The sequence below is a fragment of the Micropterus salmoides genome, unplaced genomic scaffold (genome assembly GCF_014851395.1).
Source record: "Micropterus salmoides isolate LMB-PRFRI ecotype aquatic unplaced genomic scaffold, ASM1485139v1 Ms_hic_scaffold_5, whole genome shotgun sequence".
Lineage (NCBI taxonomy): Eukaryota > Metazoa > Chordata > Actinopteri > Centrarchiformes > Centrarchidae > Micropterus > Micropterus salmoides.
In genome coordinates, this window is record NW_024044237.1 from 7,157,062 (window position 1) to 7,229,150 (window position 72,089).

The 72,089-nt window shown below is 41.5% G+C and overlaps 1 protein-coding gene and 1 long non-coding RNA gene across 4 annotated transcripts; one reads left to right on the top strand and one right to left on the bottom strand.

The window, feature by feature from the left end:
- Nucleotides 1–4,832: 4,832 nt before the first annotated feature.
- rell2 (RELT like 2) lies at nucleotides 4,833–32,326 on the bottom strand. Of its 3 annotated transcripts, XM_038699982.1 has the most exons (7): nucleotides 32,129–32,326; nucleotides 28,092–28,301; nucleotides 23,373–23,585; nucleotides 10,207–10,269; nucleotides 9,787–9,850; nucleotides 7,089–7,265; nucleotides 4,833–6,988 (listed from the first exon to the last, which is right to left on the bottom strand). In XM_038699982.1, exons 2-7 carry the CDS (start codon nucleotides 28,123–28,125, stop codon nucleotides 5,149–5,151), a joined length of 2,391 nt encoding a protein of 796 aa, XP_038555910.1. In that variant the 5' UTR covers nucleotides 28,126–28,301; nucleotides 32,129–32,326; the 3' UTR covers nucleotides 4,833–5,148. The 3 variants fall into 3 exon arrangements, with proteins under 3 accessions (XP_038555910.1, XP_038555912.1, XP_038555911.1); XM_038699984.1 differs by lacking the exon at nucleotides 28,092–28,301; XM_038699983.1 differs by lacking the exon at nucleotides 32,129–32,326 and having other exon boundaries at nucleotides 28,092–29,369.
- On the top strand, nucleotides 7,450–8,040 carry LOC119889121. Its single transcript, XR_005442007.1, has 2 exons — nucleotides 7,450–7,779; nucleotides 7,875–8,040. It is a non-coding gene; the product is annotated as an uncharacterized LOC119889121 (long non-coding RNA).
- Nucleotides 32,327–72,089: the final 39,763 nt, after the last annotated feature.

Here is a 72,089-nt window from a genome sequence, read left to right on the forward strand (position 1 = left end):
TCTGCTGTAAGAGGAAGGCCGCAGGGGTCTTGAGATGGATCTTGACGTTGAAGACCTCTAAGAAGTTGGGTTATCTGAGAATGTGCTTGGAAGTTTGGAAGAGAAGCCAGAGGTTCCGCTAAGATGGACTTTGTGTGTGTTTTGCAGCCACTGTGGGCGTGTTGATGAAATTTGACGTGATAACGAGATTGAATGACAGGGAGGTCATGTTGTGCTAGTTGTGACAGTGGCTGAAGTTCTTCAAAGCTGGCCTGTCGTTACATGCTGGGCTATGCTGTTGGTAGTAGAGTTTTGGGGATCATTCTGCTGCAAAGTCTTTCTTTATTGAACCCCAAAAAACTTACTGCAGAAAAAGCAGAATATGTGGCAGCAGTGAACGACTGGTATCTTGGGGTGGAAGCTCGCGGTTCAATCCCGGCTAATCATCTGTTAGTGTATAGAGAAAGTGTACGCAAACTATTCAGGAGTGAGTTCTCTCGACTGGGTGGATGTTCTCCCTTCCGAGTAGAGGTGCCCTTCAAGGGATCTTTTAGTAGGCAGTTAAAATTATTATCTTTACATTCAAACATCAATCATTAAAAGTAGGCCTATCAAAAAACTGAACTTGAACATAAGCTACAACAATGAAAGTAAGTAGGCAAAAGTCCATAATGCACTTCTGTAGACTACAAAAATAAAATCTATTCATTACAACATTCACTCACGGTGTCCATGAAGCAAACAGCACAAAAATAAACATATCCATCTTCTAATAATTTCTAGAATATGTATTTTAATGTTTTCTAGTCTAAGAAGAAAATAGAAGATACAGTTTTACGGACAGAGATTCAACAGCGCACAGAAGCAGAACGGCCATTTTCATGTCTCTGAGCTTGTTTTGCATATGGGACTCCCTCACTGTCATGCCCTGGCATGTACTGCTTGATAATACAATCGTCAGAACAATAGCTGTAATTCCTTTGGTTGGCACTTCATGGTAAACTTTCAACTTAAGATGAAAACACGGCAAAATGGCAAAAACAAGACTTGTACAGCCAGAAAAGCTAATATTTTGCTAGATATGTATTAATATCACAATTCTAGAATTCTAAAATGGCTGAGACTGGAGTTACTGGTGTACAGGAAATGTAGTATAGTTAGAAGGGGAATTGCCTTATTACACTAGTACATGTTTTTTAAGAGTACTTGCCAAAAGTAACTACAGTAAAGTGTGGGGTCAAACATAATTACAAGACATTCATTAAATTGTTACATCTCCATTGGCCAAACAGATTCACAATCAGAAAGATTGAAAGATAAGATTAGATGTTGCCAGCCCTAGCCCCCTATACATCAATAAATCATCATGACAGTTATAAAATCAATAAATTAATCACATATCCAATCCATTAGCAGGTCAACAAGGCAAATGCACTGCAACTTAAGAATTAATTATTAATTTGATAAGACATTCAGAAAACACACTGCAAATACGCAACAACAACACAGTGTTTCCAGAGGACACTAAAAAGTGCTGAACACCGCTTCGGCACACCTGTTGTTGCCATGGTCTGTGACTTGTGGTTTGTGACTTACAAAGTTACTGAAGCCGGGTCTGTGTATCCATGGGATCCAAATTTCATCTAACAGTTGGGGTGCAATATTGAAGGGGACACAAATAACAGTCAAAATTGGACTTGGAAGTTAGAGAGGGACTCCCCTGCTCTGGTGGCATGTGGCTCTTAATGGTCAGGCACCATCTTATCTTAAAGAGCTCATAGTACCTTACTACCCCACCAGAGCACTGCGCTCCCAGAATGCAGGGTTACTTGTGGTTCCTAGAGTCTCCAAAAGTAGACTAGGAGCCAGAGCGTTCAGCTATCAAGCTCCTCTCCTGTGGAACCAGGTACCAGTTTGGGTTCAGGAGGCAGACACCATCTCCACATTTAAGAGTAGGCTTAAGACTTTCCTCTTTGATAAAGCTTATAGTTAGGGCTGGCTCAGGTGAGTCCTGAACCATCCCTTAGTTATGCTGCTATAGGCCTAGACTGCCGGGGGATTTCCCATGATGCACTGAGCTCCTCTCTCCTCTACTTTCTCTCCCTCTGTATGCAACCTCATCCCATTATTGCATGTTACTAACACAACTTCTCCCCTTTCTGGTAGTCTTGTGCTTTCTCGTCCCTCTCCTCTCTCCTCCTATCACTTCCTGCAGGTTTTCTGGCTCTGGAGCTGTGGAGTCTGGATCTGTGGCTGCGGGTCACCTGCTGCCCCCGTGTTCCTGCTCGACACCCTCTGCTGCAACGACTATTGTTACTAGTCCTATTGTTATTATTGTTATTATCATTACAATTACGATTATTAGCATAAACATTACTATAAATATCTGTTATCAGTATTCATTCAGTCTGTACCATCATTACCTACTTCTTGTGTGGGCTGCTCCCCCCCAACCACCTCTCCCTCTTTTATGGTTCTCTCTCTCTCTCTCTCTCTCTCTCTCTCCTTCACCCCAACCGGTCGAGGCAGATGGCCGCCCACCCTGAGCCATGGTTCTGCTTGAGGTTTCTGCCTCCTAAAAGGAAGGAAGTTTGGAAGGAAGCCTGTGTTGCCTAGTGCTGCTCTTGGTGGGAATTGTTGGGTTTTTGTAAATAATATCACAGAGTATGGTCTAGGTTAAAATTGCACTTTAAAATGACTTCCTGTTGAGTTTAGGGTCATCGAGGCTTTATTGTGTGTCTTTACTTGTGCATGTAGGTTGAAAGTGGTGCAGGGGCAAATTTTTTCAGACCCATAAAAAAACTTCCGATGTGTGCAAAGTTTGGTGAGGTTTTGAGCATATTTAGGCTGACAAAAATGAGTTTACTTTGCAAAAAAAGAAAAAAAAATACCTTCCACTAGCATGTTTCATGCTCAGGCCCTAAGGTTTGGTGTATGTAAGTGTTGTGGAGATTTGTAGCTCAGCGTTTGAGAAAAAACGGCCTTTAAAGATATGTATTTTAAAATTCAAACTTTTTTTATTGAAAATCTATATTTACAGACCAAATATCTAATAAAATCCTTAACAAACAACAATAAAATACAGAACATCTAAAATGCATCAAAACTGATAATTGAATAAAAGCATGTCTGAACAGTCACACCCAGAACCACTACAAAGCTACACTAGCTGTTGAGATTTTAGTGAAATTTGCTAAGCTTGAAGAGACAGAGCCCCAGCCTCACCGCTGTTGTGCCGAGTAATCCGCACATCGCGGAATGTTCGGATAATTTATTACCATTGATGAACCACACAAAGAATATATATATATTGTTTTTAAACAGTACTCGGAATAGGCCGCATGGCAAGCAGGCGAGCAGAGAGAATATGGTAAACAATAAGCCTCAGTTTTGCTGGAAATGCAGTGTAAGTTAGTGACAAATGAGACTGCAGCTCTGCAGCTTCACAAGATTAAAGTTGAGCTACCGTGTGTACCCCCCCGTTTTCCACAGACATGATTCGACTATCAGTTGACTATAGGCAAGACTTGTCAATTCTGATTCGACTATGTAATAATCCTAATCGCCCCAGATAATCCAAACCTTTTTAGTGTATGTGGTGCATTGCAGTGCGTTGGTATATTTGCAGCGTGTTTTTAATTGCTGCACATGTACATACAATACAACACCTAGATGTTAATTAATCAATCAGCCAGCCGAATGGTCAGCTACTCACATATAAAACAAAGACATCCATCATATCATCCTTTAAATCTAGTAATGGGAGAATATTTGATGATTGTCCATTAGTCAATTAGTCAACTAGTGCTTAGTACAATCCCACTGCAACATTTTCACTGCTGTGGTTAAATGATTAAAGGTGTGTTCCTAATTACTACTATAACATTTCCTTTCCTTTAGATGGATGATTTGAGGTGGGATGCTACCCTCTTGTTTCAAAATGACCAAAAGCCTCTTGTGAACCAAAAATGATGCTCTGTGCTTTGTGTTGTAGTGGCGCTTCACACTGCTGCTTTTAATAATCGCCAAGGTCTCAGAACATATGAAACATACTGCTTTGGAACTGCCAGTGGGAAGATTGAATATTAAAAGTCTTCTTTATTACAAGCTCTGATTTCACTGTCTACTTTTTTTATTTTTAGAGCACGCCATGTGAAATTATATTTTCTACTCATTAGTGTTAGCACTGTCTCCTCACAGCAGAACCCCAGACGTCCTGCCCTGTCTGTGTGGAGTTTGCATGTTGTCTGTGTGAGTCCTCTCCAGGTGCTCCGGCTTTCTCCCACCGTCCAAAGACATGCGGGCTAGGTTAATTGGTGACTCTAAATTGTCCTTAGGTGTGCTTGGTCAACCCGATCGCATCTCATGCGTCACATATACACGCTTTGGAAAAGCCGTGTCTATCGTACGCAAAACAGCGATTTTGCGTGTATATGATACGTTGCAGTTTGCAATAGTGTTGCAACACAAAGGAGGCTAACCCTACCTGCTAGCACATCGGCCGGTCGACATGCATATATTTACTGACTTAGGTTTAGGCACTAACTAATGGCATGGTTAAAGTTAGGGAAGTTGCCTCAGGGGGGCTATCAACTCCTTAAACAAAAACACATGTACCTGGGGGCATCCACTATACACACAAGATCGCCGTTTTGCGTACAATAGACACGGCTTTTCCAAAGCGTGTATATGTGATGCCTGAGCATGAGAACAGGCTGGCGTGGTTAAGCCTTAAAGGCTGTGCCACTTAAAATAGAAACACTCCATCAAAATGTAATGTAATGTAATAATTCTCAATTATTTATCGATATAGGTCGGGTCAGCAATTGACAACGCTTGGAGCAAAAGTGCCCTTTTCTTTTTTTTTGGACAATTTAATGTAATAATTGTACATTATTTCAGAGAAATGGCCCTAAAAATCAGTTCAAGGGGCCAGAAAATAAGCAAAGTACAAGGAAGCCCAACTGGATGGGGTCCAGGTTTCCCAGTCAGCCATCCCCCTGTTATTTTATCACTTTCCATTACTGGTACCAGCTCAACTCGCCTTGCCTCGACTCTACTCAACATGGTTTTGGCCCGCCTTCCTCCGTTTTCCATTGCAGCAGCAACCTGAGACGCTAAATGAGACACAACCTATCAATGCTGTTTCAACTAAATCTTCCCCAACTTCTACAATTTTTCCTCTATTCTCTCTGCTTCTTCCACCTGCTTCACTTTGCAGTCCCTAATATCTTCCATTTCCACCATATCATCCTTCTCTTTGCTTACCATTGGCCTAACCTCGGCTGCAGAACTCTCTCCACTTTGACTTTCAGGTTGTCCAACACCTGAAACAGAAAGCTCTCCTTCCTGACCTACTGCTGCGATAATTCTGGCCTTTTTTGATTTAACCCCAAATTCAGAGGTCTGTCCTTTCTGGTCTGATATTGAAGTCGAACTTTCCAGCATAGTGACATCAGAAAACTCTCTCTTGCTATCAAGGCTGGCTTTGACAATGCTCACACTACTTTTTCTGATCCTTATAGGTGATAGAGGCAAACTGTTCAGTCTTTCTAGCTGATCAGTAGGACAGGACTGGGGAAAACCTTTAGAATCTCCCTCAACTGGTGAAAGTGTAGCTGTTTTGAGAATCCCAACCCTCCTTATTTCTGTCTTTTCTACTGCCCTTGGGATTCTGTCTGTTTCTAGCTCTTGTTCTTTTAGAGATAACTGGCTTGAAACCATATCCCCTTTGGTCATTGATGTTACACCTCCTGACAGACAAGGTGAACCCATGGATAGTTTTTTATCAGCTGGAGAAGAAAAAGGGGTTGTGAGTGATACAGGTATATTGTTGAGTTTGGGGCTAGCAGTAAGAGCAGGTGAGGGATTTCCGGCCTGTAATGGACTAGTGCTTTTTTCAAAGAATGAAGATGGAATAGGGCATTGGCTAGACATCCCTTGGCCTGATGGGAGTGGAGGTGAAATGGTAGTTTGTGCAGCCTCTGATGGCATGTTCCTTGAGCTTAGTTTGGGGCTGAGTGTGACAGCCAGGGTTGAGGTAGAAGTTTTTAATGAAGAGGCTGAAGAGGGAGTCTTGATTGGGAATGAAGATGAAGGGGATGAACCTTGGCTTATTAAAGCTAGACTAGCACCTAAAACTGGTTTCAAATCTGTGCTGGAGCTTGGGTCAGGGGGAGTTTGGTTAACTAGAAAACATGTGCTAGGAAAGGGATCGGGTTGACCTCTAGGAATGACAGGAGTGAAACTTGGAATAGATCCAGGCATGGGGGCAATGGGTGTAGAGGTCTGTTGTGGCCCAGGATCATATGACTCATTTTTTAACACCTTATTCTCGAGATCTCCTTGTTTCTCTGTTGTCTTAAAAATCTGTCCAGATGAAGCAGGAGATGGAAGAGGAAGAGAGCTGGGGGCAGAAGCCGCTGTACTCCCAATAGAAGGTTTGATCATAAGGTTTATATGAAGTTCAAGACTGGGCCCATGTTTAGAGCCATCTACAAGAGCAGAGTTAGACTCATGGGCCTGATTCTTACTTTGGGAAGAGGGAGAATTAACAGAACCTGAATTTTTAGCCTCACATTGAGGTGAAGCAGGTGTTTGATTTTTTGAGAACTCAATTTCAGAATTGATACCAGGTTTAGTAATAATTTCAGAGGCAACTCCAATGTTCTCGGAGTGCAACAGTTCCTCCAGCACTACAGGTTGCTGATGAACAGCGAATCTAACACCTCCGGTCTCCCCACATGTCTCCTCTCCTACTTTAATGCCAACAGGGTCACTGCCCCGCCTCAGCCCGAATATGCTTACACTCTTTCTACGTTTCCCCACACTTGAAGCAACCCCATTGGAGCTCTCTGAAGGCGGTCGCACATCCTTGAACATGCTTCTCAGATTGTAAACGCCCTCCTTCCGCTCCTCACTGTCCTGGGATTGGTCCAGCTGATCCCCTGAACTGACAAACAGATGAGGACTTCCATGGAGCTTCTTATCAGTGTGTGTCACTCGGAACCTGAAGGGATAATGGTAAATTCAACAAAATATTTCAGCTAGTCTATCCGAGCACTTCCAGCTGCGCTGTTTGCACAAGTCGTTTAATTGTGCGTTGTTACCTGCCAACAGAGAAGACAGTCTGTTCTCCAGGTCGTTGTTTGGAGCGGGGGGTTCGACTTTGACGGCGGCCCTTTTTTGATCGGACCTGAGCACAGAGGTGGCAGGAGTTGTGGTCGGTGCCTGAGTGGACTGTGTGGTGATGTGGAGGAACACCACCAATAGACTCCTTACGCAACCTGGACAGCAACATTATCATCATTCATCTATGTACAATGTAATCATTATCATTGTCATCATATTATGTTATTCTTATTATAGTAGCATGTGCATAGTTTGGAATTTATAGCTGGAATTATGCATCCATGCATCCATTACGCATGTAAGTGAGCGTTCGGTTGCTGTTTGGACATGTTCGTGTGCATATCCCTTCAAGAAGCCAAAATCAGATAATTTTTCTTTAAAAAAATATATAGATTATCAAAACAGTTTATTTAATAGTTCACAACTAAGCAAGTAATTGTTGCATCTCTACTATTTACTATGCTAAAATGGAAGCCAAACAAGTGGAAGAAATGTCACGGTCTATCCGTGACCAGTCTTGTTGGGAGTGTGTCTCTCTGTGTGTGGTGTGGGTGTGGTCTTCCCAGGTTCCTGACTCTCCGGCACAGCTGCTGCCAATCTGCCAATAAAGCCTAGGCTTAAATACTCTGTGCTCCTGACTGCCACTGCCACATTGTTCTCACTCCAGTGGTAACTATGCACAGCCAAACCTCTTGAAGACCTTGAGTGATTAACTTGTTTTTGTGAAAGAACCTGCAGTATCATCTTTTTCTGTTTTTTTTCAGTGCCTGGGATTCCCGTTTGCCACACCACTTCCCATGCCAACGCAACCGTAACCGGACTTCAGTTCCACCACGCTGTCTCCAACCCCGTAGACCAGCTCCGGTTAACTCACCAGCACTACTCCACTTACTTTCTGAGTTATCATTAAAACCCTCATTTGAACCTCAACTCACTGTTTCCGTCTGATCTTGAGTCCAAACCACACCTGACGTAACAAGAAAAAGTACAACAGGATGTTCTTGATCATGAGCACAGCAGCTCCTCTGTGAGCAGTGTCTGAAATGAAGATTTTCTTTACTGCCCACCACTGTGGCATGCCAGTATTGTTTTTTTGTCTGCCACTCACAAGGAACAACATTCAGCTTATTTATAATTTAATGTTAATAATGTCATTCAGTGTTCAATATATTTATGTTTGCATGCCCAAAGGACTTATGGCTTTTACCTTACTAACAGCCAGATATTTCACAATCAAAATTTATTACTCTATATATCAGACATTATAATAAGGAAGCACATTAGAAAGGGACAAAGTAAAATAAGTTGCTTGATGAGCAGGGGAGGAGAACTATCATATTCTAATAATTTAACAGAAAGATAATTTGAGAGTCAAGTCATGACATTAAATAATATCACATAATATACATACATACAGCCAGTGCTCAATACAACACCCACTGCGCACCCACCAATGGATGAGTTCTTATCTCAGTTCAAATCTCCACAAGAGTCCATATCTAAACAAAAACCTCATCTTCTGGATCCCAGTAAGGAAACAAAATACTGAGCTTTAATACAAAAGAAAATAAAACCAAGTGACCCCTGATAGACAAGCTTAATTCTCAGACAACACCGGAGTTACATCCTGCTCAGATTTCGAAGCTGTCGAGAAACCAATCAAAATCGATGGTGGTGCTTTGCTTTCAATTAGAAAGATTCAAACATAGGACATGTCTCTAATAAGGCCAGGTATCAATCTGTGTGTGTGTCTGTTCATCCAATCGACCTCACATGAGCCGGGTGTGTTGCTGTGTCCCAACACTTCCAGCTGCGCTCTTTGCACAAGTCGTTTAATTGTGTGTTGTTACATTTGGTGCAATTTGGACTCGTTTAAGACTGAATAAACTGTACGGCGTGAGCTGCTCCGCTCTGCAACAGCAAGGGTCGGGGTTCGCTTGCGGGGGCAGGCTTATATGCACCGATGGGGTAGTGAATTGTTGAAATGGAGTTTTATGACATTCTCTACCACTGTCGTGTTGTAGGTGAAACCAATGTGAGACGCACATTTTGAACAAGCACTGCACTGCACATTTCAAAAAGTGCAGGCAGGAGTGAACGGGCGCTGCACTAATATTTATAACATTTGACACATACATCTTTGACATATCTAGCCTAGTTAATGTAATGTTAACCAATAAGTACATGAATCATCATATAATCAAATATGATGATACATGTGCTTATTGTGGTTGGACAGGAAAGGAGAGCAGAGGAGGGGAGGAGAGAGCAGCAGAGCAAAGAATAGTAGGAGAACATGTTTTTGAAGTAATAAGTAAGCAATAAGAATTTGTTCATTAAAAAAATCAATAAATGCAATTTTCCCCCACTAAAACATAGCCATGTCCACCACTGGCTACAAGCAAAGTAAAACTACACTGTTAACATTCATTTTTAGGGTATTCTATAATTTGTGGAGCTCATGGTTAAACATTTAAATGTTGTTCCCTTGTGACATGTATGCTTTTTTGTCTATGTGTAGCACCTTATCTCCAAAATAAATTCCTTGTACGTGTAAAAACTACTTAGCAATAAAAGCTTTTCTGACTCTGACTCTGATTCTGATTTTGACATTAACATGCCATCAACAGAGAGTAAATGTGTCACACTAAAACAGACTCTCTTGAGTGAGCTTACCTGGGGTCGTGGCGCAAACAGACATTGTGGTTTCCCAACATCTCATTGAAAGCTTCCATGTTAGCTAAGGTGACAACAAGAAGGACCCATGTTAGAGAAGCACTAACCAAGATGGATTTGCTGATGCATACTGCATATGCTGATGATCTAATCTGATAAGAATTAAATTGCCGATAAATCCAGATGTGTCATTTTTTAAAACTTTTTGGCATGAAAATGGTAAAATCTAAGAATTTCAAATATCACATCAACAGCTCTAATTCAAAAATATATCCATCATGTGTATTTTACAGATGACAGTATAGCAGAGAACAAAACAGAATGAAGGACGATAATAAAACAAAAGATTAGTCTACATTAAACTTGAACTTTAACTGAATTAAATTCATAACACTATTCAGCAATTCTTATATTTGTCACCTTCATTTTCAATAATGCATTTGAGGATCTGCTCCACTGTATCCTGGTTCTCTTCATCCTCTTCTGAAATATAGCAGAACAACAAACAGATTAAACCCACACCTTTGAAATAGTGCAGTCCTTCTAGCCAAACGCCCCACCGGAAATGTCTGTCAACCAACAATGTTGGTTATCCCTTTAAAAGGACAATTTTTTTAAATTACAATTGTAATAACATAACATGGGAGAGAGGAAAATTAAAAAGAGACAAAACTACGAGTAAACATGAGGGATTACCAAGTAAGAACATAGTAGATTATAAGATTTGTGGTAAGAGATTGCTGCAGGGAAGCAACTTTGCGGAGTGAGTTCGGGCATTATTACGTGACTTTAATAATAATAACAATTATGGTGGATTATTGCTGCCAAAGAGAGAAAAAATACACATATGTACACACACACCCACTATATTGCCCACTATATTGCCAAAAGTATTGGGAGACCCCTCTGCCACCTGTGTTCAAGTTCATTCATGAAATTTCCTCACTACTAAATATTCCACGGTCAGCTGTTACTGGTATAACAAAGTGGAAGTGAATGGGAAATATAAACTCAGCCACATAAAATCACAGAGCAGGGTCAGCTGAGGTGCACAACTTTCTGCAGAGTCAATAGCTACAGAACTTCAAACATCATGTAGCCTTTGGAATAGCTCATCACTGATGAATAGTGCGTAGAGACCTTTATGGAATGCGTTTCCACAGCCGAGCCTCTGCATCCTACATTACTAAGTGCAATGCAAAGCATTGAATGCAGTGGTGTGAAGCACCGGACACTAGAGCAGTGGAGACATGTTCTCGAGAGTGACGAATCACGCTTCTTTGTCTGGCAATCTGATGGATGAGTCTGGGTTTGGGGGTTACCAGGAGAACGGTACTTGCTTTGGGCCTAGTGTAAAGTTTGGTGGAGGGAGATTATGGTGTGGGGTTTTTTTTCACGGTTTGGGTTTTGCCCCTTAGTTCCAGTGCAAGACATTTTGGACAATTTCATGCTCCTAACTTTGTGGAAACAATTTGGGGATGGCTGGTCTGTGTACGGTCCGTGTACATTCTGATAGTTTGTTTTTTCGTTTGAACCAATAAACGAACAAACGAGAAAACCACCTTTTTTTCGTTTGTCGTTTTAAACCAGAAACGAACAAATGGAAAAAAAGACTCGTTCACCCGTTTTTGGTTTCTGAATCCAAAAACGAAGAACGACTAAACCACATTCAAATAATGGTCCGATTTTGGACCAAGGTACGTTTTAACCGTTTGTTTTTTTGGTATAATTAACAAAGGCAGAAACCAGAAACGGGTCGTTTTTCCGTTTTTTTCAATTTTGGGCCTGAAACGAAAAAAACAACATTCAGTTTGATTTTTCATTTTTTTCGTTTTTTTTTTATCAAAACAAAAATACGAATTTATTACTCAATATTTCCTTTCATTGGTGGGTGGGACTTCATCAAACACTTGCTTCTGATGTGTGCTCCATCACTTATCTTTGTACTTAAGGCTACTTTTCAAAATTAAGGTTCTCCCAAAGAATTTCCATTTCTGCTGTGGCTCTCCCTCTTTGCCTTAAGACAATGCAATGTCTCCACAAAAATATACACTTAGATGACAGTTTATTAGTGAAAACTAATTAAATAATGCAATAAATCCCCCTTCATGATTAAGAGATTAACAGTTTATGAGAGGTAGCGAGTCAACTGTATGATCAGTTTGGAGCATGTTTGTGATGAATTAAACAAAGGTATTTCTGTTATTTAGCATTACAGATTAAGGCTTATTTTAGTAAATGCTGTGAACAGTAAAGTGTTGTCAATATTACAAAGATCGATGGCATCCAGATTACTGATACAGATGCATTTGTTGTTGTTCATTTCATTTGGTTGTTGATATTTGTCTTATCTGCTACCTAGTTATCATCTTCATCATTCACCCTCAGCCCAGAGTTAAACCTGCATGCCCTTCTGTTCTAACCTGGTTCTAACACTGCTTCTTAGCATCTCTGACAACAAACTCACATCAGAAATGTCCTAATGTAGGCCATCTGGCCAAAAGAAGGATTTACCAGTGTGCTATATCCTGTGTAAATCATTCTTCTCCATACACATTCCAGTGTGTAACACTGCATACAACACTCCCATTGTGTCATGCAAGTGAAGAGAATCCATGCAAGTTTTTCCATACAACATTTATTCAACATATATAGCACATACTTAAATACTTTCAGTATGGCTGCAGAACATTGACTGTGAAGCCATAAGGTAATAACATTTTTATGAGGTCCTCAAAAGAAAGTCCAAAAACATAATTAAATTATTAAAAACAGGCAGTCAGTGCTGAGTATGTCAGCAATAACTGCAACAAAACGTTTCGGGTAACTTTTGAACAGTTGAAATGCTCCCTGGAGGATCACGTCTTTTTTCATTGTCCAATCAAATGAATGGAGAGACAGGCCCTCAGTTGTGGTGACAGAAGTTTACAGTTGCTTGGACTGTCCAGAGACTGCAACAAACTGTCCCCCACTAATCCTAAAATAAGCCTTGACCCGACCATCATAAAGACAAAGCTACTGGATGGACCAAGAATTGACGACCGCTCCCCACTGTCCAGATGGGAGAAGCACACTGCGCACTCGCAGAGGATAATCACTCGGACAGAACGCTCAGTACTGAGTGAGTCAGCAAGAATCGGGAGACATCCCGCAGGTAGAAACGGACGAAAGAGCACGGGGAAGACCAGGAGGCCGCCGTGCAGATGTCGTCCACCGACATTCCACTGTGCAATGCCACAGAGGAGGAGATGCCTCTCGTGGAGTGCGTCCTGATGCCGTCCGGGGGACATACACCGGCTGACACATAGGCCTGTGAGATAACCTTGCACAGCCAGTGAGACAGGCGCTGCACCAACAGGCGCTTTGAACGGCGCCAGGCAGCCAAGCAGAGGAGCCATGGGGGGGAGGAAAAAGAGAAAGGAGAGAAAGAGAGAGGAAACGCTTCACTAGCGGGTAAGCGAACCCGCTAGACATGGCAGCCGCGTAGGTTTTAACAGTACTGAACGCCAGGCCTCTGTCCATGAGCAGCAGAAGGAATGAAAGCACCCCCAGCAGCGAACAAGCTACGCGGTCCAACTGCTGGTCCAAACACCAGCATTGGTACGCCGACCATTTGGAGGAGTAAGAGGACTGAGTAGAAGCGGCTTTCGACCCCTGGATTGTGCACAACACTGCCAGGGAGAGACCTAAACTCTCCAGGCACTGTTGCTCAGCAGATAACTCCTGATCGCGTCTTACGCATGAGAGAGTGCATCCCCCCTCCAGGGTAATTTTCCATGGCTGACTCGACAGCAATGGTGACGGCCGCAGCAGCGCACTTCGTGATCTGCGGGCTGGCCCCTTTGCTGATTTCATCCTTTTCTTCTTCCGTCATGGTGGTGGAGTTAGCTGCTAGCTTCGTGAAAGAGGAAGCAATCAGCGCCATGTTGTTGGCAGAGACTGAGTTCTGGACGGCACATTGGTGGGCTCTGTTGGCGAAAAGGGCCACCCACTGCGGTTCCGGAAAAGCCAGAAGGGGACGCTGTGCGGTCGCCACCTGAGCTGGTTTCACATCAAAGAACGCCGTGAGGGGGTGCTCCAGCAGGGGGAACGAACTGAAACCTTGGTCTGAAAAGCCTTCCACGTTGGTGATGAGAACAGACAGCTGACAGTGTGCAGCCGCCTCTGGATGATGGCAGGAAGCTCTCTGATGAGGCCGCCGATGGAAGGCAGGGAAGTGGAGGCCGACAGCGAAATGGAATCCTCGCCGTACGACTCCGGCTCTTCCGGGCAACAGAAGAATGAGGGCTTCGCTGGAAATGTGAGATGACCATGTCAGGTTCTGACTGGGGTCTGTTTGTGACATCTAATATCCAGTTGCAGAGTGCTGAGTTTGCTGATCAGTTTCATGGGGAGATTGTGTTGAATGCTGAGCTGAAATCCACAAACCGCATTCTGATGTAGGTGTTGTTTCTCTCAAGGAGTGTGACGGCTGAGTGGAGGGCAGTGGAGATGGCATCCTCTGTGGATCTGTTGGTTCTGAAAGCAAACTGGTGAGGGTCCAGGCTGGCTGGGATGTTGTCCTTTATATGCTGAGGAACCAGTTTCTTAAAGCAATTCATCAGAGCCACAGGGCTGCAGTCTTTCAGACTGGACACCGCAGACTTTTTAGGTACAGGAATGATGGTGGCTGTCTTGAAGCAGGTGGGAACCCTCTCCTGAGAGTGAGATGTTGAAAATGTCAGTAATAACATCAACTAGCTGATTGGCTCAGGTTTTTAGTACACAGCCAGGAATGTTATCAGGACCAGCTGATTTACTCATATTCACTCTCAGCAGGACTCTCCTCACATCTGCTGTGGATACTGACAGTGGCCGGTCCTCTGGAGGTGGAGTAGACTTTACAGCTGACTCCTTGTTGAGGAGATCAAAGCGAGCATAAAAGGTGTTAAGTTCATCTGGTAATGTGGCCTCACACATGATGGGGGAGCTCCTGCTTTTGTAGTCTGTGATGTTTTTGATGGCCTGCCACATATCTTTGGGGGTGTTGGTGTTGAGGTCTCTCTCCAGTCTCTGCTGATGTCTCCACTTTGCCTCCTTGATGCCAGCTTTCAGTCTTGCCTGGTGGTGCTGTAAGCTTCTTTATCACCCAACCGAAAAGCAGCCCTCACCTCTCCATTCATCCAGGCCTTCTGACTGGGGAATGATTCTATCATTTTAGTGATCATCAACACATTTGGCGATGTAAGTCGTCACTGATGATGTATATTCTTCAGGGTTGATGTGTGGCAACCTCCATGGAGACCTGGCTGTCTGAACTGATACCGGACTCTGCGCTGCAGCTGGCAGGCTTCCAACTGTACAGAGCGAACCGCGACACAGAACTCTCCGGCAAAACAACCGACCAGATACTGTGTGTGATGCAGACAAACCCGGACCCCCTTGTTATTGTTCTCACTGACTTTAACAGGGGAAATCTCAGCCAAGAACTCCCCAAATACAGACAGTTTATAGTGTCCAACCAGAGAGGGGAACACTGTCACACGCCGTCACACGCGCTCCACTGGGACACTCTGATCACGTGATGGTCCATCTGATTCCTGCTTACAGGCAAAAACTAAAGCCTGTAAACCTGTAGTGAGGACATCAAAGAAGTAGACTAGTGAAGCTGTTGAGGACCTCCAGGCATGTTTGGACTGCACTTACTGGGATGTTTTTAAAAATGCTACCAACAATCTGGATGAGTTTACAGAGGCTGTGACGTCCTACATCAGCTTCTGTGAGGACAGCTGCATTCCAACACGGATCAGGGTGAGTTATAACAATGACAAACCGAGGTTTACAGCTAAGCTCAGACAGCTAAGGTTAAGTTAAGTTTAGCAGGGAGGTGCAAGAAGCTAAACGACTGTACTCAGAGAGGTTAAAGGACCAGTTCTCTGCAAATGACGCCACTTCTGTCTGGAGGGGGTTCAGACAGATCACAAACTATAAACCCAAAGTCCTCCACTCCATAAACGATTCTCGCCTGGCAAATGAGCTGAACCAGTTCTACTGCTGCAGACACCATCCCCCGTGACTCCTCCGCCCAGCTTCAGCCCCAGTCCACCACTTCTTCCCCTCCCTCCTCAGGCCTGGCCAGCTCCACTCCCACCTCTCCTGTCTCCATCACAGACAGGGAAGTCAACGGGCTTTTCAGGAGGCAGGAACCCCGCAAAGCAGCTGGGCCGGACTCTGTCTCCCCATCCACCCTGAAGCACTGTGCTGATTAGCTGTCTCTGGTGTTCACAGACATTTTTAACACCTCACTGCAGACATGCCATGTGCCAGCCTGCTTCAAAGCCTCCACCATCATCCCTGTCCCCAAGAAACCAAGGACCACGGGACTAAATGACTTCAGACCCGTCGCCCTGACCTCTGTGGTTATGAAGTCCTTTGGACGCCTTGTGTTATCCCACCTAAAATCCATTACAGACCCACTCCTGGACCACCTGCAGTTCGCCTACAGAGCCAACAGGTCTGTAGATGATGCAGTAAACATGGCCCTTCACTACATCCTCCAGCACCTGGACTCCCCAGGAACCTACACCAGGATCCTGTTTGTGGATTTCAGCCCTGATTTTAAAACCATGATCCCGGCCCTGCTGCAGGACAAGCTCTCTCAACTGAACGTGCCTGACTCCACCTGCAGGTGGATCACTGACTTCCTGACGGACAGGCAGCAGCATGTGAAGCTGGGAAAACATGTCTCTGATTCCAGCCCCATCAGCACCAGTTCCCCTCAAGGCTGCATTCTTTCCCCCTTCTCTTCTCCCTGTACACCAACAGCTGCACCTCCAGTCACCAGTCCGTCAAGCTCCTGAAGTTTGCAGATGACATCACCCTCATTGGGCTCATTTCTGGTGGGGATGAGTCCACCTACAGGTGGGAGATCGACCATCTGGTGACCTGGTGCAGCCACAACAATCTGGAGCTCAACGCTCTGAAGACAGTGGAGATGGTTGTGGATTTTAATAAGAGCCCAGCCCCACCCTCCCCCATCATCCTGTGTGACTCCTCAGTCACCACTGTGGACTTCTTCCGCTTCCTGGGCACCATCATCTCCCAGGACCTCAAGTGGGAGCTGAACATCACCTCCCTCACCAAGAAGACCCAGCAGAGGATGTATTTCCTGCGGCAGCTGAAGAAGTTCAGCCTGCAAAAGGCAATGATGGTGCACTTCTACACTGCCATCACTGAGTCCATCCTCACCTCCTCCATTGCCATCTGGTACGCTGCTGCCATTGCCAGGGACAAGGGCAGGCTGCAGCGTATCATTCGCTCTGCAGAGAAGGTGATTGGCTGCAATATTCCTTCTCTTCAGGACCTGTACTCCTCGAGGACTCTGAGGTGAGCAGGAAAGATTGCAGCTGATCCCTCCCACCCTGGACACAAACTGTTTCAGACTCTCCCCTCTGGCAGGAGGCTGCGGTCCATCAAGACCAAAACGTCTCGCCACAAAAACAGTTTCTGTCACGCTCTGCCGGTTGGCCATCCTTTGTGTTGCACTTTTGAGTTTAGTATCTGCCTTAGTATGTTGAGTTTTGGGTTCTGTCCTGTCTAGTGTCCAGTATCTGCTATATAGTTGTGTTTTGAGTTCCTCTGAGTTATTGTGTGGTCAGTTCATTATCTGTTATTTAGTTGGTCTTTGATTCCATGTCATGTTCTTAGTCTCGTACTTTAGTTCATGTCTTTAGTGTTTACTCCGGGTCTTGTGTTCTCTGTTAAGCTCTGTACTGTGTTCTAGTTCTGTGTTCTGATATTTTGTAACATGTGTGCGTTTCTGTGTTGTCGCTTATGCACTCTGCCCCAGATCTGCTTGTCATGTCAAGTCTCTGTTTTCCTCTGCTCTCTCTCTGCCTCGTTAGTCTCATGTCTGTCACCTGTGTTGCTCCCGCCCTGCTCGTTAGTCCTTGTGTATATATACCTGGTGTTTCTGTCTTGTCTTTGTCTGGTCATTGTTCATGTTACCCTGCCTGCCTGCCTGCCTGCCTGCCTGCCTGCCTGCCTGCCTGCCTGCCTGCCTGCCTGCCTGCCTGCCTGCCTGCCTGCCTGCCTGCCTGCCTGCCACCAGCAACCAGCAACCAGCCTTGCTTGTCTTGTCTACCTTGTTTTCTGGACTCTGTTAACCAGCCACTCTGTCAGTAAGTGTGCTCGCCTTTAGTTTGTTTTCCCTCAATAAACCCCCGTTGAACTATACCTGCTCCGCTCTGTGTCCTGCATTTGGGTCCTACAACCTGCCTCCACACCACTAATCGTGACAGTTTCTTCCCGTCTGCAACTAGCCTCATTAACAAGGCCCGGGTCCCACACTGACACTCCCCCCTTGCAAATGATACAAATATCTCTGCACATGTAAATACTGTTTCATCTCGTGTCGGGCACAGACCTGGCATGTCGCACATATTTGTTGTTGATCTTTGTTGTATATTTTTATTTTGTCAGTTTATATATTTATATGTACACAATATTCTCTTCCGTTGCCTTACCTCTGCACGGCACAGACCCAGAATAATGCACATATATATCTGCAACGTTGTTCTTCTATTCCATATTTATACATTTCTACATTTATTTATGTCGACTGTATGTTTGTTGTGTAGCACCTTATCAGCACAGCAAATTCTTCATATGTGTAAAACACTACTTGACAATAAAGCTCCTTCTGATTCAGATGTTTCTACCTGTTATAATGTTGAGAGACATGTTTCTGGATTTTAAAAATATGATCTGTAGCCTTTAGTGCCAAAAGCTGGCCTGCTAGAGGTCACAGCTTAAACAGTGGACAGATGAGGCAGCTGTCCAACAGGTCATATTTAATAGACGTCGCTCGGCGGAAAGGACATCTCATTTTGTTAAACGCCTGTTTCCTCAACTTCTCGCTTCTCCGATCTTAAATTACAGTTTGACAAACAAATCAAATTAGGAGATAATGCTGTTATGTTTCATAATTTATTGCCTATTAAATACAGGACCTGAGGTCATTTGCGGTTGAAACATTAAATCCACATGGAATGTGGATGCGACAAAGGTAGATTGGCTTTTCCTGTGTGTGCATAATTTGATGTCTTCATCAGGCTATACCAATGAGCATGACTAGTTAAATGCAGACTGCTCATACACCGTTAGCTTGAATATTTACGCAGGAGGAGTTTTTAAGCATGATATACTGTGTGTAGGTATTTATTATGCAGCACACCTGGACACACCACCGCTCACTGAACAGATCTCTGGCTCACTGCCACAAACAACTGTCTCCACCTGCTGGCATGTAAAGCTGTCTGCTCCCAGCACTGTTCCAAAGACTTCTATTCCTGTCATCATCACGCATAGACCAGTAAACCGAAATGTGCACATCCCACACAGAAATAATAGTAATCTCTTAAGGATTAGGACAACTGCACCAACTCCAGCACCCAGAACAAACTCATTTAAAATGGCCCTCTTCAATGTGAGATCACTTTCAAGTAAGACTTTTATCTTAAATGATTTTATCTTGTCTGCGAATCTAGATTTTATGTTTTTAACTGAATCCTGGTTGCAGATGAATGACTATAGCCGGCTAGCTGAACTGTGTCCGCCTCAATATGATTGTTTTAGTCAACCGAGGGTCAGTGGTCTTTCAAACAACATGTCAAAGGGCAAACACATAACCGTGGTCATAAACTGGACTTGGTTTTTACCCTGGGTGTCAGCATTTCCTCTGTGGAATTGGTGGACATGACCATATCTGACCACAGATGTATTGTTTTTAGCTGTGATTCTCCTGTTACTCATGCTGCCTCACCAAGCTCCGTGTGTTCTGGCATCTTTAATGAACAAAGTGTTTCAAAGTTTTGCGCATTCTTTCAGAGCCAAAGCCAACACCTGTCTGATTCCAACACCAACAATCTAGTCGATCACTTCAATCATATCTGCTTGTCGTCACTAAATATTAGCCTGGATAAATGACAGCATTCGCAGCCTAAAAAGGGAATGCAGGAAAGCAGAGCCAAGTCCATTACCACAGTCTGAAGGATTTATTAATTAACTACAATAACATGGTTAGGGATGCGAGAACACACTATTTTTCTGAACTCATTACTACACATAAACACAATCCCAGGTTTCTGTTTAAGACTGTGGATCAGCTGGTAAACCCAACCCCTCCTTGTGCCTCAGCTGGAAGTAATGATGACTGTGAATTGTTTTTATCTTATTTTACCAATAAGGTGGTGTCAATCAGAGCCTCTATTACCCCCGCGGCCTCTTACTCAGAGGTTCCTCACCAGCAACAAGAGAGTTTTAACCAGTTTTATCCCATCGACTTGTCCGAGCTTTTAAAAACAGTATCACAAATGAGTGTGTCCTCCAGCCCACTTGATGTAATACCTACAAAATTTTTACTGAAAGTAATAGATACTGTTGGGCCCCATTTGATCTCTGTTTTCAACAGCTCCCTATCTACTGGTTGTGTCCCTGATTATTTTAAAACGGCTTGCGTGAACCCACTTTTAAAGAAACCTGGTTTAGATCCCTCCCTCCCACATAATTTTAGACCAATTTCAAAACTGCCTTTTATTGCAAAGATTCTAGAAAGAATTGTGTCCAAACAGCTGCTCATTGTACTGGAAAATAACAAATTATTTGAAAAGTTTCAGTCTGGTTTTAGGAAGTACCACAGCATTGAGACTGCCCTGCTTAAAGTCACCAATGACCTTTTAATGTCTGCTGATGAAGGTATGTGCTCAGTCCTGGTACTCCTGGACCTTAGCGCTGCTTTTGACACCATTGATCACAACATCATGTTAGACATACTAAGGCACTGGGTGGGGATCTCTGGTACTGCCCTAGAATGGTTTTCATCCTACCTGTCAAATAGGAAGTTTTGTGTGTCTGTAAACAACTATGTCTCCTCATTCTGTCCAGTTAAATATGGTGTGCCTCAGGGGTCGGTCTTAGGACCCATTTTGTTTTCCTTGTATCTGCTTCCCCTTGGACATATTATCCATAAACATGGCATTTCTTTTCATATTTATGCTGATGACACACAAATATACTTGCCCGTCAGATCCACAGACCCTGGAATGCTCACTTAACAACTGCCTTTGTGAAGTTAAAAAATGGATGTCAAATAATTTCCTCCAGCTGAACTCAGACAAAACAGAAATCCTGGTCATCGGGTCTCAGCAGATGGCAAATCAAATACTGCCATCTGCTGGTTCCCTAGTAAATCACATTAAGCCTGTAGCAAAGAACCTTGGTGTTTGGTTTGATAGTAATTTAAATTTCGAGTAGCACACCACAAAGCTTGTTCAATCATGTTTTTATCAAATTTAGACTTGGTTGAAGATAGGCTACTAGAAGCCGTTTTGTCCCTCATCCAAGAGACTTCTTCAGTTCTGACTGACTGACAGGGAAACTCAGCAATTTAACCACTGTGGGATTGTTAGTTAGGATCGTGGATACTGCTGGTTCGTTCGTGCTCCTGGCTGTGGTAACGACAGTCGTCATGGTCAGGACTACCCATGGCCAAGACTGAACGACCATCGTTAGTATCTTCACCTGAGGCCAAGAGGAAATGCTTGTTAAGTTTCTTGGGAAGTGATGAAAGGACAGCATTGTAAGTGCGGGATAAGTGGTGGTGAGACCCCCTACTCCGTTCAGCGACGGCTTCTCAACCCGGGTGAAAATGGCTTCCTTGACACCTCTTTCAAACCATCCATCTTCTCTGTCTATCCTTCAGATGTAAGTCTTGACCTGAGGAGTTAGCCCTTCTGTGTTGAGCCATGCGTTTGGTGCCCGACATCTTTAAATAAAATTAAATACGACATCTTCCTCCCATCCACAGCCGCTGTACAAGTAGCGGGCACTGGATTTATAAACCTGCTGCTGCGTTGGTTTGACTGATGGGAGAGCTACATTTTACTCGTTTGCGTACCGGGACTTTTTCTTGTGTACCAGCACTTCTCCCAAGCTATTCTTCTCTGCGCTCTCCATATCGGGTTCTCTGGGCACTTCGCGACGCTCACCTGTTCCTGTTCTCCCCTGACTGCTATTTTCTGTCAGCAGAGACAGTTTGGGTGCCTCTCATCCAGCCACATGCAGGAAGTAGCTCATCAAAGTCACTTTTCGTGAAGAGACTAAACTTTTGAAATGTTAAGCTCGTTGTTCTGTATGGACGGTTTTTATTATTGAAAAGTTAGTACTTTGTACACAAACAAATCACAGAGACTAACCACCATGTGTATTTATCTTGCACAATTACTGAATGACGGACAAACAACGCACAAAAACACAACTGTTTTGTCCAACTGGAATTATTATTATACCATCTGTAAGCTATATTGTAGCCTATTCTATGATCTGAACTTAAAATGAATACACTAACATTAGCCCTAATGAAATCTTAACCACAGTGGTGTTTTGGTGTTTCACGAGTAAAAAACGGTTTTACTCGTGAAACATTTGTTGTTGAATTGTTGAATCTCTCAACTAATAGCCTAACAATCTTTAAAGTGCAACCTGTATATTATACTAACATTACAATATATAATTTAATTTTATAATATTTAGTAATACACTAGATACATGACGGTTAGCAGCTTATAACATAAACATGCCGAGACAGATGAAACAAATGAAACAGCACCAGAACTTCCAGTATGTGCATTTGTTTAATCCCAATTCAATTAAAGTGTGACTGTGAACTAAAATCAAACAGTACATTGTAGTTTATGTGAAAAATTGTGTTGCAGGTTGATTGGTGCGCCCCTAAATTTTCTGTAATGTAGGCCTACTGGAGTAGAAGTAGAAATTTGTATGAAAATAAAACACTCAAGTATAGTACAAGTATCTTTACGTTTTAAGTATCAGAGAGTTGATGTATCAAGAGTTGTGACACAGACTTAGAAGCCCACATAGGTCTGTGTGTTCTCTGTCATGTTATATCTGTAAAACAACACTGCAGAAATAAACACTGCTCATCCCCTGCATGTAGCGCAGATGGAAAGTAATATTACTTTCCCAGTAACTAAGCAGTGTAACGGATTACTTTCCCAAAAAAGTAATATTATTACAGTAATGCTGCATTATTGCATTACTGAACACACCATCCTTGACGTGAATGCGTGACTGTATGGCAGCTCAGCGGCAACTGGGCTTATATTGTTCATCAGCTGTTAGCCAAAAACTAAAGGAATAATGCGGGAGAGAGGCTGTATGTAGATACTGCCAAATCTTGTGTCACAGCGTAAGATGCAAAGAACATTGTTGTCCGTGATAAATGCTGTGCGACCAGCTTTAAACCTAATTTATTGAAGCATCTGCTAAAGTAGCACAGCAACGTGAAACCAGCTGCTGCACTCGTCGGGAGAGAGTGGCGTGCAACGTAACGTTTTTAAAAATACTGAATAATAGGCTACTGCTCTTATAAATACATATGCCAGTTCAAAAGTAGGGATTTACTTTATTACATTTTATTAACATTAGGCTATAGGCTATGTTTTGTAAAAATCACACTCCTTGCTGCTGTTATGAAGGGAGTGTAAAATAGGTTAAGTACTTGTGACCTCTTTTTTGGATCAACTCACCATCTTTATTTCCTCCAAGCTTCTCCTCCTCCTCCTCTTCATCGTCCATGTCTCCGGTGCGGCAGCGGTAGCCCTTCTTCTTCAGCAGGTGGCAGATGAGGAAGCCGAACAGTCCGGTAAGGAAGAAGAGGAAGACTACCACAAAGATCATGTACGGCGGGGGATGCTCCCCCACGCCTGGGACTTCTAATTCAGTCATATCATTAATTCTACCTGAGTTTTGGAGAGAGACAGAGATTAGATTTAACAATTTCCAAGTACCTTCAGCATTTTGAGTTTCAACTCAAATGAGGTAAGACAGTTTTAGTTAGTCCTCATTCCTTTTAGATGCTTTTAAGGGCTACAACTTGGATTTAGGGCTAAGGTTAGATTTAGGTTTAGGTAAATAAAATAATGAGACACTAATCTGTTCAATGGATGTATAAACTGGGACACTGAAGTGGAAAAAATACGTCTCATATTTTTGACTACGTATTACAGACACAATTACTGAGAAATAAAGAAAATGATAATTGTTTCATGGTTTCCAATGAATGATAAGGGAAATTGAAGCTGCTAGCAGCTTTGAGCAGCTTTGAGCATGTAGATCAGTGGTTCTCAACCTTTTTTGGGCCAGCGGACCCCTATCCATTATCTAGGTCCCTTACCGCCCCCATCAAAAAAGATGTTTGCTATTTGCCCTGAATATTGTTGATTTTTTTTTATTGTTACTATTGTTATTAAAAACATGGAAAAGGTAACAAAAAAGCCATGTGAAAAGTACTTATATTTAACTAATAAGTGGATTTTCCTCCCAGAAACTGGGTGTGAAGCCAGATACTGTTTTCTTGGATGGGGCACTTAATAAGTGGGGGGTATGGGGGTCCTCCCCCAGAAGATTTTGAGTATTAAACACTTGATTTCCTGCATTCTGGTGAAAGTTTCTCCTCTAATTTCTGCCTTTTCTGCACCAATGTCTGTCTGTGGAAATGTCTAAAAATTCAGGTGGCAGGTGACAATTCAAAATATATTACAATAGAATATAATGTAGTGAGGCTCTCAGGCATTCTTATTGCTTTTAAATATTTTTCTCCTGTAGATCAACTTATTTAATATCATCCCTGCTGAGTCAACACACATGATTAAGTCTTACCTCCTCTTTTGTGGGGAAGTAACCTTTTTAAATGTGTTTGTGGCCTCTTTTCATCTCAGTAATAAATTAATCCGTTTTAATTCAGTTATTGACTGGACTTTATTAGTTCATCTGTTAATAACTTATCATAACTCAGTGTTTCCCACAGAATGATAGTGTAACTTTGGCGTGGATACAGCATGATAGCCTTCACAACCCAGCTGTATTCTTAGCTAGGCTCCTTACATGCTTGCTAATAACTTTTAATAGCTGGGTCTCCGACATTGACGGCGTTGTGTTAGACAGATTTGTGCACCTGTGTTAACGAGGGAGAGAGAGCGAGGGACGGATGAGAGAGACGAGCGAGAGGATTTGCTGCGTGAATATGCGCTGCCTGCAGCTCAAATACGATTTTATATAGGCCTAGTAAAAAAAATCGAAGATCAATGTGTAGCACTGATATTGTGGCAGGCCGCCACAAATAAATGAACGTACGGGAAACACTGTAACTTATCTGCTCATGTTCAAACCTTGCTGTGATCAGACAGAAAGCTCATGAATAATTCCACACGTTAACTTCAGCACCTCTGATAAAGTGCCGCTTACAATCCCCAACAGAGCAAGACAGGGCTTCAGTTTTTAACGTTACATTTTTATAGCCTACTGAAACTACAGTATATGTCCGCTTTGGCACAAACTGTCTGCGACTCACAGCGCGAGGCGGGTCCACGTCACTCGCTGGTGTCGCAGCGAAGTTGCTTTCAGGGTGAGTCCGACAGCAGAATATCCCTCTTATAAATGTGTAACCACTGCAACAACAAGATGTTCACGGTGTATTCCTCAGAGAAAGAAACACTTTTCCACCAAGAAACAGAGCGTCAATTTTCCAGAGTTTACACAGTAAAATTGTGGATAAAACTTTACAGATGATACTCTGACTTCCCATTCCCATGAAGGCAGCACGAAGCTGCACCACAAGTAGCTGATGGAGAAGAAATTCAGTCTCGTCCAGTCGCAGTGGGCTAAACTGGCAGGTTTTAATGTGGCAGACCACAGTTTTTTGCAAGTAGTTTAAAGTTTAAACTGTTATTGTTGTGAATCTTAAGCGTAAACTCGCCTTAGAATTTCCAACCAACAAACCCCCCCCAAAATATTGCCTCCAGCGCCCCCCATCGTCCTCGGAACACCCCTGGGGGGCGGTACCGCCCCCGTTGAGAAACACTAATGTAGAGTAAAGTTGAAATGACTTCCTGTTTCATGGCAAAGCATGGAACTTTACCGCCACGCCATGGATGCTTTACAACATGGCATCATCAGTGGGTTTTCTGAGATAGTTTTGAATTAGATTTAGCCAACCTGCAAGAAGTTGTTCATCACTGCGTAAATAGTCACTTTCTGCTGCCAACATTTGGCGCTATGACTATGGGTAAAAATTAGGTAGTAGATGTGTTCAGAGCGGGACGCTTATCAAACATGTAAAGTTTGATGCATATGTGAGCATTGTTGAAGTTACAACAACTTCCTGTTTCGTGGCTAATCCTCAATTTTGGATGCCACGCCACGGGCACACCTTTCCACGAAAACTCACCGTTTGTACAATTTTAATCGTCAGTGGGTTTAGAGTAGACAGCGAAAATCTGAAATCGGTCGGACTGAATCTCTAGGAGGAGTTCGTTAAAATACAGAGTGTGTAAATCATTCAAAAATGACCATAATATTCAAAATGGCCAACTTTCTGTTGGGTTTAGGGTATCACTAGGGCTTTTTGGTACGTCTGGATATGATGCATGTGCCACAGAAATTTCGTATATGTAGGTGTTGCCAGAAGGTGGCGCTATGACTATATGTGAATGTTAGCATGTAGATGTGTTCAGGGTGTGACTCTTATTAAAAGTGTTACATTTTGTACAGATCTGAGCATATACACTGATGTTACAACAACTTCCTGTGTCATGGGAGAGTTTTGAAGTTGATATAGCCAACTAGGAGTAGCTCATAGCGTAAAACGTGACCTCGTTGCCAGCAGTTGGCGCTATGACTTTGAGTGAATGTTGGGTTGCGGTTGAAAAGTTTTCCACAGTGTTGTCCACCTTTAGATGGCTTGCATTAAAACAACACGGGGCGCAGTGTCAAAGCTTTTTGTAGACCATCTTCAGACGCATAATTACATTGCCTAGAGAAGGGTTAGGGTTAACCATGGGTTTAGACTGCACAGCGAAAGATTTGGAGTCAATCGGACTAATTCCTGAGGCAGAGGTTAAGGTATGAAGTCTGTAAATCGCTCAAAATGATCATCTAATCCAAAATGGCCGACTTCCTGTTGGGTGTTTTGCCACGCCCATGAGCTGGAGAGTCCAAAATGGGGGAAGCCATTGTAGCTCATTAGATTTGTTGTAACATTTATTATTTTTTATTTTCAAAGGAAGGGTGCACATTAATTAACATTTCTGCTAGCATCAATGAAAATGTGCCAGATTTAGCCTAAAGGCTATTTTTTCATCTGTAGTCCCTGGTCAGTACATGTCAATTAAAAAAAGACAACAACATAATCATTAAACAATAAGAGAAATTTTAGGATACAGTATACTACAATACAAAAGACAAACATTATGTTTTACAGACCAGGTCAAGAACTGTAAATCAATTATGAGTTGACAGTAATTTATTGTAGAGTGTAAGCTGCTGTGCTTATGCCTTGTCATTAAAGTGCAGTTTTACTCAGTAAAGTGCTGTTCAAACATTAAAATGCCATTACATGCAATCAAGTCTAATTTAAAGTATTAAAGTTCTTAATTAGTGCATTAAAGTGCTGTGCCTTGTGCGGGACCACACTACAGGGTGACACTCCAACTGTATGATCCATCAACAAGGGGCCCCACTGACTTGCAGAGTAATGGCCGGTCAATGCACTTTGAAGCCAGAAATTTGTTTATAAATATATTTGTTTATTTATTTTGTCACACATACCTGAATTAGCCAATTAGCTTATATTACTGAATGGCTTTATTTGTTGGTATTTAATTTAGGTTAGGTTGAAAGGCAGTATTAGCTTTGTAGTAGTTACATTAAAGTAGAATATGATATATGGTGAATTTTGATAGCTGAAATTAATGTTATAAATATTTATTTTATATATTTAGCTTGTTTATTGTTGTTATAATGCATGCCTTGCAAAAGACTTTTCATGAATATTCAGTTTTAGGTTTAAGTTGTTTGGGGGTGTTGTTTACATAATATACACAAACTATTATATATATATATATATATATAAAAGAAACCTAAAAACTTTGCATCACCAGATACTAATTACATGTTAATATATTAAGACTGCCATTCCTGAACACACATCTGCAGACATCTAAACCATTTTCAGCTCTAATTTCTTTTCATTTTTTACATACTTTTTCTTTTTCTTTTTTGGCAATAATAATCTATACTTATATAGCCTATTATCCCTAATCTTATTTTGAAGTACTAAGACCTTTTTTAATATGGCATTTGTCTAACTTTTCCCAAGCTATAATCTCTCCTACAATTTTGAATTGCAAAATACAATGACCTTGTAACATCTTTTTTATGCTGATAACTGGCAAATAAATAGTTCTTACCATTTTCCTGCACGTTAACTGTGGACACATCCATGTGAAAGTCAGCATGGTCAATGTAAAGTGTGCCAACGAAACATGGGAAAAAGCTGTTGAGATTTGGTTGATAAACAATGTAAAAATGTGCACGTTGGATAAAGAAGCGTGTTCGTGGACAGCGTGTACCCCTCCTTTATAGTAGAGGTTCCCTTTAGCTCCACCTTTTCTGTCTATCTACAGAGAAAGAAGGAGGACAGTGACAGTGTATGAGAAGGAAAAGAGAAAACGAGGGAACCTCGTCATCATTGTTGTTGAAAAAACACATGTAAACATGCAGGAGTCTAAAAAATGACCTTAGTTTACACCTATAATACATTCTGTACATAATACATGATATTGATTATATGTATATACACATGCACACACACACACATTGTAGACTATGAGTTAACATGCAGCAGCTTATCAGTGTTGCCCTCCCGGTGGCTTATCAGCATCCATTAACGCCCCTCACACACACTCAAACTCACACAGACATACACACACTTAAGAGCACTTGTACCCTCTGAAACATCTTAGGGTGGTTTATCATTGATAATACATGTCATTAGCATTCACCACTAAACATCTACAAAACAACTCGTTTTTACTTCACAGTCTTTGTGAATTCAAATAAACATTTGGTGATACTTCACAGTGTAAATCAGTCAGGATTTAGAGTGCACAGAGACAGCGCTGGTGAAAATTACTTATGACCTCCTAATGCATCAGACTTGTCTCTACACTGGTTTTATTAGATCTCAGCGCTGCATTTGATAGTCTCCGAAGTAGAATGGGAGCCAGAGCGTTCAGCTATCAAGCTCCTCTCCTGTGGAACCAGGTTCCAGTTTGGGTTCAGGAGGCAGACACCATCTCCACATTTAAGAGTAGGCTTAAGCATGGTGTTACAGCTGCATCGCGGTTGCCAGAGCTAATTGTGGCCATTCTAGTTAATGCTTGTGAGTTCACCAGATGCGGCCACAGCGCATCCGAGAAGCCTCCCAGACCGGCTCTCCGCACTGCAGAGAATAGGTAGTCAGTCCAGTTTCTGACGGAAGCCACGTCAAGCAGCATAAAGCCAAACCAGGCAGGAAGTGAGACGCAGCATAAAGAATGCGGTAAATTTTCAAAATACAATTGTAAAACATCAATGAACACGGTTATCATCACAGAGTACGGTCTAGACCTGCTCTTTTATGAAAAGCGCTGTGAGATAACTGTTGTTGTGATTTGGCGCTATATAAATAAAATTGAATTGAAATTGAATTGAATTAGAACAGACAAAAAATTTTTTAACAACGTAGCCTACTTAATCATAGCAGAAGCACAAAAACCAAGCACTCATTACCAAATCAACAAAATCTAAACATGTGAGCAAAATCAGGCTGGCAAAAACGCTCAGATTCTGAAATGCTCCCTGTGGGATATGCAGCCATGCAGACGTCAAGAGCACAAAAGCACAAAAAGAATAAATTAACAAGTCAATAATGTGGGGTACCGCTTTGCTACTGAAACACTTCTGAGAAGCTTCCAGTGGATGTTGACACTGGGCTGAGGATGGAACAAAACTGTGGTGCAGTCCTAACAGACGCTGAATCAATAGCGCTCTTTCTCTCCTTCAACTATGGTGCGTTCCATTGGACATGGGAATTTCCGAGTTCAAAGTTCAAAATTTCAAAGGGAACAGCCCCTTAAATTGGATTTCCGACTTGGGAAGTCGTGATCCAAGATGGCTGTCGGGGTATCAACAGTTGGTGAAAGCTGTATTTTATACTGTTTATTAGCACTTCTGTGTACTTGTGACTCATAGAAATGTTCGTACACAAAGTGCTGTCCAACAGCTGTCTGTGGACGTGTTGCTACGGTGTTTAATGTGAGTAAATACCGCATAATAATGAACCGGCGAATCAATAGCTAACCTGGCCATTTGTAAACAATTGCTGGCCGAGCAATGTTGTCCGACTTGTTAACTGGAACGCCATTAACTTGGGTGTGACGTCATTTCCAGCTCCGACCTTCAACTTCCGAGGTAAATGGAACGCAGCAGCAGTCGAGGCAGATCGCCACCCACCCTGAGCCATGGTTCTTCGCAGGATAAGTTGGACAACTGTCAGTTTCTCTCTGACTCCTCCCCTCCTGTGGAGCCTGAAGCAGCTTGTCTGACCCACCGTTAATTTTCTCATTCATGCTGTCAATATATAAGCACTTACGTCTTTAGAAACATCAAAATACTGGGTAGATATGCTATTAGTTTTTTACCCAAACATGATCTTGAATGTGCTTTTATGATCAATCTGTCATCAATGTATGGACAGAGAGTTATCTCCAGACATTGTGGATTTATCCTTAGCACAGAATAAAATCTATAGGCTACACTGTCCTTTATAATAACACTGTGGACACAAGGAAGCTGTCAGGTTACCAACAGTTGCACTGAAACACTTATCGTTGGCTACATTCCAGCACTTAATCATTTATTAATGAAATCCAAGTCTGGTAAATGTTAAGTTATAGATCCACTCCTATTTTTTAAGATAAATGTCATGGTCCGCGTTGGCACCCATCCCTTTTCTGTTGTGCCACCTGATTAAAATGGAGGCTCTGCTCTTTATCTACCCGTTGCCATTGTGAATCATAGTATCGGAGCTCCATAATGGGATTTTCTTAATGAATGATAAAGTGCTGGAAAAAATAGGTTACAGGTCTATTTATTATGCTGTAACCTGACAGAACAAAATAGGCTAAACATACATCAATAACACATTGATCATAAAAGCGGTCATGTCAGAGATCATGATTAGGTAAAAAAAAATCTAAATCTTTTTGCGTTCCAATCCAAAAAATCCACTTCGCGTTTTCCTGCACACTTACTCAAAACAATCTCAAAAACACAAATTAGGTGCAGTTCATTCCATAAACAGCAAGAAAAAATAAAGCGGGTTCAGTTCCTCAGGCACAAAACAAAACAAAAAACGTTTTACTAAAGAAAATAGTTTAACTCTCAGAGTCAAGACAGTCAGTCCAGTCAGCCAAATAATCCAATCCGGGTATTTCTGTGTGGATATTGTGCTTGCTGCTAAACAACTGGTGACACAAATAATTATAGCAACATTTCTATGCATGACTTTTGCCTTACATGATGCATCATCAGCAATATATAATATAATATTTGCTGTGGGAAGGCTTGCAGTCCCATCCTCAAGTGAAGACTTGTCCACATTCCAAAACAGGCGAAATTTGTCCAAAGGACCCAAATGTCCATGGTCATGATCACAAGACACACACACAATGGAAATCTACAGTCTTATACAAAGGTAACTAATTTAACACCAGACAGCATCTGAAAATGTTTCAACCTGTCAAGTCAGCACAAAGTTCTTAAAAAGGCATCTCAATATTTTCATTAAATCACATGGCACTGCCTTCAATTGGGCTCATGCTAAATTCATTCATTGTCATCTCCTACTGTATTTTTTCTTATTTACTTACTTTTAGCAGTTGTTTGCAACTGGCTAGGTGCTGTGTGTTTTGATTGAAGACTTCGGGTAACATGCGAAACATTTCTTAAGTTCAGAGCACTCACCTTATCATTATACACATTGAATCAAATAAAGCCGAATTCACAAGTTGACTACAGCCATTCCTAAAATATCTAGTTTTATTCTATTCTGGTAAGTAAACCTACCGACAAGTCAGAAAACATTCAGGTGCAAAAGTTTCCAATGGAGATTGGCGTGTCATTTTTACTGCAGGATACAGAACGTGTGTATCAGGTCTACAGAATAGCCTAAATATAGTTACGCTGATTGGCTGCAACATCCTCCCCACCCAGCGAATAAAACCTAAACTACGCCGTCATCGTGTGCAGGCACATTGTGATCTAACGTTACCAAAGGAAAGCCAAAGTCATTTCACTGAGCCGACATTAATCGCATTGTGACCGTCTGCATCCTGAAGGTGCGTTAAATCGTCAGAATACTCGTCCTCATGCACTACAAAACAGACATAACTAAGATACTCACCTTCAGTCCGGCAGGAATATGTCTCCAGTGTTCCTGCTGGTGAGATGTTGTCCCATGGCTGCAACGTGCTCCGTGTCCTCTGGCCGGAGTAGGACGATGCGGCTGTCTGCTGAGGAGGGCAGAATGACAGGGAGGCTCTGTTTTTTTACGCCATAGGCTACTGCTATGAGGGACCAAAAATGACATATCTATAAATGACTAAATAAATGCAGAAATAAATAGTTAAATGGAGAAATAAATTAAAATGAAATGCATTTTTGTAATAAAAAAGGATATTTCTGTATTTATTTATGCATTTCTACGTGCATTTATTTCTTTATTTCTACATTTATTATATATTTATTTCTACATTTATTTATATATTTATTTCTACATTTATTTATTTATTTCTGTATTTTCACATTTATTCATTTCTGTATTTCCACATTTATTTTTCCCTGTGCCTGGGTGGTGCCAACATCAGCCTGAAGCAGGATTGGTTAGCTGACAGAAGCAAGTGATTCATCTACGTGACACAAGCCAGCTACACAGTAGATTCCTTTAGTCAAACATATTCAGTGTCAAAGTACATGGATTCTTCTATGGTTATTACAACAACAGCTAGAGTAAGATTCTTCCACTGTTGGTGTAGTGTTTTGTATTTAAAAGACTTGATGAAAGAATTACTCCGGAAAGCCCCATCCAACTCCTTCTCTGGGATTTCAACCTTCAACCAACAGGAATTTTTTTACTGCGCCATTTTCCTTGTCGAAAGTCTGTGGTAAGTGTCTCCAAATTACTTACTAAATCGTTGTTTTGCATTTCAATAGAAGCCACATTGTAGAACAACTTAATATTGATGTCCACCTACACTGCAGCTGGCTGTATGTCTTAAAACACAGAATTCCGAAGGGCGAACGTGACAGAGTTGATGGCTAACGTTAGCTCCAATGTGCCATTAAATACATGAGCAAAGCCCTTAAAGGCAAAAGTACTGTGAAGTCCAGTTGGTAAATATTCATTACTAAATGTGCAATAAAACCTTTACATGTAAAAAGCCTGCTAAACAATCTTTCTAATTTTTGAGAGAAAAAAGCATTTAATGCAACACAGCAGGAGGACCTTAACGTAACTTAATGCCTTTAGCTTTGCTAACTAGGGATAGGGATCAAGACCCGGTTCTATAAGATCAGGTTCCAAGTTTCTCAAAACCCGAAAATTCAGAAGCATAACATTAAATACAGCTAAAGTTTTCCAATCTAGCTTGTGCTTTAATGCAGACCTCATGTCTGAGAGTGTCATTTAAAACTGATTTAACTTGAAACGTGATGTTACGCCCGGCCTAAGGGAAACCTGAGAGCAACATGATGTCTCCTCTCTTTTCCCCACTCCCCAGAAATCATCAAAGTACCACTGAATATTCAGTCTGTTAATACATGGATTTATTTACAGCTGGAAAAGCGCTGTGAGATAACTGTTGTTGTGATTTGGCGCTATATAAATAAAATTGAATTGAATTGAACTGGAATAGAAAAACCCAGACATCAGGGAGAGCTAGGCCAAAATAACAAACAAAACCGGTTAACATGTGATGAATAAGAAAACTAATGTTATGTTATGTTGTTCCCGGGGCTACAGTGTTACTGTTCAGGCTACAGCCTCTACCTGCTCTGTGCCGGCTCCTGCACACACACACAGTGGCCAGCGGAGGGCGAGGCCGCGGTGTACACCGTGTTAGGAAGGGAGCTCTAAACTACACCAGTTTACCACTGCTACGCTCGTTAGTCTAAGTATGTGCAATAAAACCTTTGTGACTAAAATGATATTACTTCATCAATCCACCTGTGTGCAGTGTAAACATGTAGAAAGTGTTATTTTACTCTGCTCCGTTCTCTGTCATCCTCTGTGTGTTATACAAGCACAGCTAACGTTAGCTTGGCAATTAGCTAAATGTTACAAACAAGCTAAATTGAAATCAGTATGTCTGTAACTTTAGTCTGACTGTTTAGCTTAGTTTGCACTGTAGCTTAAAATGTGGCACACCACTGTAAACTCAGCTAGTGGCTGAGACGAACCAGCTGCTCTTTTCTACCAGGTAAGGTTACCTGCTGGCAGTAGCGTTAAATAACTGCAGAGAGAGGAGGAGGAGGACAGAAGGAAAGACTGAAACAGCCTGATATCTTCATTCTTTGTAAACATCACTCAGTACTGTGGTGTCAGATATTGGCTTTATATTGACTTTGCTGTTGTTAACATTCATTTTGCTGCACTGTAAACAGCATTTAGTTGTATTTAGAATATTTAATATAAACCCTATATTGAATTTATAAACTCCCAGGCAGCCAATATGCGCACTACAATATTTTTTTATTTATGGAAAGTGATCATCTCAATATATAACAACCTTATCACAGATTTTCTTCTCATCGTACAGGCCTACCTCACGCCCTCGTTCGCTTCATGTCTGATTTGGTCTGTTGGTTGTTTGCTAGGATGGCTGAACACGCAAAATGGTCAAAGGCTCGGATACATTTTATTTAAAGCCAGAGATAGTGCCCGCAGTTAATATTTACAGACTAATGAAGTGTTATAGGCTGCGCTTGTGAACGCTGGTTTGAAGTCAGTACATCAGAGAGCAGTAACTGTGTCTGTTGTGGTAATGCTAATAAGTTAAATATTATATACACACACACACAGTAAAATCATGCTTCAAAACTACTACTACTTTCTGCCATAATGTAAATATTCAAGCTAATATTAATGCACAAGTATTCGAAATATGCAAATGCAATAAGTGAATTGGAGAAGCTAGTTTTTCGATAAAGGTAAAATGTGTCAAAAAACTGCATCATGATGAATTACTGTAGTTCTGAAAAGATGCCCTGGCTTACAAATCTTGTTCTCGAGATTTAAGAAGTCATGTTTGTTTTGTTACAGACCCAATTTCTTTCACATAGTGATATATTTAATAGTTTATTCAGTGAAATTTAAAAATGAAGTTCTAATATAATAATTCAGATGATACAGTCATCCTGGATGAGGAATGAAGCGCTTCCAGAAAACGAGAGAAGGCTCATAATGATGTCAAACATGTTGGTCTGTAAAATGTATTTATTGTGAGAGCCTCCTTTGCACAGTTTTTTGATTAGTAGCTATTTCTGTAGATGTATTTACTGTACGTTCATGATTATTTATTTTTACTAAATATTGGCTTGTCTTCTACTCCTTTCACAGTTAATTGAATCTGCACTGACCATGAAACCTGGTGGAGGTCGTATCAGGTGGTTAAAGGATAATCTCAGGATTTTTAAACCTAGGCCCCATTTTTACATGTTTTGGTGTTGGAAAAACTCGTAGGTACAGAAAGTTTTAAATCAGCGCAGTAGATGGATTCCAGGAGACATTCTGTTTTTACAGGAAGCTGAAATCTCAAAGACAATTCTCACTCTAAAATCTCCTGACACACATTCAACACAAACACACAGCAGGCACACTTCAGCATCACAACTCTCTCGGGGCTTATTTGGTAGATTTTGGTTAGTAGATTCCAAATGATGGCATGATAATGACGTTTGTTATGGGCTACAATTCCCCCCTGGAATGCACTTTAAACAACAATTTCAGTATTTAAAATGAATGTGCAGTTTAATAGCGAGTGCTAAATGAGCTGTCACTCAAGAAGAACTACAAACTAAACCTTGAGGTTAAATGTGTAAGCTGGACATGCTAAAGTAGAAAATTGTAAAACCCTAGAAAGTAGTTATTTAGATTTTTATTTCAACAAAGTGTTTGGCAAGAATAACACTTAAAGTGAGTAAATGTTGGTGAGTTTTATGAATTGCATGAGTCAATGAAAATGTTTAACACTCATGAAGGGTGAATTAATTGTAAAACACACTTCAAATGTTCAGACTTACTGCTGACTTTAGTGAGTAGCTAACCTTGTAGTATTATAGACAGTTAATTCACACAATGGCCTTGAGAGGGAGGCTGCTGGCAGACCTGCTGGGGGATGTGGCTGACCAGCTTGAAAACAGCATGTTTCAACTGTTACATCCAGTGCTTGAATTGAAAGAGTAGTTGCCAGTGCTCCCCATTCACATGTTGGCGTGTGTATTGGTTGGTACACACAAGGAGGAGGCTGGCTTGAAGTTTGAAGGAGAACATTAGCACAGTGGCATGCTAACGCTATGCTGCAGAGGCACAACCTGAAGGAGTAACTAGTATAAATTAGTGTTAGTATAATGTTATACCATTAAATAAAAAGTATACTGGTGATATATGCAATAATGAATTACTGTGATGATGCATTTTGACCTGTGGCCGTGTTGCCCCAGCCATTGTCTTTAGCGCCCCTAGTGGCAGCAACCAGACCACAGAATTGTCTACAACCCACTCTCCAGTGAAGTCAAGACAGTAGTAGTAGATCTGATCACATCGCTATGACCAATCCTGCTTCAGACTGATGTTGGCACCACCCACTCAATTAGAATACGCGCACAGGCATAGATAAATGTGGAAATACAGGCATAAATAAATAGGTAAATGTAGAAATTAATAAATAATTGTAGAAATACAGAAATAAATGCATGTAGAAATGCATAAATAAATACAGAAATGGGGTGGTGATTGGATCAGTGGATAAGAAGCATGGCTTTGGTGTGGAAGACCTTGGTTCAACTCCCCACTGTGACCCACCAATGTGTCCCTGAACAAGACACTTAGCCCCTAGTGGCTCCAGAGACGTGCGACCTCTGACATAAAAAAGCAATTAAAAGTTGCTTTGGATAAAAGTGTCAGCTAAATGAATAAATGTAATGTAAAGAAATACAGAAATAGCCTTACAAAAATATTTAATTTTAATTTATTTCTGCTTTTAATTATTTATTTCTGCATTTATTTATTTATATGTCATTTTTAGTCCCTCATATCTGCTGCAAGTTTGAATTTAACCATTATTTTATCCAGAGAGAGTCAGCTGAGCTCCATGCAGCTTTATTGACTGAACTATACTGTGCCAATCTGTTTCATTTATAGGTTTCATTCTTCACGAATCCAAGTATGTATCAGCACACTAAATATTTTACAATGTAATTAAAATAAATGATTATCTATGTGGTTTAACGTTAATTTAAACATTGGATTTTTTGTTGAGCAGCTAAAGTGATTTATTGACTAAATGTTTTAGAAAAATTTTACCAGAGCTCGCAGAACCCTTCCCCATAATTTATTTAAGGGGTAAGAGGTCCATATTCCAAAACTGTCCCTATATTGTATAGATATGCATTTTTGATATCGGTAATGATTAGTATATTTTTTAATGATTGAACAGTGGCTTTAGGCCATTCAAGCTATCACATCAGATTACATTGTCAGGATTTACTGAAAAGCTTCAATTTGAATTTGTCAACACTGGCTATGCCAGCTCACTGTATCCTTTTGTATTCCACTGTACTGTCTCTATTGTATTCTGTCCTTAAAATATCCTTTCACATACACCGCAATCCCTGAAAGTATATTAAGAACGGGGATGGTTGTAACATTGTTGACATTTCTGTCTGTATCTCAGAACTCTTTTAAGCCATTGCATTCAAAATGTGATACTAGTTACAGTTACTACTAGTACTACTAGTAAAACCTTACAATTCACCCCCTAATGTGGGTTACGTTTAAAATGTAACAATATGATATAGAGTGATTGTTGAGGAGTCAATTTGTAGTTTGATGTTATGGTGGATAGACTGCTTGGCTGGAATGACCAAGAGTTTAGACTCAGAGAGGTTTAGTTGAAGGTGGCAAGCCTTCATCCATGCAGAAGTCCGAGAGACAGTCCGTGATCTGCGTTGAGACAGTGGGGTCGTCTGGCTGGAAGAATAGGTAGAGTTGTATCGTCTCTGTAGCAGTGGTAAGAGAAGCCGTGCGAGCGAATGATTGGCCCCAGTGAGGTGGTGTAAATTGAGAAGAGAAGGGGATCATCCGTGCTACAGAGAGCTGGAGGTGAGTAAAAGTGTTTTAAAAAGTGTTTTGTAATGAAAAAGTTGGCCGACTTTTCCAGATATTTGGCATGGTAAGCTGAGGTCAGCGATGTGTCAGAAATGTGTAGGGAGCCGTTTTGATGCGTTGTTGAGAAAGTAGTTCACAGATAACGACTGGCAACCTCTGATCGATCGCTGATTTACCCATGATCACAACCTGATGGTCGCCGAGCTCTCCAACCGGCAAATCGGGCTTAAAATCTGTAGTGACCTCCGATTGGCATAATCAGGAGTCATTACCGCCAATGTGAATAACAGTCTTGCATTAATTATTGCATTAGGCCCTGTGTACAATTTTTACCTTTCTAGTGCAGTGTCTGTTTGGTTTATGAACAGATCTGTGGTTTTCAAGCTCTAGCTCTGACAACTGTGTCACATACACAGATTACCACAAGGCCACATTCCTGAACAGGGGAGGCTCAGCCAGTAACACGTGCAGTTAGGCTGTGAGTGTGCTAACCTGGTTGTGGAGGAAGTACTTAGTACTTTTAAAGTAAATAATCTAAGACCACACTGTAAAAATACTCTCTCACATGTAAAAGAACTGCATCAGTAGTTATAATCAGGAAAATGTACTTAAATTTTTAAAAGTAAAAGAATTCAGTACAGTTTACCAGTCATTGGTAGGTACCAAAAAGTCAATTTTGGACCCTGCATGCGTAGATATGGCACTAATTTCCATTGCTATGCGGATGACATCCAGTTGTATGTCCCGTTAAAGCCTGGTACCATGGATGCATCCTGCAATGTGTACTGCCTCGTTGAAATTCAAAAACTGGATGTCTCCATTGTCAATGTAGTTGGTGGAGTGACAACAGTAATAGCTAACTGAGGGTCTGAACACTGCTCTCACCGCTGTCTGTTGTGCAGGGATAAAGATACCTAGCTGATGTTAGCTAGGCAGAGCTGGAAAGGTTGACCCTCAACTACATGACCAACCTCCTCTAAGCAACGCTGATTCTCCTAAACACCTCAACCTCTCTGACTCCACCCATGTACATGACTGAACACCCATAGTGCCCCAGGGCTATCCTGACTCACTCATAACTGGACGAGTGTGCTTTCTTTCAACCTTCAACTGCAGCATTTAGTACCTTATAAAAGTAACGTCTTGAAATCTTGGGGCCAGAGCCAGTATGTATCAAACACGTCAGTATTTCTGCTAGGAACATTGGAAGTTCAACCAGGACTCAAAACTGTGTTTAGCCCAAGGGAAGACGATAAAAAATTAGCTAACACTTGTATTAGGTCATGTTTTCGAAGAATGTACACCAGCTTGCATAATGTTCATCTGTCATGCACAATAAAAGCAACATTTTTGTAACATGATGTTGATTCTTGTATTTCTGTCTGGAGATTGAATTACAGGAACATATTTTGAATGCACTACACTACAGAGTAGTTCCAAAATTCAAAATTCATTTCGATTTACTGGTGTAACCGGCAAGAGATGAAAAGAAAAAAAAGTGCCAACTAACTCATGTCAACTTTGTCTGCTCGTTAAGTCCAAATGTGTCCATTTCTTGATTATTTATATTCCTTCAGTCTGTAAGGGTTCACCAATCAAAAGAATCAAAACAACTCTTCATAAAAATTATGTAGTAATATGAGTAGTTTTGAGAAAGACACATCATAAGGCTGGCTAAAGGTCCCCAAGTATCTGCGTTTTTGGTACATAAGCTACATATTTAGTTTGACATTGTACATACCTAGACCTACTGTGTGAAAACCTTTTACTGTAATTTACATTTAGCTGACGCTTTTATCCAAAGCGTCTTACATTTGCTATACATGTGACCAACTGGGGATTAAGTGTCTTGCTCAGGGACACAATGGTGGATGGGTCTATCACATCAAAGGGATGTGTCCTATCAAAAAAGAATTAGGGAACTTATTCAGCAAGTGAAGTGTTATCGCTGCTACTATATCCACCAAAACATCAAATTCAGAGCAAGTATTGTAACCATAATTGTTAATTATAATAAATGTTTTTTGAAAACAAAAAACACCATAACAATAAAGTGTCCGTGTAGGTCTCGCAATGGTGAATAATCTCACCAGGAAAGTTGTCTTTCAAAAAAACACCAGTGAACTTGAAGATGAGCTCCCCATCAGTCCCACTGACTCATAACAGAAATCACTTTTAAATTTCTTTATAAATAAGAAAACTAATTTATTTTATTTCTCAGACCCTGGCATTAAATGAAGGAAATACTAAAGACATAGAAGATATGGAAATGACACCTCAAGATATCAAATGTGTGAAAATATCCCTTAACATGTAGAGATCAAGCTTCACTTACAGTTAACACATTTCAACAGTTTACAGGCCTGCTCTCAGGCTAGACTGGATTTAGAGAACAGCATAGGAGAATCTGCCATAGTATAAAGAACTTATCTTCTTAGATTTTGATATTTCTTTGATATTTCATATTTTTCAGCTTAATTTTGTGCTCAAAGTTGCATAGTTGTTAAAACAGGGTGGTGACGTATGAAATAGTAAGTAGTATAGTAATTCCATAAATCATACATCATTCTCCAAGCTTGCGCAGGCACACTGTCACGCCATGACGCCTCGTTAAGTCAGAGCATCAAACCGAGAAACATCGTTGTGAGCTAACTAACCAATTTATCATGTAATTTACTTAGAACTTACAGAATGTATGTCTCTCTGTGTCTGATTGTTGGTTTGTCTTTCTAGTTTAGTTAGCTATATTAACTAAGTTATAGTTACCAGGTGTAGTTAGCTAGCATAGTTATTGCAGAAAGTTACCTAACAGAGGGTCTTCATTTTTATTTTTTAGTTTCCTCCTCTTGGTTTAGTGTGATGTTCATTTTGAACACAAAGTAAACCCTTGGCTGTGATTTAATTGCAATAAACGGATCAAACTGATGCCGAAATAACTACAATATGATGCCGTTTTGTTAGACATATGAATTCATACTTTGTCAGGTCTCTCAGCAAGTCCACAGGACGACAACTTTTATAATACGTGTTTTATGAACAGATCGATTAGGGCTATGCTATGCTAACCTGTTCACAGTAAAGTACAATGACAGGTGGAATAAAGTTACAGACACACATTTTCTAAACTCAACTGGTAGTTCAACTTCCTCGCTTTCTTTTCTACAAGCAATGTCCAGCTTTGTCCGGTTTTTATATAAATATGAAGTAGTATTCCAGCAGAACTCTGGTCCGACGCTAAACAGTCAAACCGGATGTGCACGGAAGCTAGCTGCCGAGAAGCGCAAGTGAAGATAAATCAAGTTGAAATTCCAAAAACTAAAGTAAAAAGCTAATTTAATAAAAGCAGTTAACTCTGACCTCCTCCCGCTGGTAAACAGCGTAGTTGTCAGAGCAGAATCCAGACTACTACGGGTGTTTATTTATCCAAAAGCTGCAGCGCTGCTCCTCCGTCCACTTCCCGTTCTTTAGCAGCTCCTCGTCGGCTGGTGGATTGTCATTACACCGCTCGCCTGGTCCTCTCCACGCTCCGAACGTTTGGACAATCTCACCGCTGATAGGCTTTCGCAACATCGTGTCAAGTGAATTTCTCACCCTAGTTGACTCACCGCCCGGAGCAAATTCGTGTCTTTGCATTGACTTTGTATGTAATCAAGCCGCCCAAAATGCTGGATTCGCTTTCGGTGTGAACACACCTTTAGGTTGTAGGACAGATGACAGAAAACGTGTCGCACTTTCACCTGCAACCTTTTTATAAACAGTCTGCAACACGCATTTTACTTACGCCGTTTCACCGATGCATCGGCAGAGGAAATGGTATCAGACGTCTGGAGCTGAGGAGCGATGCCATCAGCGTTGCTGAAACGGTGAATTGTGCACTCAAATGATTTACTCACACTAGCGAACTAACATTAGTTGACGAAGTAAAAACTTTTATTTACATGAAGTGTTGTCTGTTTGCAAGTGAGTATTACATCCTAATACTTACTTAATTTCAATTTGTGAGGCAGATGAAAATATCATTATTGTCAGTGTGATATAAGTTGTGGTGATGTACATACAATGTTGTGTTTCTTGTAGCCTACATAAACAGAAATTACTACTAGACCCCCCCGCGGTAAAGTATGTGCACCATAAAACGTAGTGGGAGTTATCATGTGCAGTGCGTGACAGGACCATCACTGTATGATTGATGACAGCTGATACTCGCACATGCAGTGTTGGGCAGCGTTACACGTTACTAGTAACTGTAATAATATTACTTTTCCCAGTAACTAAGTAGTGTAACTAATTACTTTTCTAAAACTAATATTATTACTAGTTACTAAGGCAAGTAACGCTGCGTTACTCGTTACTGAACGCACCATCCTTGACGTAAATCCACAACTGTGCGGCACCTCAGCGGTACCGGACCATGTGTTGTTCATGTCCGCTGACAGCCAAAAATTAAAGGAAGAATGGAGAGCGAGGGAGAGAGGCGTTCTTTCCACAGCTGTAAGTAGCTTACTGCCATTATTATGTCACAGTCTAAGATGCAAAGAACATTGTCGTCTGTTGTAAACTCTGTGCGACCAGCAAAAACTGCAAACAATTCTACATCTGATTTATTGAAGCATCTGCTGAAGCAGCACAGCCACGTGAAACTTACAGAAAGAAACTCCTGCAGCTACTGTCACTGATGCTTGGACACTGGAAAGTAATATAGTAACTTAACTAGTAACGTAACTTGTTACTTTTATCACCCAGTAATAAGTAAAGTAATAATATTACTTTTTTAAAGGAGTAATAAGTAACTAGTAATATATTACAATTTCTGAGTAACTTGCCCAACACTGTACTAAACTTTACAGTGTAGTGATGTTAACACAGCGTATCGCATATCACTCAGAAACAGCCGGTCAGTTTGCAGATGTATTGCAACGAAATATATATATATAAATTGACAATGTAAAATATACAACAAAGATTAACAATTAACAACAAATATGTGCAATATGCCAAGTTTGTGCATGGTATGAAATGAAATAGTGTTTACACCTGCAGAGACATATTTGCAAGTGGGGCGTGTCAGTGGGGGTCCTTTTTGGTTAGGGAGGTGATGTTCAGCTCCCACTTGAGGTCCTGGGAGATGATGGTGCCCAGGAAGCGGAAGGAGTCCACAGTGGTGACTGGGGAGTCACGCAGGGTGAGGAGGGTGTGGACCGGGCTCTTTCTGAAGTCCACGAACATAGGGAGGACAGTAGGGACTGAGTGGAGTTCAGTGATTTATTTAAGCAAACAAAAGGAGAGCACACTTACTGGCAGAGTGGCTGATAACAAGTAATGAGTCCAAAAACAAGGTAATCCAAAGGAAGCAGGGAAACACGACAAGCAAGGCAGACAACATGAGACAGGGCGTATACACGCGACAAACCCTGCAATGACCGGACAAGGACTAAACAGAAACACTAGGTATATATACACACAGGGACTAACGAGCAGGGCGGGAACAACACAGGTGAGGGACATGAGGCTAACGAGGCAGGCAGAGAGACAGCAGGGAAAACAGAGAGTGGCAGGCAGACAGAGATAACAAAGGGGAAAACAGAGAGACTGACATGCAGAGGGATTACTGGGGTGACAGACACAACACAAGTTACTGAACACTAAACAAAGGCCATAACACTAGATGTAACAGATCAGAAATAACAAACAAACTAACTCAGACACAAGCAAATCACAACAAAACTAACCCCAACAGGGAAAACAGGCTGACGCCGGGAAAAGACAGAACTCAGAGCAGGCATGGGTAAAACACAGAAGTACACAGACCCGGAGAAAATACTAAGACAAGAACTGAGACACAGAACGAGGGGCTAAGACAGAGCTAAACCTAAGATGTAAATGCTCCGTACTTGTATAGCGCCTTTCTAGTCTTTTCGACCACTCAAAGCGCTTTTACAGTACATCTGCATTCACCAGTCATACACATTCATACACTGAGCCTAAGTGCTCAAACGGAAACTAACATTCAAACACATACATACACTGGCGGAACAGCCGCCAGGGGCAAATCGGGGTTCAGTATCTTGCCCAAGGACACTTCGACACGCAACCAGGGGGAGCCAGGGATTGAACCGCCGACCTTCCGATTAACGGCCAACCCGCTCTTCCTCCTGAGCCACAGCCGCCCCAAGACAGATATTAAATAAACTTAAAGATGCGGATGAACAAAATGATAAACAAGGCTACACGGAGGCTAAAGCAGAATGATCAAAGTCATAATGAACTAAACGGATCATAACCCCACAACCAGACACACATACAGTAACAGACCAACCAGCACAAGCACACAGAGTAACCGGACACAAGAAATAACTGAAACTCAAAACACAGACTAACTATATAACTATATACTGGACACCGGGCAATAGACAGGACAGAACCCAAAACTCAACATACTATAAGACAGTGTAGTGGACAACAGTGTGGATTTGTGCATTTTATATTAAATAAATTTGGAGCTACTCCAAATTCCTCCAGGGGGGTTAAAGATCAACTTTGAACAGAATGCTGAAGAGACCCCAACGGAAGGGGGGTGGAAAAGTTGCTTTCTCTAAGTGCTATTCATGAGCAGTTGATCGTAAAACTGGCACCTTTTGATTCTGAAGCTGACGCGGTGCCTGTTAAACTGACAGAAGGGACATTAACCAGCGATTACCATTTCCCTGAACAGCCTATCGGAACTCTCCTTGGAGGGTAACCGTGGCAACTGACCGTGCTCTGTGTTTCATTACCCCATCAAAGGGATACTCCTTCACACCTAGGTGTGACAAAATTCAGGACCGTCCTGAACTTTGTGTAAACAAAGACTGCAGTCTCCAAAGACTCAAAGCATTAACTGTTTAATTAAATCAATCAATTGATTACATTTGCCTTTATTTCAGTAGTTATGTTACCAGGTTGTTGCTATCTGTTGTTATTAGTGCTGAAAAGAATCTAAATAAGTTACTTTTGCAGTGTTTTTATTTTCAGCAAGATTACGGACACTCCTTCATCTTATGTGTAACCAATGCTTGTTCACAATACTTTCTCACACAATTCCTTTAGAAATGATGATAAAGAAATCTCATACTATACTCTTAATCGCCAGCTTGAATTTAAGGCTGAATAACTAAATTCCCCAGTTCCTAAGGAAAGATTGTTTTGGATTAATCTAAGCATTCCTCATGTAACCTGAGCTCCCCCAAGTGGATGAAATAAGTATTACATACCATCGTCGGAAATGCCGTTAATGTATAAATGTCACTCATTCATCGTGACCAATAATTGTTACCAAATGCTTAACTTAGAACGGTACAACTGTTTGACCACTGAGGTTTTATTGTGGAAAATATCTGATTATAATATGCGCAAATAGATTTTCTTTTCTTTTATAGACATTAAAAGTCTAGAAAGGCAGTCCCTTGGGAAACCGGAAACGCCCCCTGGGGGAACCAGGCCCCAGACCACAAAACAGCGACACACGACGTTGCCCGCTCTGTTCTCTACTCTTCTCTTCTCGTGCTCTGGTCTTCCGCTCTGCTCTCTGGACGCTTCAGCACGCGTCCGGCGTGCCTCTCCCGGCAAAGCCCTAAGAGTTCGACCAGCGCAACAAAGCCTTTGTTTCGCTTGAAGCTACACACGCAAAGTGCCGCGACATCGATTTTCCCCTCAGTTTTTTTTATTTTCTTTCTTTCTTTTGTTTTGTTAAAGTTATCAGTCCGTTAAGTTACACTGGTCTAATTCAGGAACGACCAAGTTCTCTTTTAAGTTTTTTCGTCGAGCCAACTTCACCGAGGTCAGACCAAGCCACGTGGTCTTGCCAGCGACAACGAAGGAAACCTGAAAACAGCCGAATTGCCAGACGGAGGACGGCCAACCCTTGAGGTTTTTCTTCACCCTACATTCTGTGGTCAATGACGTCCAATAGTTGCTAATCCATTTTTCTTTAGTCCAGCATGTGGAATCTTTATACCCCTAGACAAATTTAACCGAGTTATCATCTAATTGTATTCGTTAGTTGCCGTATGAGTCAAATGCTTCCCACAGTCAAACCTCCATTCTCATTATTCAGCCATTGTTTATTGCCCTGATGTATTTAACCACCCTTTTATTATTAGATTATTATTTATCGCTTTAGTTAGTTAATAAATTCACTGTAATCAAGGAACTGTGTGTTGACTATTTCCATGTCCCTGCCAAGAGAACTGACCCTTTAGATATGAGACTGACTGACTGATTTAAGATAATTGAGCGACTATTAACTAACTGATCACTAGTCAATAATTGTATAGTTATTAAAAGCTACCTAGAGGTCTGGAGACTCTAGGATAATAACAAATCCGGTGGTGCCTTGAAACGAGAGATTTTTGATATTTTATGAATATTAAAATTCATAATTGGGTATTAATTCTCATAAATTTATAAAAATTCATAGCTAAGTTAGACATGCTACAACAGATACTAACAAGACTACAAATAACATGACTGACTGGAAACTAAATGACCAAAGCAGACCAGACACGCCCACAGACACGAGATGGTCAATCTCCCACCTGTAGGCAGACTCATTCTCACCTGAGATTAACCCATTGAGGGTGGTGTCGTCCGCAAACGTCAGGACTGGTGACTGGAAGTGCAGCTGTTGGGAGAAGAGCAGAGGGAAAAGAATGCAGCCTTGAGGGGAACAACTGCTGATGGTCGTGGAATCAGAGACATGTTTTACCAGCTTAATATGCTGCTTCCTGTCCGTCAGGAAGTCTGTGATCCACCTGCAGGTGGAGTCAGGCACGTACAGCTGGGAGAGCTTGTCTTGCAGCAGGGCCGGGATGATGGGGTGTTGAAAGCAGAGTTGTAATCCACAAATAGGATCCTGGTGTAGGTTCCTGGGGAGTCCAGGTGCTGGAGGATGTAGTGAAGGGCCATGTTAACTGCATCATCTACAGACCTGTTGCCTCTGTAGGCAAACTGCAGGGGGTCCAGGAGTGGGTCTGTGATTGATTTAAGGTGGGACAACACAAGGGGACAGGGATGATGGTGGAGGATTTGAAGCAGGCTGGTACATGGCATGTCTGCCATGTCTGTTTGAGTCGTTCATTTGTCACGTGACAGCTCAGCTACAGGGCTGTGGTAAGCAGGCAGCACAGGAAACAGAATTGATTAGTTTACGACTCTCAACTGTGGGTCTCTGAGTCGTTCATTTGTCACGTGACAGCTACTGTGGAGCAGGGATGAACTACTCGTTCACCGCTCACATGGGTCCTCCTCAGTCTTTCGTTCATTCTGCAGGCTGAGTGACTGCCAGTGCCGGAGAATGAGAGGCAGGTCAGCTGTCAGGTAACAGTCACTGGACTGACATTATATAGCTATTTTGTTAATTATGTGACATTTAATAAAGCATAACATTAATATAATACATATATAATATAATAATATAATATAATATAATACACATAATTTTCAGCGGCACTTGAAATAGTTTATATAACTGTATATTTTGGACACAGATTAAAGCATTTGAACATTTCTGGCTTCTGAAATACTAAATCATTGCAATAGTTTCACTTGTACTTTTACCAAACCAAGCACTAGAAAGACCATTTTGCTTCGAAAACTGAGTTTCTTTTCTTCATTACACTTTTATCCAAAGCAACTTACAATTGATAAATGAGAGGTCACACGCCTCTGGAGCAACCAGGGGTTAATTGACCCTTCGCTAAGCCACGCCCCGAATACACAGCTGGCCAATCACAGCGCAGTATGGGACTCGCTGTAACTGAAGTCTGACACTTTAATGGCCGCGCTCCATTGACTCTAATGTAAAAAGAGTCATTTTCTAGCTTTTTTGGACTGTATTTTTCTAAGATATGGTCAAACGCTGTTCCTGGGGCACTTGTAATAGTTACAGTCGCTACCCAGAGAGGTTGATAGGAGAAGTTCGATTTATTCTCTTTCCAAAACCAAAAAATCCAGAAAAATGTCAGCAGTGGATCATTCCTAATGTAATGTTAGTTAGCTAATGCTAGCTAACTTCCTACTCAATGGAACATAATAAAGCCCTACTGTTCTTCTTTTTAATGATTGTAATAATGAATAGAGGCCTACCCAGCTTTACAGGAACAGTGTTGATTGTTCAAATCGTTGTCTTTTGGCTCTTTTGGTATAAACGCAATAAACACTTGCACTAACCCTTGCAAATGGAGTCGATGTTTGGGCTTGTACACAAACTGAGGGGTCTTATAACAAATACTTGTCTTGTGTCTACACTACACTTACACCAATTATAACTGTCTATAATGGCAGGTATTGTTGTGAATTAATTTGGAGCATTATAGCCTAAATTGTTATCATTTATTACTAGAGCAATGGTGGTCTACATTGTCATCATTTAAAGTGTTATTTTATAGTGTAAAGTTAGGATTACAGTGTTAAAACTCTACAGCTCTGAGTGTATATGCTCCTTTCTGTATCTAACTGCCCAGGCACATGTGTGTGTGTGTGTGTGTGTGAGCAAGTTCGTGTGCTTTGGGAGAAAAGGGAGGGAGCACAGTGAGGCAGCATCCAAAATTGCAAAGGTAAATATAGAAGCAGATTTTGTGCAAATTGTATAACAAAGCATACATCAATATAGTCCATCACAGTAAGAATGTCCTGTTTCTAGCATGGAGCACAAACAACACCAGTTTATTCCATAAAAGTCAGGTTATGGATGAAATGGCATAATCAAGCAGTGTGCATGCAAAGGACACAGAGAGGAGGAGCAGGTAGGCAGGGACTTCCCCAGATTCAGGTGCAGCAGGAAAGAGAGCCAAGAGATGATGTGAAGCCAAGAAACAGAGCTATAAAAGGAGGTCCAAAAGGAGGTGAAAGTCGTTACATGGTTTTCATGTCGACTCGGGTCTCTGTTCTGGTAACAGAACGGGGCTCTATTTTGTTGTATTCTAATTGGTGTCTGTTTTTGTTGATAATAAAAATGTTGGTAAAAGTTCAAGCTTTCTTATCTGGCCCAAGTCTTGAATTTTTACACGACAGTATGCAGGCTTCAGAGAGAACAAAATAATTCTGTTTGACCTGTCTTACTAACCTGTAACATTTTTAGTAACTGTGCTAAATGCATTTACATCATGTATAATTGTTGATAATGAATAACTAAAGTAATAACCTAAACTGAGCACCTAACTTACTACATGTAAACCTTTTAAATTGTCATTTGTTAGAATTTCTTTTAACTGAAAATATTGCTACAGCAAGAACAAAAACAACTAGAACTGCAAGCAGTTGTAAGCGGGGTCCAAGCCCCCCGGCGCCAGCTGCCCCCCTTGCCCTGCGGAGGGCCCACGGATAATACATGACCAGCCACAACTAGAGGCCGATTGACACCACACTTTGCACAGCTCATAAGGGGGGCATACCACATAAGTGCTCCGAGTTTGGTGTCGATCGGCCATTCCAAACCTAACATATGACATCACTTCCTGTTCTTGGTGTTTTGAATGGATGTCTATGGGAGTGCTTTTTGGTATACAATTAACAGAGCCACCTAGAGGCCGATTGACACCAAATTTTGCACAGACCCTCAGTGGGGCATACCACATAAGGTCCTCAAGGTTGGTCTTGATCAGCCATTCTAAACCTAAGATGTACCCCAAAGTTGTAGACATAAAGTTTATGAATGTGCGATATAGTGGCGCGTAGTTATGAGGCAAAATGTCCGTTGGTTCATATCCCATTCAAATGAATGGGATTTTCCCACGGTATTTGAGCTTCTATTATAGCGCCACCTTTTGGCCGAATTGCACCAAATTTGGTGTCAATCAGACTGTGGTACTGGAGATATAAAATACATGTAAGTCAATGGGATTTTTTTTTTTACGCCTTTAATCTGCAATAACAGCGCCACCTATGGGCATATTAGGGTATACTACTGGTGCCTAGAGTCAGGACACGATGCTGAACAATTTTGCTCAACTTTCATGTCAATGAGACTTGTGGTTATAGAGGAACAAATTTTTCGGGTTAAACACCGCCACCTAGGGGCGAGTTAAACAAAATTTTGCACAGGCCCTCAAGTGGGTGTCCCACATAAGTGCTCCAAGATTGGTGTTGATCGGCCATTCCAAACCTAAGATATGACATCAGTTCCTGTTACTAGCATTTTGCATCAATACTTGTTAGCCTATAATTGGAACAGTATTTTAGATATCAATCTGGGGAGCACAAGCCTGCATCGGCTTCGTCCAGAGAGGGTCCTTGCCAAGTTTGGTGTCGATCGGACTTCCAGCTTTGGAGGAGTTCATTGAAATAGGTTTTTCAGTTTTCGCGATTTTGTGGAAAACAATTATAGGCGGAAATGGGCGTGGCCTATAGTACGAGATTCAGCCCGAACGCGTGGATGTAAGGTTTTTGATATACGCCTTCGTAGGTGGGAGTTCCAAGGCCAAACGCGTTGAACTTGCTTATGCTGCCCCCTAGAGGTAGAAGTGTGCGAATATTTGCGCCTGAGTTACTTGCAGGGGTTTGTACCTACCCTGTGAGTTTCGCGTCTCTAGCAATTACAGTCTAGGCTGCATTATTGGAATTAGCGGCAGAAGAATAATAATTAAAGCTGCAAGCAGCGTTGAGCGGGCCCTCGCACTTGTAGCGCGTCGGGGCGTGAGGCAGCCGCGTTGCATATTCTGGAGCTCTGCTGGTGTGGTTGTGAATTTGCTATGCGCTTCGGACACTGCATTAAGGTCACTTCCTGTGTCCCCTTTGTGGGGCTATAGCACTTGGCGCTATGACTAGAAAAGAATATTGGCGTGTAGATGTGTTCAGTGCGGGACAGTTATCAAGCACGTTATGTTTTGTGCAGATGTGAACATGTACACTGAAATTACAACAACTTCCTGTGTCATGGCGAAGAGTTGATCTTTGACGCAACGCCACGGACACACCCATTGACAAAAACTCACAGATACAACAACTTTTCATTGTTAATTCCTTTAGAATGCACAGTAGAAAATTTTAGTCGATCCAATTAATTCCCTAGGAGGAGTTTATTAAAGTACAGACCTTGTAAAGGCCATAAATGGGCTGTAATTGCACATTCAAATCAAAATGGCTGACTTCCTGTCTGATTTCGGGTATGGCTCCAAGAGGCTTTTTTGTGCGTCTTGGGATGATACATGTACCACAAAAGTTTTGTGCATATTGGTGATTCAGTGCGCCGGGGCTGCATCTTTGAAGGGACACTTCCTGATTCCAGCAGGTGGCGCTATGAGGTTGAGTGAATTTTGACCTGTAGATGTGTTCAGGGCGTGACCCTTATCAAATGTGTGAAATCTGGTAGAGATATGAGCATGTACAGCGAAGTTACAAGAACTTCCTGTGTCATGGCGAAGCATCGAATTTTGATGCCACGTCAAGGACATGCCGTTATCTAAAAACTGACAAGATTCACAACATAGCATCATCAATGTCTTAACGCTCTTCTGAGACTGTTTTGAAGCAGGTGAGGAAAATACAGTACATAACAGCGTAAAAATTGACACTTCCTGTTGCCAGCAGGTGGCGCTATGACATTGTGTGTTTCTTGGCATATGGATGTGTTCAGGGTGGGACTGTCATTCCACATGTACAGTTTGGTGCAGATCTTAGCATGCTGTTTCACAGCAAATCATCGATTTTGGAGGCCACACCACGGGCATGCCCATTGACAAAAACTCACAGATAGCACAACTTTTCATCGTCAATGCCTTTAGTAGCCACAGCAGAAATTTTAAGTCGATCAGACTAAATCCTTAGGACGAGTTTGTTAAAGTACAGAGTGTGTAAATCATCCAAAAATGACCTTAAAATTCAAAATGGCTGACTTCCTGTTGGGTTTGGGGCATCGCTCCAAGAGGCTTTTTGGTATTGCTGGACATGATACATGTGCCACAGAAATTTCATACATGTAGGTCAAACAAATTTGATATGGCCAACCTGCTAGGAGTAGTCCATCATAGCGTGAAATGTGTCATTTCCTGTTACCAGCAGGTGGCGCTATGACATTTTGTGTTTGTTGGCATATGGATGTGTTCAGGGCGGGACTTTCATCCTACATGTAAAGTTTCGTGCAGATCTGAGCATGCACACTGAGCACAACTTTTCATCGTCAATGCCTTTAGAAGGCACAGCAGAAATTTGAAGTTGATCGGACTAAATCCAGTAATTCGTTAAAGTATGGTGTAGTAGACCTAAATTTATTAGTTATGCATTTTAATAAATTTATGAGAATTGATACCCAATTATGAATTAAAATTCATAAAATCAAAATTTCCTCGTTAAGGGCACCACCGGAGTTGTTATAATCCTAGAGTCTCCGGACCTCTAGGTAGTTTTGAATAATTATACAATTATTACTAGTGATCAGTTAGTTAATAATCGCTCAATTATCTTAAATCAGTCAGTCAGTCTCATATCTAAAGGGTCAATTCTCTTGGCAGGAACTAGAAATAGGCAACACACACAGCTCTTGATTATATTACAGTGAATTTATTCTCTAACTAAGGTGATAAAAAGATGGTTGGATACAGGGAACATAAACATTTGCTGAACAATGAGCCTGGAGGTTCGATTGTGGGAAGCATTTGACTCATACGGCATAGAAGAGCTAATGAAAGTAAACTAATGCTATGATTTAGGAGTTAAAATGGACATCTGATCACAGAACGTGTGTTAAGTCTTACTGCTTGTCGACAGCCTGCTTTTGGCCTGTTGCACGGGTCCCACGCTAGCTGCCCGATCCTGGCTTTTTGCTAGGGATTCTCCAGGGTTCTCCGTGTCTGATTGAAACGCCTCCCCGTCTGGCAATTCGGCTGTTTTCAGGTTTCCTTCGTTGTAGCTGGCGAGACCACGTGGCTTGGTCTGACCTCGGTGAAGTTGGCTCGACGAAAAAGGCTTAAAATGGAACTTGGTCATTCCTGAATTAGTCCAGTGTAACTTAACGGACTGATAACTTTAACAAACAAAAGAAATGAAGAAAATAAAACAAACTGAAGGCAGATCGATGTCGCGGCACTTCAGGTGTGTAGCTTCAGGCGAACAAAAGGCCTGTTTGTTTCGCTGGCCGAGTCTGGGCGTTGCCTGGCGAGGCACGCGCAGCGTGCCGAAGCGTCCAGAGGGCCGAGCAGAGTGGAAGAGCCAACAGCGAAGAGAAGACAAGAGCGAGCAGGTCGCGTGTCGCTCTTTTGTTGTCTGGGGCGTGGTTCCCCAGGGGGTGTCTCAGGTTTCCCAAGGGACTGCCTTTCTAAACTTAATGTCTAAAGAAAAGAAATCTATTTGCACGTATTATAATCAAACATTTTCCACAATCGAACCTCAATGGTTGAACGGTTGTACCGTTCTAGGCATTTGGTAACAGGAAACAATTGTCACATTAGTGGTCAGGATATTTATACATTTAACGGCATTTCCGACGAGGGCATGTAATACTTATTTCGCCCACTTGGGGGAGCTCAGGTTACATGAGGAAAGCTTGGATTAAATCAAAGATCGTCTCTCCTTAGGAACTGGGAGAATTTGTTGATTCATCCTTAAATTCAAGCTGGCGATTAAGAGTATAGTAAAACATTTCTTTGTCATCATTTCTAAAGGGATTTTGTAGGAAAGTATTATGAACAAGCATTGATTACATCAGATGAAGGGGTGTCTTATATAAAAACACTGCACAAGTAACTTCTTTTCAGCACTAATATCAACAACAGATAGCAACAACAGTTAACATAACTACTCAAATAGAGGCAAACGTAATCAGGTAACTAAAGATTTAATTAAATTTAATTAAATGCTTTGAGTATTTGGAGACTGCAGTCCTCTGTCATCCAAAGTTCAGTGTCTGGACCATGTCACACTTGGGTGAGACAGGGGTTTTCCTTTTTGATGTGGTAATAAAACAAAGAATAAGGTCAGTTGCCACGGAAACGTGTGTGGGGGGGCCAGTTTTGATAGGCTGTTCAGGGAGATGCCAATGGCTGGCTCATGTCCCTTTGTCAGTTTAACAGTCAGGCCCCGCGTTATCAGCTTCGGAATCAAAAAGGTGCCAGTTTTATGGTCGGGATAGCACTTAGAGAAAGCAACTTTGACCCCTCCCCTTCTTCTCTGGGGAGGAGAAAGCTCCACATTTATTCCATGTAAAATGCACAAATCCACACCGTTGTTCACTACAATGGAGTGTGTAAATCGCCAAAAATGACCATTTAATCCAAAATGGCAGACTTCCTGTTGGGTGTTGGGCATCACTCCAAGAGGCTTTTTTGTATGTCTGGACATGATACACCTACCACAGACATTTTGTGCACATAGGTGAAACTTTGTCCGGGTGGTGCTCTGTAGGGGGCGCTAGCGAGCCATTTTGCACGGTTCGTGCTCGGGCCCTAATAAAAACCATAACGATTACAATAGGGTTCCCAGCTCCGCTGGTACTGGGAACCACGATGCCTTGCATCCGTGGGTTCCCAGCCCACTTCGGGCTTGGACCCATAATTATACATAACAGAAAGCATAAACACTAGCCGTGCTAGTTTTTGGAAGCCCCTGCATCAACACTGGGGCTAAAGCACGTTACTAATGTTGCTAAAGCACTGTCAACGCTGACAATGACTTCTGGTCAAATCAATCAGGCCTTGGAGTCCAGACTTAAAATTTTCTGGCTGATTGTTGACAGCATTGTCCAACATTACACTCACATCTGGCAAAGCAAATTCTCTCTCTGCAGCTTCCTGGTCCTGTGCTCTCTGAAAGGGGTTGGTGCCAAAGTGTGACACTGTCAATAATCCCACCTCTTGCTCATACCAGTCTGCAGCCACTGATGAATCTGGCAAAAAGTCTGTGGATATACGTTTTGGGCATCCCTCTCTGGCCAAGTAACTGGGGATTCCCTTTCCTTTACTACAACATAACATTAGAATTTGCATAGTAAAATGTGATCTGCAACATGTTTTCCTTAGTGTTTTATTGAACAAGTTTAAGAAATATGTTCATCAGAAAACCACTTAAAATAGTGTACAAAATGCTTGACATTGTCATCAATAACAAAGGCTTGAACAGGCATCACACATTTTATAACTTATTTTCAAAATTTGAGATGACTTGCAATCAGACTCAAATTTGCTTGAGACAATCCCCAACACAAACCTGGAATCCTGTGTGCATTCCATGTTTGCACAACACGGTCAACCCCAAGCCGACCCAACTGGCATGTCAAGGATGACACACAGAATTTGGACATGCTGTCCTCCATATTCAACGCCTCCTGATCCACCAGTTGGACCAATGCCATTTTCAAAGGGTAGTTCACCCAATTGTTGATTTCAGGCCAAATTCTTTCAATAGTGTAATTCTGTCAAAGCAAAACATAAAATACAATAGCTAATTTCAACACAATAGCTAATTTATGCTTTCCATTATGAATAATTACAAGCATAAGGAATTAATTAAAAGGGTGACTGACATTGAAATCATTGAAACAAATTACAATCAGGACGAATTACAATCAGGACAAATTACAACCACAAACTACTTTGTGGTTCATAATAATCGATTAAACATTTCAGTCCTTCACTAATTTGTAATAGTAAACTTTTAAAACTACTTTTTAAAAATAATGCTAACCTCATAATCATATTAATTATTCATTCACAGATATTTTAAGGCCTGAAAATTGGAAAATTTGATTTTAGAGTTTTAAAGGATCTGCACAGACACTGTTATAGCACCTCATGAATTGGGATGATTTCCAGAAGCTGGTAGGGTTGGGCCGATAGACGATGCCATTGTCCATGCCGATGCCATCGTCCATCGGCGATGGCTGACAGACATCACGACATTGAGCCGGCATCGTGATTGTAAAATCTCAAATGTTCACATTATACCACCATTGTCCAAAGGAAATTTTGTACACATTGATTGACATTATTAATCAGGGAAAATACCCGTGCTGGAAATAGGCTATAGCCTACATTAAGTTACCAAATGATTTTTATAAACATAGCCTATACATGGCTGTTACAGATCAATTATAAGATTGTACATTTCATGGGCAGCAGATGGATTTATTAGTGGTTTAGCTTTGGAAATAATGCTCAGATCACATATCTGCTATCATATAATCCTGTGGTTGGTTTTCTGCACAACTTTTTAAGGTTTCCCTCATCTAGGCCTATGTATTTTTGAATAATATATACATAAATGCCAATTTGTTTTTACTCATTGGGGGAGGAGCTGCTCTCATAAAACATAGGAGGCCTACAACAGCTGAATTCTGCAGTATTTCCCCTGTGAATGCCTGAATGTTGTTAAACATCTTTAACTGTTTAACACCAATTCATGAAGGGAGGAACTGCTTGGTCAAGTCAAAGTTCAACTAAAAAGCCAAAGTAGTCCTGTTTGTATTTTCAACTTGTTTTTTGTTTGTATTTGTTAGCATACAGGCCTGAGTGACATCCCGAGAAGACATTCTCAGCGTTGACAGCCTGTTTTTTAAACAATTTAATTTTGTTTTTGGACTTTCTTTTTCAATTCAATTCAATTCAATTTTATTTATATAGCGCCAAATCACAACAACAGTTATCTCACAGCGCTTTTCATAAAAGAGGAGGTCTAGACCGTACTCTGTGATGTTATTTACAGAAGCCCAACAGTTCCCACCAAGAGCAAGCACTAGGCGACAGAGGCAAGGAAAAACTTCCTTTTAAGAGGCAGAAACCTCGAGCAGAACCATGGCTCAGGGTGGGCGGCCATCTGCCTCGACCGGTTGGGGTGAGAGAGAGAGAGAGAGAGAGAGAGAGAGATAAGGAGAGAGAGAGAGAGATGTAAGGAGAGAGAGATGTAAGGAGAGAGAGAGGGGAGGGAGGCAGCCTACACAATATACACACAGAGGTACACACAGTGAAGGTAATGTTGCTATAGACTAAATGAAAAATGGTACAGATATTTATAATAGTGTTAATGGTAACCATCGTAATGTTAATGATTATAATAACAATAATAACAATAAGACTAGCAACAATAGTCGTTGCAGCAGAGGGTGTCGAGCAGGAACACGGGGGCAGCAGGTGACCCGCAGCCACAGATCCAGACTCCACAGCTCCAGAGCCAGAAAACCTGCAGGAAGTGATAGGAGAGAGGAGAGAGACGAGAAAGCACAAGACTACCAGAAAGGGGAGAAGTTGTGTTAGTAACATGCAATAATGGGATAAGGTTGCATACAGAGGGAGAGAAAGTAGAGGAGAGAGGAGCTCAGTGCATCATGGGAAATCCCCCGGCAGTCTAGGCCTATAGCAGCATAACTAAGGGATGGTTCAGGACTCACCTGAGCCAGCCCTAACTATAAGCTTTATCAAAGAGGAAAGTCTTAAGCCTACTCTTAAATGTGGAGATGGTGTCTGCCTCCTGAACCCAAACTGGAACCTGGTTCCACAGGAGAGGAGCTTGATAGCTGAACGCTCTGGCTCCTAGTCTACTTTTGGAGACTCTAGGAACCACAAGTAACCCTGCATTCTGGGAGCGCAGTGCTCTGGTGGGGTAGTAAGGTACTATGAGCTCTTTAAGATAAGATGGTGCCTGACCATTAAGAGCTTTGTAGGTAAGAAGAATGATTTTAAATTCTATTCTGGATTTTACTGGAAGCCAATGCAAAGAAGCTAAAACAGGAGAAATGTGATCTCTTTTCCTGGTTCCTGTCAGAACACGTGCTGCAGCATTCTGGATCAGCTGAAGAGTCTTAATGGACTTTTTCGAGCAGCCTGATAATAAGGAATTGCAGTAATCCAGCCTAGAAGTAACAAATGCATGGACTAGTTTTTCTGCATAATTTTTAGACAGGATGTTCCTGATTTTCGCAATATTACGTAGGTGAAAAAAGGCGGTCCTTGAAATTTGCTTAATGTGAGACTTAAACGACATGTCCTGATCAAAGATAACTCCAAGATTCCTCACAGTGGTGCTGGAGGCCAGGGCGATGCCATCCAGGGAAACTATATCTTTAGATAATGCGTCACGGAGGTGCTTAGGCCCCAGAGCAATAACTTCAGTTTTATCTGAGTTTAACATGAGAAAATTACAGGTCATCCAGGTTTTAACATCCTGAAGGCACATTTGAAGTTTAGCTAACTGATGAGTTTCATCTGGCTTGATCGATAGATACAACTGAGTATCATCTGCATAACAATGAAAGCTTATGGAATGTTTCCTGATAATATTGCCTAAAGGAAGCATATATAAAGTGAAGAGGATTGGTCCAAGGACAGATCCTTGAGGAACTCCATGAGTAATTTTGGCGTGCATGGAGGACTCATCGTTAACATGTACAAACTGAAATCGATCTGATAAATAGGACTTAAACCAGCTTAGAGCGGTTCCTTTAATGCCAATGAAATATTCCAGTCTCTGCAATAGGATCTGATGGTCAATGGTATCAAATGCAGCACTAAGATCTAATAAAACCAGTACAGAGACAAGTCCTTTGTCTGATGCAATAAGGAGGTCATTAGTAATTTTCACCAGTGCTGTCTCTGTGCTATGATGAGCTCTAAATCCTGACTGAAAATCCTCAAATAAACTATTGCTCTGTAGAAAGTCACACAGCTGTTTAGCAACTGCTTTCTCCAGAACCTTAGAGAGAAATGGAAGGTTAGATATAGGTCTATAGTTGGCTAAAACATCCGGATCAAGTTTGGGCTTTTTCAGAAGAGGTTTAATTACAGCTACTTTAAAGTACTGTGGTACATAGCCTGTTGATAAAGATAGATTGATCATATCTAGTATAGAGGTGCTGACTAAGGGTAAAACATCTTTAAGCAGCCTAGTCGGGATGGGGTCTAAGAGGCAGGTTGATGGTTTAGATGAAGAAATTATTGAAGTTAGTTGGTAAAGATTGAGGGAAGCAAAACAGTCTAAACATGTATCTGGTTCTACAGCTGTTTCTAAGGTTCCTGAGTTAAGAGATAAGTCGGTGCCAATTGAGGGCAGGTCTTGGTGAATTTTGTCTCTAATAGCTAGAATTTTATCATTAAAGAAGCTCATGAAATCGTAACTACTGAGAGCTATGGGAATACTTGGCTCAATAGAGCTGTGACTCTCTGTCAGCCTGGCTACAGTGCTGAAAAGAAACTTTGGGTTGTTCCTATTTTCCTCTATTAATGACGAGTAGTACACTGCTCTGGCATTACGGAGGGCCTTCCTATAAGTTTTAAGACTATCTTGCCAAATTAAACGAGAATTTTCCACTTTGGTAGAACGCCAATTCCTCTCAAGTTTCCGTGATATTTGCTTTAATTTGCGAGTTTCAGTATTATACCATGGAGCTAACCGTCTTTGTTTTAGTATTTTCTTTTTTAGAGGGGCTACAGAGTCGAGTGTCATTTGCAGCGAGCCTGCAGCACTATCAACAAGATGATCGATTTGGGAGCGACTGAAATTAGCATAGGAGTCCTCCGTTACTTTGTGACTAGATAATGTATTTAGAGCTGATGGAATCGCATCCTTAAATTTAGCTATGGCACTATCAGACAGACATCTTGTATAGAAATTTTTGCCCAATGGCGAGTAGTTCAGCAATACAAACTCAAAAGTTATCAAACAGTGGTCGGATAAAGAGGGATTCTGTGGGAACACCACTAAATGTTCAATTTCAATACCATACACCAAAACAAGGTCGAGGGTGTGGTTAAAACAGTGAGTCGGTTCATGAACACTCTGAGAGAAGCCATTGGAATCTAACAGAGAGATAAACGCAGTACTGAAGCTGTCATTCTCAACATCCACATGAATATTAAAATCCCCTACAATAATAACTTTGTCCGTTTTAAGGACTAAAGTTGACAAAAACTCTGCAAATTCAGATAAGAATTCAGAGTACGGGCCAGGTGCTCGGTACACTATAACAAAAAGAATTGGTTGCAGTGATTTCCAACTTGGGTGCGAAAGACTAAGAACAAGACTTTCAAATGAGCTATAGTTTAGTTTAGGTTTAGAGCTGATTAGTAGGCTAGAGTCGAAGATAGCTGCAACTCCACCTCCTCGGCCTGTGCCTCGAGGAATGTGAGTATTAATATGACTGGGAGGGGTGGATTCATTTAGGCTAACATATTCTCCATCACCCAGCCAGGTAAGACCAAATAAATCAATATCATAATCTGATATTAGTTCATTTACTAGTACAGCTTTAGAAGAGAGAGATCTGATGTTTAAGAGTCCACATTTAACTCTCCTATTCGTTTGCACTATTGCTCTTGTGGTTTTAATTTTTATGAGGTTTTTATGCACAGCTCCTCTTCTGTTTACCTTTTTAAATAATTTCGATGGTCGGGGGACAGACACCGTCACTATAGGATTTTCACTAAGTAACTCCTTAAATGGAGGAGCAGAGAAGTGTGTTAGACTGCGACTCTGCGTAGGGTTTTGGGTGGGTAACTGCTGAAATGGAGGAGCAGAGAAGTGTGTTAGACTGCGACTCTGCGTAGGGTTTTGGGTGGGTAACTGCTGAAAAAGAAGGGCAGAGAAGTGTGTTAAACTGCGACTCTGCCTCCTGGTCTCAACTCTGGGTTGTCATGGATTTGGTCCACTAATAAACTTGGCCAGATTTCTAGAAATGAGAGCTGCTCCTTCCCAAGTGGGATGGATGCCGTCTCTCCGGATCAGACCAGGTCTTCCCCAGAAAGTCTGCCAATGATCAACAAAGCCCACATCGTTTGCTGGACACCACCTCGACAACCAGCGGCGGAATGACGACATGCGGCTATACATGTCATCACTGGTCAGATTTGGCAGGGGTCCAGAGAAAACTACGGTGTCCGACATCCGCCAACGTGAATAACAATCTTACTGTATTTACGTTTATCCTTAGCCAGCAGTTTCAAATAAGACTCAATGTCGCCCGCTCTGGCCCCAGGGATGCACTTAACTATGGCCGCTGGCTTCGCTAACTTCACGTTTCTCAAAATGGAGCTGCCAATGATCAGAGTTGGTTTCTCAGCGGGTGTGTCGCTGAGTGGGGAAAATCTGTTAGAAACGTGAACAGGTTGATGATGCCCTGTGGACTTTGAATGCTTACGACTATTCCTCCTTCGGACAGTCACCCAGCCCCCCCCCTTTCCTGGCTGCACAGGGGATGCCGGAGGACGGCTACCAGAGGCTAACTCAGGCCGTTCCGCACCGACTACCGGGGACTGGCTAGCTACAGTAGCTAAAGACTGATCTACCAAGGTGCGGAGCCGGACTTCTAAATCACTGAGCCTCGCCTCCATGTCTATAAATAAACTACACTTATTACATGTACCATTACCGCTAAAGGAGGCAGAGGAGTAACTAAACATCTGACACACCGAGCAGGAGAAAGTAGGAGAGAGAGAGGGAGAAGGAGAAGCCATCGCTAGCTGCTAAGCTAAAGTCGCTAACGGCTAAGCTAAATTACTGTAGCGTCAGTTACCAAAACTTTAGAACAACTATGAGATTGAACAGCAGTCACTAAAAGATGGAAAGAACTGTGAGTGCTTAGGCAAAATTACTGTAAAGAATAAGTGTTTAGCGAACAGTTGGCCGCTGTAATCAAACAAATGTAACTGTTATTTAGCGAGAGCAACAACACGGTACCAACATACAAGCACCGGAAACGGAAATGAGTCGACACGCTTGCCGCAATACGTCAGTGTCATCCGGTAACCATCTTTTGAGGACCTCATAAAATGTTCTTACACACTGGAATGTGTATGGAGAAGAAGGATTCTATTTCGTATAGGCTTCGCCCTCTAAGGCTATCGCTATTGGGTTTACCCCTTCCGCGTGCCTGAGAATTTTAGTCTACGCCCACCCACAGCGTGGGCCTCTCCTACGTCCGCACCTTGTATATATACAACGGTGAGACCCAGCCTTCGGCTCCCATTTTTCTTCAGCACTGAGCTGTCTAAAGAGCAGAAAATTTGTCTAAAGAGCTAAGATTTTCCAGACGGAAAATAAGAAGAACAATGTCTTCCAGCAAGCCGGCCAGAACGAGGCAAGTCTGCCACAACAGGCTACATCGTGCTGGGTGATCTCCGTCCCCGCTGCGAGGCGTGCCTCGGACCGGAGCATGCCGGCCGAATGCTCACTCTCGGTTTGCACTGCCCGTTCTGCGCCCTTTCCCCCCCCGAAGAGTGGCGGCACCGGGCGGATAGCTTTGCCGTTCAGAACGAGGAGGTGTGGCGGTCGATCTGCTGTTGACGGAAGAGCGGGAGTTGGATGGCTCCACTCTTCCAATTCACGGGTCTCCGAGCGGCTCCGAGCTTTCCCCGTTCCGACCTCCGATGACGCCGGCCTTGACGCTACTAGGTTACCGCGGCGAGCTAAGCTAACAGGGAGCTAACGTTGAGCTAACGGATAGCTAATGTGACGCTCACATGCGGTCTGCCTGGATCTGCCAACCAGGGAGACCCCGTGTGCCCATGTTGCTCCACATTAGCTGCGGCTAATGATATTTAGTAACCGGTTTCAGTGCTGCTGGCCGACCCTCGTCGGTCAGAGCGGACCACTGGTAAGCTCTGGGTCGAAAAAAAGCTGTGTGTGAAATCTTGTTGCTCCTTTTGTGGAAGTTGTTGAACAAATGCTCTCTGTGCCTGTCTCAGTCGAACCAGCCACACCAAGCACACATTTCCCACACGGTGTGAGCCAGCTGCTGTTAGCCATCGTGGCTAACCTGCAGCTTGAAGCCCAAAGCAACAAGCAGTACACTCTGTTCACAATCAGAGGTCCCTTCACACCCCCTCCCCACACAAACTATATGAGCCCACAACAGCGGACATTCACTTCGTGTGGACAGAACATATACATATATATATATAGGGGCGGCTGTGGCTCAGGAGGTAGAGCGGGTTGGCTGTTAATCGGAAGGTCGGCGACATTGGCGTCTCCATCCCAATCTGGTGGCCCAGATCTGCCTCCGGTTCGGCAGGGCAGAGGTGGATCTGTTTGCCAACAAGGAGAACGCTCAGTGCGCCCTTTGGTTTTCACTGAGTCCACAGGACGGCCCCTCGCTGGGAGTGGACGCCTTCGCTCACCCCCTTTGTCCTCCCCGGCTGCTGTATGCCCTCCCGCTGGTGCGGCTGATCCCGCAGCAGCTGTGGTAACTCTGCTGGAGGGGGACGCTCTCTCTCAGACGGGGGGTGCGATCAGGAGTTACCCGCTCCTCAGCCAGCCTCTCTGAGTCTGGCCACTGTGAGGCGATGCCTGGGGGGCTTAGATCTCTCCCGTGAGGTGGTTCGCACCATCCAAGAGTCGAGAGCCGCCTCCACTCAGTCCTCTAACTCCTCTAAGTGGTCGACTTTCCAGCGCTGGTGTCTGGACCAGGGGACGGACCCAGTCACCTGTCCGCTGCCCGCGGTGCTTTCGTTCCTCCAGCTACTCATGGACAGGGGGCTGGCATTCAGTACAGTTAAAACCTACATTGCCATTTCGTCCTGTCACGATGGCTTCGGGGACAGGACTGTGCTCTCCCACCCCATGGTGAAGCTCTTCCTTAGAGGGGTGCGAAGGCGCAGGCCTGTGATGCAGCCTGTTGCCCCGCAGTGGGATTTGGCGCTGGTTTTACGCGCGTTAACCCTTTGGAGACGGCGGACCTGAGATTCCATTCTATATTATGTGGGTCAGGTTAGTTACAGCGACTGACAGGTGGAGAAGCTCTGTACCTGAGTATTGGTAAAAGGCAATAAATCTATACCGAAGCAAACAGCGGCAGGTGTAGCGTTAGCCCATAAGACTAAAATACACGTTTAAGGATAGAAAACAAATCATTCGACATTTGATTTTTACCGTTTTACCGTATTTCTTGCAGGCTTTGACTCTGACACAATATCTGTGGTACACAGGATGGTAATGTGGGTTGCGCTAGTTGGTGAATTAATGTGGAAAGCGATATAACTTTGCATCAGATAACATTAGCAACTGCTCGGCGTTAGCCAGTGAGCTAACATGACTTTCTCTGTTTCTCCAGATTTTCTAATGCTCACTTTGTTCTTACTCAACATCATCTGAACCTGTTTGGTCTGATGGGCTTCAGCACATTAACCTTTGTTGTTGTTTCGGATCTTTACGTGGAGCCTGTGTTTTGCTGGGAGCCGGTGTTTTATGGTGTTAGTGGACTGCACGTTGTTAGCTGCCGTGTTGTCGCTGTAGTACGATAGGCTCAGGAGCGCGCACAGGGCTGAACCGAACCTGGAGACCTCACATTAAAAGCAGAATTGTGGCTGATACAAGCAATGGAGAAAACAAGAGTGTGCTTCATTTCTGAGTGAGTTTTGAGCCCACTGACAATAAGGCAATGACAATTTGATTTATTAAAATCAAAAACTTACATCTATCCTCTTTAATATTAAAAATATAGCGCTGACAGTAACAACGCTGCATAAACAATAATTTCTTAGGTTAACCTACCAACTGTACTGCACCAAACAATGTGTTTAAAAAAACATGACTCTTGTTGTTAACATGAATAAATGCACAATATTATAGTGTATGTAATGAACTGCTGTTGCTAATGTATTTCTCTTGGTTCAGGTTTATTTATTTATTTATTTATTTTCATCTCACATCCACCTGGTATAATTTTAGTGCTGCATAATGTTACAGGTCTGACCGTTCTACAAGCTTGGCTTTTATTTTAATATCTTTATAATAATATAATAATAATAATCTTTATTTGTAGAGCACTTTTCAAAAACAAGTTACAAAGTGCTTTAACAAGTGTAAAGACAATAATACCCAAGAGACAATAATACAAAAACAATACAAGATAAAAGCATAAAAACATTGAAAAGACTAAAATACACGTTTAAGATAAATATAAAATTAGTAAAATAAAAGGGATAAAATAAAGTCAAATAAGATCGGGAAAGGCTCTCCTATAAAAGTATGTTTTAAGAAGGGACTTAAAAGAGTTCACTGACTCAGCCAAAATAAATAGAAAGAAATATAACAAGGCGAGAGGCCATGAAGAGCACTAAAAGTGATCAATAGAATTTTAAAGTCAATTCTAAAACATACTGGGAGCCAGTGTAATGAAGCTAAAATAGGAGTAATGTGGTCATATTTCTTTGTTCTGGTTAAAAGCCTGGCAGCTGAGTTCTGGACAGTCTGGAGTCGATCAATAGATTTTTGAGTTAAACAGGTGAAAAGGCTGTTGCAATAATCCTTGATGAGATGAAGGCGTGTAAAATGGTCTCGGTGTCCTTAAAAGTTAACATAGATTGAATTTTTGCTATATTTCTAAGTTGATAAAAACATGATTGAACAAGCTTTGTGGTGTGCTGCTCGAAATTTAAATTACTATCAAACCAAACACCAAGGTTCTTTGCCACAGGCTTAATGTAATTTACAAGGGAACCAGCAGATGGCAGTATTTGATTTGCCATCTGCTGGGACCCAATGACCAGGATTTCTGTTTTGTCTGAGTTCAGCTGGAGGAAATTATTTGACATCCATTTTTTTACTTCACAAAGCATTCCAGGGTCTGTGGATCTGACGGGCAAGTATATTTGTGTGTCATCAGCATAAATATGAAAAGAAATGCCATGTTTATGGATAATATGTCCAAGGGGAAGCAGTCTTACTTCCGGGTCACCTGGCTCACCTGTCTTTCTTTTCTTAACGTCTTCCTTAACCTCCATTAATGCATGTTAGTAACTCGACTTCTCCCCTTTTCGGTAGCGTTGTGCTTTCTGCTCGAGGTTTCTGCCTCTTAAAAGGAAGTTTTTCCTTGCCTCTGTCGCCTAGTGCTTGCTCTTGGTGGGAATTGTTGGGCTTCTGTAAATAGCATCATAGAGTACGGTCTAGACCTGCTCTTTTATGAAAAGCGCTGTGAGATAACTGTTGTTGTGATTTGAATTGAATCTTCAAACGGAGAAATGAAAATAGGGTTTTCAAAATTTCAAATAAACAAAATCGGATCATTATTTGAATTTGGTTTAATCGTTTTTCGTTGTTGGACTCAGAAACCCAAAACGGGAGAACGGGGGTCTTGGTATCTCTGGATAATCCTTAATTTGTTTGTAATTCTAAAACGAAAATACCATTTATCTGTGTTTTGTTTCAAAACGAAAAACCAAATAACCGTTTTTGGTGACAGAATCAAAATAACAATTAAAAATCATTTTATTGTTATTTCTTTTTGAACAAAGAATGAAAGCAATATTAAGTCATTCACCCATATTACTTTTTGTGGATTGGATTTTGGCAGTTTCATGAGCCCCTTTATCTTCTTACTGACTCCAATAGATCTCTGATATTGACCATTTCAAAACAGCTTACCCCTGAAGCTATGGTTCACTTACACACATTAAAATCTGTAGTTGTCTGTTATTTACTAGAATCATAAAGTTGAGCAGATGTGGCCTGAAGTAAACAACAGGGCCAATTACCCACTGAAGGAGGCTCTGATCCATCTGACTGACCAAGAACTTCTTGACATGGACTGTAACATCAGCAGATACTGTGTGTCTAACTTGACTGGTCAACTTAGTCGTCTTGGCATGAACAGACTTGTGGATGCCTGGAATGAACACAGAATCCCAGGTATGTAAAAACCATTAAAGAAGAACATTATATGATCCAGACACTCTTCCTTAGGTGTATTGTACTCATTTGAACAATTCAATTACAGAAAAAGGTGTCCCCAATCAACTTGCAGGGAGTGGGTGCCCAAAAAAGGTCTCACAGGTGTTATTACCTCAGGCACCTGAAGCAGCCAACCTTTACGCTGAGGAACTGGGAGGCACCTTAACAAGAGAGTCATCATTTGGAACAGACCCTTTTTCAACGGAAGAAGAGAAGGCTACGGTTGAACGTCTTTTTGCTGAAACTTACCCTGATGTGGCAGATCTGTTCAACAGTGCAGTTAACAAAAATCTTTCACCTTTTAAAGATGCAGTGATTTATCTTATTAACTTAACTAAAAGACAAGCATAGTCAGGTTATGCATGTGTGTAACTGTCCCAGTCCGAGGGTTGTGTTACTGTAAACATTTAAGTAGCACTATAACAAAACAACGTTTAACTGAACACTGTAACTCAAACTTAGATCCACTGATGCCGCACTCAATCCACTTTTATGATATCCTTTCCCTTGTGCATTGTTCAAAATCACTACCCTTTCGTTATGTTCGTGGCTGAAAACAGCCACTACTTTAAACTGCTGTAAAAATGTATCAGATAAATATTTAAAAAAAAATCTTTTGCATAAATCTATTAATCAGCTTCAGTCCTGATCAAAACTACTAAATGTTTAAAAAAAAAAAAGAAAATCAGGATTTTAACTCTTTAATTGCCAAATTTATAAATGATGTCACTGATTTGGGGGAAAAAACAACACAAAATGACTTATTTTCAATATAAAATGTAATTATGGACTGGATTTTTTTTTTTACCTTTTATCACAGTCTAGGACATGTCAAAGATTAGAAACTTTGTTTGGTGCCACCTGGTTATCAACAGTAAAAATTACAATTTTTACCTCTTCCCAACAGGGAAAACCACCAACAATCAAAAATGCATGATTATCTGGTGTCATGACTTTGCAATAAAAAAATGTGGTTATAATGGAAGTCAATGGGGCAAAAACAGCCACGTTTTACAGCCATGTTTCTAATCTTTGACATGTCCAAGACTGATAAAAGGTTAAAAAAAAACCAGTCCACAATTACATTTTATATTGAAAATAAGTCATTTTGTGTTGTTTTTTTCCCAAATCAGTGACATCATTTATGAATTTGGCAATTAAAGAGTTAAAATCCTGTTTTTAAAAAAAAAATAAATAGTAGTTTTGATAAGGACTGAGGTTGATTAATAGATTTATGCAAAAAACATTTTTTTAAATATTTATCCGATACCTTTTTACAGCAGTTTAAAGTAGTGGCTGTTTTCAACCACGAACATAACGAAAGGGTAGTGAATTTGCCCACAGTGTACTGTTGAGTTTTTTTAATTTTTCAAAGCATTTTCCCAAAATATGTGTCAAAATAAGATTTGTCACCAAAATCATTCCATTTGCTGAAACACAGAAAAAGTTATGGCCAAATTAAGACTCAAAAATACCCCATAGTGGCTGAAAATAGCCACAACAGCACATTAGGGGGCTAACAACGCCTCAGACAGACCAGTGACAACAATCACATTGGCTCTGAAGTTTTCCTCTCTACACTTCACACACTGCGATGCATTTTGTAGCCAGTGGTCAATGCAGACCTTGCATCCTAGGAGGGTTTTACAGCAGGCGGAAAGAACTGGCTCACTCACTGGCCCTGCAAGATAGGCATGAGAGATAAATGACAGTTTTATACAGCAATTTAAGTAAAAGTGTAAAATATCTGCATAACCTTGCACACAGTACAGTTGAAAGCAGCTCGCACGTGCTCTGCCTGAGCACAAGATGTATGTCACTCTTTCACTGATGGCCAGCTCAGAAAGCCTTTTAAATGTCAAGGTCACGTCCGGAAGACTCTGGGCAGCGAGTATCACCTCTTCTACCTTTTCATAGATGTCCTGCAGGCCTGCAGTTTCATCCGCTTTTCGACTTAAAAAAAAAAGACTTAACATAGTTGTGTAATTTAAATGAAGTACTCTGTTCAATATTTAAGGGTAGCTATCTTGATCTTCTTCGTTTGCCACTCTGCAATTCCACAAATTCGTTCTCTGATACAGCAAGGACTTTGCGGGCATTCTGCTTCCAACAGATGGAACCTGTGGGGTGGACACAATCATTAGTACTTTTAAATAATAATAGGACACCTAATATGTCACCTCACCTCATTCAAATGAGGTGTTGACCTTCTACAAAACAGAAATGAACTAATAGTGTGTTTGGAATGATTTCCGCAGTGTTTACACTTAAGACAAACATGTTTCCTCTTGAGGCACTAGGTAATATGGGTGTGTCTTTGGAGGTCTGAGGAAACAGTTACTAGTTAAATGCTTTATAAAATCCGAATAGTAGACTATCATTCATGAATATGTCTGTTACATACTCTTTTCTTTCAAGTATTCTTGACGTCCAGTGTTTCTACCTTCATTTAAACAATTAGACTTTGTTATGGAATTTTCACACAATGTTAACAGAATTGCTAGAATTGAACTGTTTTCAAATAGGTGATTTTACACTCAATGTATTTTAAGCACCAAAATGATTTTATATATAGGCTATACATAATATTCTGAGGATTCAGCAGAAAAAAACCACTAAAAGTGGTGGAGGCGCTGGCGGTGGTGCTGTGCTTGCATCTGCAGTTTTTAGTCCAGCCCTTCACTTCCTTTACTTGTGATGTCACAATGAAAACGCGTCCTAAAGCTTGACAAGCTGCTAGCGGGGGTCAGGCACGCCCTCAAACCAAGCTAGTCTGAGTGGAGGCCCTTTGGCTCAACTCGCCTTTGTCTGGTTTTCCATTGTAGAAATGTTGTACCTGTACCTGCTTCCAGGTCCTTTTTTTGTATCACCTCACCTCCATCGAGGTTCCAAGCCAGCTGAGGGAAACTAAAATGTAACATGAAAACATGACAGACTGCTGAATGGTCAGAGAGAATATTCACTATTCACTGCATCATCATCGCGTGCACAAGACAGAGGCCAGCAACAGAAAGTTTTATATTTTACAGTTTTCTCATGGAATTTGGAAGAAATGGAGGAGCGTGTGAGGCCGGCCAGCCGCCCGCTCACAGAGCCCTCTGCTCCCGCCGTCACACAGACCGCTGCAGCAACAACGGCAGAGGAAAACACAGCTGGAAGGTTTTCATACCGCTTATCTGTCTTTACATTCTGAGGAATGTTCAAACGTTTTAAAAAAGAGAAAGCTGTGTGGATCGCTGGGATCACAACCTGTAAGTATGCTTTATTGGTTGTGAATTATATTTAAAATAAACACGGCAATGTAACTTCACAGACTGTTCAAGTGTGGAGTTGGCTAACACAGCTAAAGTTATAACTATAATGCTAACGTTACACCTGATGTGAAAGCTACTGAGCAAACGTTCAAATTGTTTGGCCAAATTTAATGTAAAATTAAGTTGAAATATGGTGATTTTTGTAGTGGTTTATGGTAAGATGTGGAACAATGATGTTGTGGACTTGTGAGTAACTTATACCGTCTGCTAGGTTACGGTCGCAGTCTGAAGCGGCTTTGATTTGGATTACACTACCTTGTTTCTTACGACCTGCCCTTCTCTGCTTCTGATTGGCTAGTAGTCCTTACCTGGGAACTGCGCATGTGCAACTCCCATCAAAGATTTTGTACAAGTAAGATGCATCACTCTGTAGTTCAAGAGTGGAGTGTACAACACACAGGGTGAAAAGAGGAGCTGCAGCAATGTGCAGTATGAGAAAAATATGGTGTTTTTTGAAAATTAAACCATGTAAATCTGTTCTGGTACAACCCCTAATTAAGATTTTGAACCTGAAAATGAGCCTAATACCACCTCTTTAACACCCGCCAAATGCGAATGGATTTCAGCTGTGGCGGGTCACTCCCACCAGAAGTTTGGCAGGCTGAAAAATTGTGGTCATATCAAAATGCAACAAACGAATTCCAATGTGCCTCCACTGTACTCTTCTCACATTATACTAGCCTCACTGAATTACACTAAGTTTTTGTCCAAAGCCTTTCCTGGTTATGTTTGTATTAATGGCATGAACCCACCAGACACTGAAACTATCTTGTCTGTAGCCTATACTATTACTCCAATGAAGACTATAACTACTACTACTAGTAATGTTTAGTTCAACTCATTATTTTATTGCTCCCTGCATCCTGGGCAGCACTTGGTCTGCAGTTTTTGGTGTTATTTCTCAAGCATGTGTGTGTATTAAGCTTACATTTATTATTAATTTATAACAACCTCTATTTTTCCTATTCCTATATATTACTTCATATGCGTACGTAATATAACACTGCACCTGGCATATCATGACCAATTACAGGAAATGTTTACTACCCTACATTTTGTACCAAAGTTCAGATCATATCATAGGAACAGGAGTGTGTGTGTGTGTGTGTGTGTGTGTGTGTGTGTGTGTGAAAACTGAGATATGAAACTCATATTTCAATATAAAACATTATATGCACAAAGCTAAGCTTCGGATGATGATTGAGTACTAATTTGCTTATGAGTAGCCTTAAATTAGTGTTCAATATCTTAGCACACACACACACACACACACACACACACACACACATAAGCTGGTCAAACTGGGGAAACACTGAGTTACTGTCCATCCTCTTGAACTCAGAGATGATGTTTAACGTTAATAATATTCGATTCCTATTATTTCAAGGGCTATTTGGGATAATGCACAATTATTAAAAAAATTAAGCATTCAGTTTTACAAGTTCAATAAATGCATGATGTTTGCTAAGTCAATCATTATTGTGTTAATAATCGTGATTTCAATCAATTCGCTCTGGCATCTCTCCATGTTGTTGCATGTTTATATGTCCTGTTTGTTCAGGTGTATTTCAGACCTGTGTGTGTGTATAACACTAATAACCACAGAGAAAGTATGTCTTCTTGTTCTTCTTCAACATAATGACAGCCTACGCCATTTTTTAAAAACAAGATGTAATTTAATAGTGCTAAGGATCTCTTGCATCAAAACAATATTCTAAATTGTGTATTTAAAGAATTTTACTTGCCACTGGATAAATAGTTAGCCCAAAGTTCAAACCTGTGGCACCATGAAAGTATGCGAGAGCTCCCAGAAATACAATCAAACCATTACAGTAGTTCTGTCTGACCAATGTCACTATATCCAGTGTTTTGTACCTTAGTGTTGATCTTCACAGCAGACATATGTTTACAATGTAGTTGGTCTTAAAATTACAACCTTACAAAAGCACCTGAAAGTAAACACATTCAAGGCCTACACATGCAAAGTGGTGTGCTAAGTTGAAAAATGTTCCATTTTATTTGTTTACAAGGAATGTACACAATTACAT

Bases quoted from the DNA above. Each gene is read 5' to 3' on its own strand.
- rell2 (XM_038699982.1), bottom strand. From the start codon at position 28,125: ATGGATGTGTCCACAGTTAACGTGCAGGAAAATG. The intron at 9,851-10,206 runs GTGACAAATATA...TTGTCACCTTAG, and splicing joins ATGCATTATTGAAAATGAAG to CTAACATGGAAGCTTTCAAT. The intron at 7,266-9,786 runs GTAAGCTCACTC...GTTGCTGTCCAG, and splicing joins TGTTTGCGCCACGACCCCAG to GTTGCGTAAGGAGTCTATTG.